This window comes from Macaca mulatta, chromosome X (assembly GCF_049350105.2).
Source record: "Macaca mulatta isolate MMU2019108-1 chromosome X, T2T-MMU8v2.0, whole genome shotgun sequence".
Taxonomy (NCBI): Eukaryota; Metazoa; Chordata; class Mammalia; order Primates; family Cercopithecidae; genus Macaca; species Macaca mulatta.
Window position 1 is genome coordinate 49,416,889 of NC_133426.1, and position 69,222 is coordinate 49,486,110.

At 44.1% G+C, this 69,222-nt stretch overlaps 5 protein-coding genes across 8 annotated transcripts in view; all 5 read left to right on the top strand.

Annotated features, from left to right (window-relative positions):
- Positions 1–1,449: 1,449 nt before the first annotated feature.
- On the top strand, positions 1,450–8,174 carry LOC114669843 (G antigen 10-like). Of its 2 annotated transcripts, none has more exons than XM_028842210.2 (5): positions 1,450–1,573; positions 2,608–2,696; positions 3,171–3,294; positions 6,048–6,173; positions 8,061–8,174. In XM_028842210.2, exons 2-4 carry the CDS (start codon positions 2,616–2,618, stop codon positions 6,170–6,172), a joined length of 330 nt encoding a protein of 109 aa, XP_028698043.1. In that variant the 5' UTR covers positions 1,450–1,573; positions 2,608–2,615; the 3' UTR covers position 6,173; positions 8,061–8,174. The 2 variants fall into 2 exon arrangements, with proteins under 2 accessions (XP_028698043.1, XP_028698042.1); XM_028842209.2 differs by having other exon boundaries at positions 1,462–1,573; positions 3,171–3,324.
- A 2,213-nt stretch (positions 8,175–10,387) lies between these two features.
- Positions 10,388–16,598, top strand: LOC114674954 (G antigen 10-like). Of its 2 annotated transcripts, none has more exons than XM_028842212.2 (5): positions 10,388–10,499; positions 11,534–11,622; positions 12,097–12,220; positions 14,482–14,607; positions 16,485–16,598. In XM_028842212.2, exons 2-4 carry the CDS (start codon positions 11,542–11,544, stop codon positions 14,604–14,606), a joined length of 330 nt encoding a protein of 109 aa, XP_028698045.1. In that variant the 5' UTR covers positions 10,388–10,499; positions 11,534–11,541; the 3' UTR covers position 14,607; positions 16,485–16,598. The 2 variants fall into 2 exon arrangements, with proteins under 2 accessions (XP_028698045.1, XP_028698044.1); XM_028842211.2 differs by having other exon boundaries at positions 10,458–10,499; positions 12,097–12,250.
- A 2,216-nt stretch (positions 16,599–18,814) lies between these two features.
- Positions 18,815–25,517, top strand: LOC114674955 (G antigen 10-like). 2 transcript variants are annotated; one of them, XM_028842213.2, is made up of 5 exons: positions 18,815–18,927; positions 19,962–20,050; positions 20,525–20,678; positions 23,402–23,527; positions 25,404–25,517. In XM_028842213.2, the coding sequence occupies exons 2-4, from the start codon at positions 19,970–19,972 to the stop codon at positions 23,524–23,526; spliced, it is 360 nt and encodes a 119-aa protein (XP_028698046.1). In that variant the 5' UTR covers positions 18,815–18,927; positions 19,962–19,969; the 3' UTR covers position 23,527; positions 25,404–25,517. The 2 variants fall into 2 exon arrangements, with proteins under 2 accessions (XP_028698046.1, XP_028698047.1); XM_028842214.2 differs by having other exon boundaries at positions 20,525–20,648.
- Positions 25,518–27,713: 2,196 nt separating this feature from the next.
- On the top strand, positions 27,714–34,798 carry LOC713313 (G antigen 10). Its single transcript, XM_028842215.2, has 5 exons — positions 27,714–27,849; positions 28,883–28,971; positions 29,447–29,570; positions 32,352–32,477; positions 34,681–34,798. Exons 2-4 carry the CDS (start codon positions 28,891–28,893, stop codon positions 32,474–32,476), a joined length of 330 nt encoding a protein of 109 aa, XP_028698048.2. The 5' UTR covers positions 27,714–27,849; positions 28,883–28,890; the 3' UTR covers position 32,477; positions 34,681–34,798.
- A 21,895-nt stretch (positions 34,799–56,693) lies between these two features.
- LOC693330 (G antigen 10) overlaps positions 56,694–69,222 on the top strand; it is a 15,840-nt gene continuing 3,311 nt past the window's right edge. Inside the window, exons 1-3 of the mRNA XM_028842216.2 lie at positions 56,694–56,810; positions 66,924–67,012; positions 67,487–67,610. Of these exons, the coding sequence (XP_028698049.1) occupies positions 66,932–67,012; positions 67,487–67,610 (205 nt within the window). The 5' untranslated portion in view covers positions 56,694–56,810; positions 66,924–66,931. The remainder of the gene's footprint in view (positions 56,811–66,923; positions 67,013–67,486; positions 67,611–69,222) is intronic.

Below are 69,222 nucleotides of genomic sequence, written 5' to 3' on the forward strand. Positions count from 1 at the left end.
TTATGGCATTGCGCAGACCCACCTGTTCCATGGTGATAGTGGACATCCTTGTCTTATCCCTGATGAGAAACGGAAAACTTTCAACATTTCACTGTCATATTTACTGTCCTTTTTTTGTAGACGGACTTCTTCAGAGTAAGTCATTCCATTCTGTTCTAAATATGCTGAGCGTATTCATTTGAATCTATGTTGAGTTTCATCAAACAGTGCATCTATTTCGACCACAGCATTTTTTCCCATTCATCTGTTAATATAGTGAATTCGATTGATAAAATTGGATGTTTTTATGCTCAATTTTTAAAACTTGAGACAGGGTCTCACTCTGTCATCCAGGCTGGGGTGCAGTGGTGTTATCAGAGCTCACTGCAGCCTTGACCTCCTGGGCTGAAGCGATCCTCCCACCTCAGCCTCCTGAGTAGCTGTGAGTCTAGGTACATGCCACCATGCCCAGGTAATTTTTTGATGGCTTTTTCTTTGTTTTTTGTAGTTTTGAGATTTTCTGATGTTGCTCAGGCTGCTCTCGATGGAAGTCCTCAGCTCAGGTGTTCTGGCCAGCACAGCCTCCCAAAATACTAGGATTACAGGCGTGAGACTTGGCCTGATCAGGTTTTTCTTATATAGGGGTCTTATCTATATAAAGACTAAACTTACCTGTACCTTTGTGCAGGTGGGCAAAGACTTGCATGATGAAATTTATCATTCTGTTGATTTAAAGACAACTATCCTTGACTTACCAGTGTGTAAGTCCATGAGAGCATAATTATGTTGAAAGCATATATTGTTGGGTGTTGGGAACCCTGCAGTTTCCGCTGCTGTGGGAGCATGTCCTTGGAGGTACCTTTCGTCTGTTTTCTCAACTCCAAACATCTTAGGACCATGGGTTGTGACTGGTAGGACTATGTATCTTGCTAGTTTCAAGATGGAGTTGATTTTCACATGGTGCCACTCTGGCTGTCCCGTTTCCCTAATACTGTCACTTCTCCTTCTGTGATTCTGATTCTAAAAAGGATAGATACCGTTTTAGTATTTCTTTACAGGTCCTAGAGATTGTATTCATTTTTCTTTCAGTCTCTTTGTGTGACTTGTTCACATTGAACAATTTCCTTGTGGGGTAGGTTGCTATTGCTGTTTTTGCAGGTGGTCTACCTGTCTTTCCAGGCAGTCACCGTGGTTCTTGTCCCCATGGTGGGGCCAGGGCAAGAGAGGACCCTGGGTTTGTGTGTGTGTGTGTGTGTGTGTGTCGGGGTCGGTTCAGTTGAAAATCGAGTGAGTTTTGAGGGGAGCACTACTTGAGGTATTCGAGTCCCAGAAGCATAGGAAACAGCAAAGGGAGGTTGGATTCCATTATCCTCAGTGTGGATGGGAATCGGGGGTTTGGGGCATGGGGTTGGGAACGGCAGCCCGCCCAGGCCCACAGCCGCGCATGCTCTCTGGGCTCCCTTCTCAGTGCGCATGTTCACTGGGCGTCTTCCGCCCAGCCCGTTAGCCCACGTGAAGAACGCCAGGGAGCTGTGAGGCTGTGCGGTCTCGTTCTTGCCGTCCGGAGTCTTTTTCCCCTACTGAGATTCGTCTGGTAGGTCTGCAGGCCAGTCATAACGGGGGCTGAAGTGTGAGTGAGGGTGAAGAGGGCCTCGGGTGGGTCCGGTGGATCCCGCTTCCTGGTCTGTGGCCTCTGAGGGAGAAGGACCTCGAGGTCGTCCTCCTTCTCTTCTCAGGCTACCAGGCGACCATCGACTTTGTGGTCGTGAGGGGGCCTGGACAGGGAGGAAGGTGGTCCGCAGAGGGAAGGCGGTCAGGGGCTCAGGTGATGATGGGGTGAGTGCTGTTTGGGGGATGGAAGTCCCGAGGTGCCGAGAACCCCCGACGACACAGGGCAGATCCCGAATGGGGTGCCCGGTGGGGGTGAGGCAGTCGGTAAAGAAGGAACCTGGTACCTGGGAAGGCTACGGCCTGGTGAGCGCCCCCCAGCGGTGTGGAGTGTGGAGCGCCTGAGTGAGAAGCACTGCAAGGTCTCACGTCCGCCATGGAAGGTCCGGGAAAAGTGGGAAGGAGTGGGCGAGGCAGTGCGGTGCAACCAAACTTAATGTGAAAGGGGGTGAATGGCTCTAGGAAGCGGGAGTTGCCCAAAGCAGCCATCACGGGAATTGTGATTCACTAGTGTTTTCGTGGGGAGTCCGCTTGTGAAACTAAACCTCATCAGAAATGACCTCTATCTGCGGGGCACAGTGGTGCTCGCCTATAGTCTGAGTTACTCGGGACACAGAGGCGGGAGGATCCCTTGAGCAGGAGGTCGAGGCTGCAGTGAGCTGTGATTGCGCCCCTGCACTCCAGCCTGAGCAACACAGCGAGACCCCGCGTCCAAAAGAAATTTAGAAAAAAATGTCCTCTGCCTCTTGCCACACGCCTTAAGATGACTGCTCTGCCAGCTTGGCCAGCATAATTGGCTTTGTAGGCACTTAGAAAACGTACACACGTATGCTTCACTCTGGGACTTATTTTGAGAGTATTTTCAAAATTAAAACGACAAGTTAACATTGATCCATGGAAGAGATCGAATATAGCAGCCCTCTGGAGCGCATGTTCCCAATCACGGTTGTCTGTTTTCAGTGTGAAATATGAGTTGGCGAGGAAGATCGACCTACCGGCGTAGACCAAGACGCTATGTAGATCCTCCTGAAGTGATTGGGCCTATGCTGGTGAGCGCTTAAATATTAATTCGATGTTTTCTATTAGCAGAAATGAATTTTTGCGATAGTGTTGTTGCATTAGTATGGAAATGCTGAGAAACGTCTTTCCTGCTGATAAAACATGATTATGGCGTCTCATGAAGGAAACGTTGATTCTGGAGGATTTTTCGTTTTTCCTCTCGTGTTCTTCAGCTCTTGCCCATGACTTCTTTCTCATGCTTTGTTTGTTAATGACAGATCGTACACATGTATTCCAACACAGAGTATAATAGCTTCCAAAGTCCTTGTGCGTCACTTTTCTCACAGTAACCTCCCTGTGGGTAGAGTAACGTTCTTGGCCATAGAGAATAGAGTTGGAAAAATGTCTTTAGGCTTAGTTATGATCAGAAATAGCTATGTATTCTGTGTATATATGTAAAATTTTGTATCAATAGCAAAACTTGTTTTTTTTTCTTTATTTGCACACCCACACATATTCCCCAGCCCGAGCAGTTCAGTGATGAAGAAGTGGAACCACCAAAACCTGAAGAAGGGGAACCAGCAACTCAAAGTCAGGATCCTGCACCTGCTCAGGAGGGAGAGGATGAGGGAGCATCTGCAGGTCAAGGTGATGGAAAGGGAAGAAGAATGCCCGCTGGTGTGTGTGTCTGAGTGTGTGCGTGTGCATGTGTGTGTGTGTTATGCATTGTCACATAGCAGGAACAGGAGGAAAGAAATCAGTGGAAAGAATGCCTGAAATTGACTGGAAAAGCCAGGAGGCTATGTAGTTTGCAGCTTAGCTTAGGCAAATCCCTCACTGTGATAAAATTTCTCGACCTTATGAATGAGAGAATAGAGGTGCCGGGATTGACTGGTGAATACACAATTTGTACTTTGTTCCAAGGTTTGTGTCTTCCTATCATCTATGTTGCTATAAAGAAGGAAAGATTTTGCTGAAAATGCTTAAAACGCAAATGCTTTTCTGTAAGGTAGCTTAGTACTGGCCCAAGAAGAGACCCAGTTCAGAGGAGCAGGAGCAGCTCCAAAAACCGAGTCACTGAATGTTGGCCACCGTTTCCTTAGATTGATATTTTTATGGTACGTTTGATAAAAGCCGGATATACGAGGATACTGCCATACAGGTAGCTGGTTTAGTGATTTTCTAAGTGGCTTTTAGGAGGTGATTAAATCCTTTTATGGTTGGAAAAGCAGAAAAGGAGTTATCCTGGGATTAACATGAGATGGAAATCATTTCTCCGAGATAAAATGTTTTGAAAGGAAACATTTATGTAACTGAGGTCATGGATTATTCCAGGGATTCATTGTTAAAAGTTTCTAGAATATGACTGATAACAATGCCCATTACCTGCTGTCCACCCACTCCCTTATTCTCAGTGCGGGACAGTATATTTTGTGTGATTCACAAACAATGTTATATTTGGTGCTTTGTTCTTCACGGGGTTCATTTATGGAATATTACATTTGGGACCTTCGGACCTAAATATAACTTTGTTTGAAGAAAGTTAAGTTTCTGTTTATCCCAGTAGGTAATGGGTGTCATGACTGTAAGATTTTCCATAGTCCTCAAATCCATTCAGCTAATCATTCCTTCAGAAATTGACATTGTAATTGTAACTGAAATCCTATCCATGTTGTAGACTTCAGATTTCTTAGGTGATGCACACTGCTCTTGGTACTCTATGGCTGAATATAAGCATTATGCATGTCCTGTGGTTTATCCTCAGATTGTCATTTAGGAGAAAGGTCTCAAGCTGGGCTGAACGCCGTGCACTCATAGTCCCAGCTACTTAGGAGGCTGAGGTGAGAGGATCGCTTGAGCCCTGGCGTTCAAGCCCTGCCTGGGAAACATAGCGAGATCTCATCAGTAATAAACAAACAAACAAACAAGTAAATAAATAAAGGTTTCATGGTATAGGAAAACACAGATTCAAAGTTTGTGCCTAGTGGCTGGTAATGTTGCAGACATAACTCCTTAGTGAACTGTACCACTTAAAAAAAGACGGTAAGTTTGAGGATATGTGTATTTTTTTACCACAATTGAAAGAAAACCTCCTCTCTTCCTAAACTTCAGTGTAGTTGTCATATATTCTTTAAAATTTTTACTGTGTCTATATTCAAGACATAACATTTATAGAAAATTTGCAAGAATAGTACAACGAACTCATATACTTTTCACCTAGATTCACCAATTTTTAATAGCTTTCTCTCCGTAGGTTTTATATCTCTTCCCTCCCTCTCTAACCCGGCTGCCCACACACTCACACACACCCACACGCGGATATATGTTTACTGTTATCAATGCTGACTTGTTTAGATAAAGTTTCAGGTATCATGGTCCTTTCCCCTATGTACTCGAGGGTGTGTATATCGTCAGCACAAAGAAAAGTCATTTCTTGGATCATCACTGCAGAAAGATCAAAATCAGGAAATTTAACAATGAGAAAATGCAGTCATTTAATACGCAGTGCATACTCAAATTTTGCCAGCTCCCCAGACAACTTCTTTCTTCCTTTCGTTATTCTTTGTTGAGACGGAGTCTCCCTCTGTTGCCCAGGTTGGAGTGCAGTAGTGCGATCTTGGCTCACTGCAACCTACACCTCCCAGGTTCTAGGGAATCTCACGCCTCAGCCTGCCGTGTAGCTGGGCCTACGGGCGCCGGCCACTGCTGTCTTGAACTTCTGACCTCACCTGATCTGCCCACCTTAGCATCCCAAAGTGTTTGGATTGCAGGCGTGAGACCCCACTCCCGGCCCAGATAATGTTATTGATAGGATTTCTTTTTCTGATCCAGAGTCCGGTTCAGGATCACGTCTTACCTGTGCTTTTCAGGTGTTTTTAGTTTCCTTTAATCTAGAATGTTTCCTTAATTTTTCTTTGTCATTCATGATACAGACATTTTTGAAGAGGATAGACCAGTTGGTTTGCAGAATGTTCTGCAGTTTGGGCTTTTTCGTGTATTTTTTAAAGACCTTTTTTCGACTCAGCGTTGATTGGTGGCTACTCAGGCCATAGGAGAGTCTGAGTGCTGGGAGTGTAAGTGCTGTGAGAGACAGGATTTCAGCCTTGAGTCATTTGATGAGGTAAGGACAATCAGAAGTAGAATAACAGAGAAGAGCAAAGGAGGCCACAACGTTGTCTGAGGGCAGTCTTCGGAAAGGAAGAGGGTAATATTTGGAACACCTTGTTTTCCTGTTTTCTGCTAACAGACTCCTGAAATAATGTTCCTGGGATTCTTGTCAACACATCTATTATTACAGTAGCTAAAGCTTTGATATAATAACTCAGAGAGCATGAGTATTATTTTCTTATTGACATTTTATATTTTACTGCTTAAATTGATATGTATTTTTTATTTTTAAGGGCCAGAGCCTGAAGCTGAGAGCCAGGAAGAGGTTCGCCCGACGCCCGATTATGAGCGTGAAGATGGTCCTGATGTCCAGGAGATGAGCCTGCCAAATCCAGAGGAGGTGAAAAGGCCTGAATAAGGTAGGCAATCCATTAGACATGCAGATCGTAGAGTGTCTGTTTCCACAGTATTGTATAATAATAATAATAGTTATTTTTTGAGACAGAGTCTCGCTCTGTCGACCAAGCTGGAGTGCAGTGGTCCCACCTCGGTCACTGGAACTTCAGCCTCCCGGGTTCAAGTCATTCTCCTGCGTGTGCCTCCCGAGTAGCCAGGCGTACAGACGTGCTCCACCGTTCCCAGCTAATTTTTGTATGTTTAGTATTGATGGGGTTTTGTTCCGTTGCACAGGTTGGTCCCGAACTCCTGGCCTCGGGTTATCCACGTGCCTCGCCTTTGAAATTTCCGGGATTACAGGCGAGAGCCACGGAGCCCGACCCAGCATTATATTTTTAATAGCAGAGAGGTAACAGTACTGCCTCTGTAATACTAGAGTTCTTATATAGAAAGGTTATTTGAAACGTAGTTCAGGCCCCAGCACCCGACTGATAGGCTGTCAGATATAGAAACAAACTGAGTCAAAGCCATGTTGAATGAAGATTTGAGTCTAAATCCTTGAACCAATAGCTCATAATTTTCAGATGCTTTTGTAAAGATCTGCTTTTAACAAATACATAACACATTTGTAACACCCATCACTTGGTGTGAAAAATGCCGAAGCACTGATGCGGGTTCTAATACCAGCTCTTACAGCCTTGGCGAGATGCTGAGTGAGTCCTTTCACTTCTAAACCTGTCTTTGGTTCTTATGAAAATAGTGAGTTGAAGTCAGAGATTTTAAAACCATTTTCCCTTCTGGTTCTTTCATACTCTGATCCTGTTGTATAGAATGCATGGGATACAGAGATCATCTGCTTCCAATGATGTGTTGATCCCAAATCATGAAACCCTGGCCTGAGTCATCTGAAAATCTCTAAATTGAGATTTCATTGCTACTTAGAAAGTGAGCGGTCACTCTGCTTCATCCTAGTTTTTCCGTGTGGAGAGCTGAATACCTATCGTAGTATCTTGTCAAATTGTGAATTCTCCCTCCTCTTTGTTTGTTTGAGACAGAGTCTCAGTCTGTCACCCAGGCTGGAGTACAGTGGTGTGATTTCAGCTCACTGCAACCTCTGGCTCCCTGGCTAAAGCAGTCCTCCCACCTCAGCCTCCTGAGTGGCTGAAAGTATATGCACAAGCCACCGTGCCTAAGTTGTTTTTTTTTTTTTTTTCTGTTAAATTAAAAAAAATTTTTTTTTGGTCGAGATGAGGTCTCACTATGTTGCCCAGGCTGGGATTCTCTGGCTTTTAATGAACAATTGCTTTTAAAATCTTTCCTCACGGAAACCTTGAGTGATGAAATTATCAACTGGCGAGAGCCCGGTTAGTTCCTATCCTCTGTGGCATGTAGGTCAGTGATGCTCAGCATGGGTGTGAGTAAGATGCCTGTGCTATGCACGCTCCCTGCCACACTGTCAGTCTTCATGAGCCAGTATTTCTAATAAGACTGTTGACACATATGTGATATAATCATCTCTCACCATATCAAATGTTACATGTAAGTTTCAGCTTTAGAGACATGGATTGATCAGATTTAAAGTTGAAAGACCATGACTTTAGGACTTCCTGACTAATCAACTGAAGTATGTTTTACACTTGTGTTTTCCAAATTCCTGACTGTGAATTGTAAGTGCTTTTGAATTGAAAGGAAGCACTGGATGTTTAGGGAAGAAATTACCTTTAAATTCTACAGGTCCGTCCTCAAAGTGTATTGAGGTTTAATTGGATGTAAGACACAGGATCACCCTTTGGGTTTTGTTTCTAGTCCATTTAACAAAATCCAAACTGTAGTGTGTTTTGTATGCCTTTAGGGTCATTTAAATAATCTGTTGCTAAGTCACCTTGCTAATTGTTATGTTTCTGTTACAGGTGAAAAGCAATGACAGTGTTAAAAGAAGACACGCTGAAATGATGCAGGCTGCTCCTATGTTGGAAATTTGTTCATTACAATTCTCCCAATAAAGCTTTACAGCCCTCTGCAAAGAAGTCTTGCGCATCTTTTGTGAACTTTATTTCTAGCTTTTTGATGCTGTGAGACATGTATCATTCTTTGAAATGTTATATTCCAACTGTTTGAGCTGGTATGTAGACACATCATTCTTTTTTCTTTCTTTCATTTTTCCCTTTGGCGACAGAGTCTCGCTGTGTCACCCAGGCTGGAGTGCAGTGGCGCGATCTCTGCTCACTGCCACCCCCGCCTCCCGGATTCAAGCAATTCTCTGCCTCAGCCTCCCAAGTAGCTGGGATTACAGGCGCCCACCAGCACTCCCGGCTAAGTTTTGTATTTTTAGTAGAGATGGGGTTTCACCATCTTGGCTAGGGTGCTCTTGAATTCCTGACCTCGTGATTCACCCGCCTCGGCCTTCCAAAGTGTTGGGATTACAAGCGTGAGCCACCATGCCCGGCGGAGACATAATTCTTATATATTGGTTTTCTATCCAGCAGCCTTGTGAAATATGCTTATGAACTCTAAAAGTTTATTTCTAGATCATTTTCAGTCTTCAACATACAGAAACATATCATCCTTCAATAAGAGCAATTTTATTTCTGCCATTTATTTTTCTTTGTCCTTTTGTATTATTTGGTGAGACGGGGTTTTGCCATGTTTCCCGTGCTGTTCTTGGACTCCTGAGTGCAAGTGATGCACCCGCCTTGCCTCCCACAGTGCTGGATTACAGGCATGGGCCTCCGCACCAGGACTGTTGCTGCCGTTGTAAAGACTTTTATTTCCTTTTCTGATTTTATGGCATTGCGCAGACCCACCTGTTCCATGGTGATAGTGGACATCCTTGTCTTATCCCTGATGAGAAACGGAAAACTTTCAACATTTCACTGTCATATTTACTGTCCTTTTTTTGTAGACGGACTTCTTCAGAGTAAGTCATTCCATTCTGTTCTAAATATGCTGAGCGTATTCATTTGAATCTATGTTGAGTTTCATCAAACAGTGCATCTATTTCGACCACAGCATTTTTTCCCATTCATCTGTTAATATAGTGAATTCGATTGATAAAATTGGATGTTTTTATGCTCAATTTTTAAAACTTGAGACAGGGTCTCACTCTGTCATCCAGGCTGGGGTGCAGTGGTGTTATCAGAGCTCACTGCAGCCTTGACCTCCTGGGCTGAAGCGATCCTCCCACCTCAGCCTCCTGAGTAGCTGTGAGTCTAGGTACATGCCACCATGCCCAGGTAATTTTTTGATGGCTTTTTCTTTGTTTTTTGTAGTTTTGAAATTTTCTGATGTTGCTCAGGCTGCTCTCGATGGAAGTCCTCAGCTCAGGTGTTCTGGCCAGCACAGCCTCCCAAAATACTAGGATTACAGGCGTGAGACTTGGCCTGATCAGGTTTTTCTTATATAGGGGTCTTATCTATATAAAGACTAAACTTACCTGTACCTTTGTGCAGGTGGGCAAAGACTTGCATGATGAAATTTATCACTCTGTTGATTTAAAGACAACTATCCTTGACTTACCAGTGTGTAAGTCCATGAGAGCATAATTATGTTGAAAGCATATATTGTTGGGTGTTGGGAACCCTGCAGTTTCCGCTGCTGTGGGAGCATGTCCTTGGAGGTACCTTTCGTCTGTTTTCTCAACTCCAAACATCTTAGGACCATGGGTTGTGACTGGTAGGACTATGTATCTTGCTAGTTTCAAGATGGAGTTGATTTTCACATGGTGCCACTCTGGCTGTCCCGTTTCCCTAATACTGTCACTTCTCCTTCTGTGATTCTGATTCTAAAAAGGATAGATACCGTTTTAGTATTTCTTTACAGGTCCTAGAGATTGTATTCATTTTTCTTTCAGTCTCTTTGTGTGACTTGTTCACATTGAACAATTTCCTTGTGGGGTAGGTTGCTATTGCTGTTTTTGCAGGTGGTCTACCTGTCTTTCCAGGCAGTCACCGTGGTTCTTGTCCCCATGGTGGGGCCAGGGCAAGAGAGGACCCTGGGTTTGTGTGTGTGTGTGTGTGTCGGGGTCGGTTCAGTTGAAAATCGAGTGAGTTTTGAGGGGAGCACTACTTGAGGTATTCGAGTCCCAGAAGCATAGGAAACAGCAAAGGGAGGTTGGATTCCATTATCCTCAGTGTGGATGGGAATCGGGGGTTTGGGGCATGGGGTTGGGAACGGCAGCCCGCCCAGGCCCACAGCCGCGCATGCTCTCTGGGCTCCCTTCTCAGTGCGCATGTTCACTGGGCGTCTTCCGCCCAGCCCGTTAGCCCACGTGAAGAACGCCAGGGAGCTGTGAGGCTGTGCGGTCTCATTCTTGCCGTCCGGAGTCTTTTTCCCCTACTGAGATTCGTCTGGTAGGTCTGCAGGCCAGTCATAACGGGGGCTGAAGTGTGAGTGAGGGTGAAGAGGGCCTCGGGTGGGTCCGGTGGATCCCGCTTCCTGGTCTGTGGCCTCTGAGGGAGAAGGACCTCGAGGTCGTCCTCCTTCTCTTCTCAGGCTACCAGGCGACCATCGACTTTGTGGTCGTGAGGGGGCGTGGACAGGGAGGAAGGTGGTCCGCAGAGGGAAGGCGGTCAGGGGCTCAGGTGATGATGGGGTGAGTGCTGTTTGGGGGATGGAAGTCCCGAGGTGCCGAGAACCCCCGACGACACAGGGCAGATCCCGAATGGGGTGCCCGGTGGGGGTGAGGCAGTCGGTAAAGAAGGAACCTGGTACCTGGGAAGGCTACGGCCTGGTGAGCGCCCCCCAGCGGTGTGGAGTGTGGAGCGCCTGAGTGAGAAGCACTGCAAGGTCTCACGTCCGCCATGGAAGGTCCGGGAAAAGTGGGAAGGAGTGGGCGAGGCAGTGCGGTGCAACCAAACTTAATGTGAAAGGGGGTGAATGGCTCTAGGAAGCGGGAGTTGCCCAAAGCAGCCATCACGGGAATTGTGATTCACTAGTGTTTTCGTGGGGAGTCCGCTTGTGAAACTAAACCTCATCAGAAATGACCTCTATCTGCGGGGCACAGTGGTGCTCGCCTATAGTCTGAGTTACTCGGGACACAGAGGCGGGAGGATCCCTTGAGCAGGAGGTCGAGGCTGCAGTGAGCTGTGATTGCGCCCCTGCACTCCAGCCTGAGCAACACAGCGAGACCCCGCGTCCAAAAGAAATTTAGAAAAAAATGTCCTCTGCCTCTTGCCACACGCCTTAAGATGACTGCTCTGCCAGCTTGGCCAGCATAATTGGCTTTGTAGGCACTTAGAAAACGTACACACGTATGCTTCACTCTGGGACTTATTTTGAGAGTATTTTCAAAATTAAAACGACAAGTTAACATTGATCCATGGAAGAGATCGAATATAGCAGCCCTCTGGAGCGCATGTTCCCAATCACGGTTGTCTGTTTTCAGTGTGAAATATGAGTTGGCGAGGAAGATCGACCTACCGGCGTAGACCAAGACGCTATGTAGATCCTCCTGAAGTGATTGGGCCTATGCTGGTGAGCGCTTAAATATTAATTCGATGTTTTCTATTAGCAGAAATGAATTTTTGCGATAGTGTTGTTGCATTAGTATGGAAATGCTGAGAAACGTCTTTCCTGCTGATAAAACATGATTATGGCGTCTCATGAAGGAAACGTTGATTCTGGAGGATTTTTCGTTTTTCCTCTCGTGTTCTTCAGCTCTTGCCCATGACTTCTTTCTCATGCTTTGTTTGTTAATGACAGATCGTACACATGTATTCCAACACAGAGTATAATAGCTTCCAAAGTCCTTGTGCGTCACTTTTCTCACAGTAACCTCCCTGTGGGTAGAGTAACGTTCTTGGCCATAGAGAATAGAGTTGGAAAAATGTCTTTAGGCTTAGTTATGATCAGAAATAGCTATGTATTCTGTGTATATATGTAAAATTTTGTATCAATAGCAAAACTTGTTTTTTTTTCTTTATTTGCACACCCACACATATTCCCCAGCCCGAGCAGTTCAGTGATGAAGAAGTGGAACCACCAAAACCTGAAGAAGGGGAACCAGCAACTCAAAGTCAGGATCCTGCACCTGCTCAGGAGGGAGAGGATGAGGGAGCATCTGCAGGTCAAGGTGATGGAAAGGGAAGAAGAATGCCCGCTGGTGTGTGTGTCTGAGTGTGTGCGTGTGCATGTGTGTGTGTGTTATGCATTGTCACATAGCAGGAACAGGAGGAAAGAAATCAGTGGAAAGAATGCCTGAAATTGACTGGAAAAGCCAGGAGGCTATGTAGTTTGCAGCTTAGCTTAGGCAAATCCCTCACTGTGATAAAATTTCTCGACCTTATGAATGAGAGAATAGAGGTACCGGGATTGACTGGTGAATACACAATTTGTACTTTGTTCCAAGGTTTGTGTCTTCCCATCATCTATGTTGCTATAAAGAAGGAAAGATTTTGCTGAAAATGCTTAAAACGCAAATGCTTTTCTGTAAGGTAGCTTAGTACTGGCCCAAGAAGAGACCCAGTTCAGAGGAGCAGGAGCAGCTCCAAAAACCGAGTCACTGAATGTTGGCCACCGTTTCCTTTGACTGATATTTTTATATGGTACGTTTGATAAAAGCTGGATAAACGAGAATACTGCCATACAGGTAGCTGGTTTAGTGATTTTCTAAGTGGCTTTTAGGAGGTGATTAAATCCTTTTATGGTTGGAAAAGCAGAAAAGGAGTTATCCTGGGATTAACATGAGGTGGAAATAATTTCTCCGAGATAAAATGTTTTGAAAGGAAACATTTATGTAACTGAGGTCATGGATTATTCCAGGGATTCATTGTTAAAAGTTTCTAGAATATGACTGATAACAATTCCCATTACTTGCTGTCCACCCACTCCCTTATTCTCAGTGTGGGACAGTATATTTTGTGTGATTCACAAACAATGTTATATTTGGTGATTTGTTCTTCACGGGGTTCATTTATGGAATATTACATTTGGGACCTTCGGACCTAAATATAACTTTGTTTGAAGAAAGTTAAGTTTCTGTTTATCCCAGTAGGTAATGGGTGTCATGACTGTAAGATTTTCCATAGCCCTCAAATCCGTTCAGCTAATCAGTCCTTCAGAAATTGACATTGTAATTGTAACTGAAATCCTATCCATGTTGTAGACTTCAGATTTCTTAGGTGATGCACAGTGCTCTTGGTACTCTATGGCTGAATATAAGCATTATGCATGTCCTGTGGTTTATCCTCAGATTGTCATTTAGGAGAAAGGTCTCAAGCTGGGCTGAACGCCGTGCACTCATAGTCCCAGCTACTTGGGAGGCTGAGGTGAGAGGATCGCTTGAGCCCTGGCGTTCAAGCCCAGCCTGGGAAACATAGCGAGATCTCATCAGTGTGTATATTGTCAGCACAAAGAAAAGTCATTTCTTGGATCATCACTGCAGAAAGATCAAAATCAGGAAATTTAACAATGAGAAAATGCAGTCATTTAATACGCAGTGCATACTCAAATTTTGCCAGCTCCCCAGACAACTTCTTTCTTCCTTTCGTTATTCTTTGTTGAGACGGAGTCTCCCTCTGTTGCCCAGGTTGGAGTGCAGTAGTGCGATCTTGGCTCACTGCAACCTACACCTCCCAGGTTCTAGGGAATCTCACGCCTCAGCCTGCCGTGTAGCTGGGCCTACGGGCGCCGGCCACTGCTGTCTTGAACTTCTGACCTCACCTGATCTGCCCACCTTAGCATCCCAAAGTGTTTGGATTGCAGGCGTGAGACCCCACTCCCGGCCCAGATAATGTTATTGATAGGATTTCTTTTTCTGATCCAGAGTCCGGTTCAGGATCACGTCTTACCTGTGCTTTTCAGGTGTTTTTAGTTTCCTTTAATCTAGAATGTTTCCTTAATTTTTCTTTGTCATTCATGATACAGACATTTTTGAAGAGGATAGACCAGTTGGTTTGCAGAATGTTCTGCAGTTTGGGCTTTTTCGTGTATTTTTTAAAGACCTTTGTTCGACTCAGCGTTGATTGGTGGCTACTCAGGCCATAGGAGAGTCTGAGTGCTAGGAGTGTAAGTGCTGTGAGAGACAGGATTTCAGCCTTGAGTCATTTGATGAGGTAAGGACAATCAGAAGTAGAATAACAGAGAAGAGCAAAGGAGGCCACAACGTTGTCTGAGGGCAGTCTTCGGAAAGGAAGAGGGTAATATTTGGAACACCTTGTTTTCCTGTTTTCTGCTAACAGACTCCTGAAATAATGTTCCTGGGATTCTTGTCAACACATCTATTATTACAGTAGCTAAAGCTTTGATATAATAACTCAGAGAGCATGAGTATTATTTTCTCATTGATATTTTATGTTTTACTGCTTAAATTGATATGTATTTTTTATTTTTAAGGGCCAGAGCCTGAAGCTGAGAGCCAGGAAGAGGTTCGCCCGACGCCCGATTATGAGCGTGAAGATGGTCCTGATGTCCAGGAGATGAGCCTGCCAAATCCAGAGGAGGTGAAAAGGCCTGAATAAGGTAGGCAATCCATTAGACATGCAGATCGTAGGGTGTCTGTTTCTACAGTATTGTATAATAATAATAATAGTTATTTTTTGAGACAGAGTCTCGCTCTGTCGACCAAGCTGGAGTGCAGTGGTCCCACCTCGGTCACTGGAACTTCAGCCTCCCGGGTTCAAGTCATTCTCCTGCGTGTGCCTCCCGAGTAGCCAGGCGTACAGACGTGCTCCACCGTTCCCAGCTAATTTTTGTATGTTTAGTATTGATGGGGTTTGTTCCGTTGCACAGGTTGGTCCCGAACTCCTGGCCTCGGGTTATCCACGTGCCTCGCCTTTGAAATTTCCGGGATTACAGGCGAGAGCCACGGAGCCCGACCCAGCATTATATTTTTAATAGCAGAGAAGTAACAGTACTGCCTCTGTAATACTAGAGTTCTTATATAGAAAGGTTATTTGAAACGTAGTTCAGGCCCCAGCACCCGACTGATAGGCTGTCAGATATAGAAACAAACTGAGTCAAAGCCATGTTGAATGAAGATTTGAGTCTAAATCCTTGAACCAATAGCTCATAATTTTGAGATGCTTTTGTAAAGATCTGCTTTTAACAAATACATAACACATTTGTAACACCCATCACTTGGTGTGAAAAATGCCGAAGCACTGATGCGGGTTCTAATACCAGCTCTTACAGCCTTGGCGAGATGTTGAGTGAGTCCTTTCACTTCTAAACCTGTCTTTGGTTCTTATGAAAATAGTGAGTTGAAGTCAGAGATTTTAAAACCATTTTCCCTTCTGGTTCTTTCATACTCTGATCCTGTTGTATAGAATGCATGGGATACAGAGATCATCTGCTTCGCATGATGTGTTGATCCCAAATCATGAAACCCTGGCCTGAGTCATCTGAAAATCTCTAAATTGAGATTTCATTGCTACTTAGAAAGTGTGCGGTCACTCTGCTTCATCTTAGTTTTTCCGTGTGGAGAGCTGAATACCTATCGTAGTATCTTGTCAAATTGTGAATTCTCCCTCCTCTTTGTTTGTTTGAGACAGAGTCTCAGTCTGTCACCCAGGCTGGAGTACAGTGGTGTGATTTCAGCTCACTGCAACCTCTGGCTCCCTGGCTAAAGCAGTCCTCCCACCTCAGCCTCCTGAGTGGCTGAAAGCCACCGTGCCTAAGTTTTTTTTTTTTTTTTTTTTTTCTGTTAAATTTAAAAAAAATTTTTTTTTGTCGAGATGAGGTCTCACTATGTTGCCCAGGCTGGGATTCTCTGGCTTTTAATGAACAATTGCTTTTAAAATCTTTCCTCATGGAAACCTTGAGTGATGAAATTATCAACTGGCGAGAGCCCGGTTAGTTCCTGTCCTCTGTGGCATGTAGGTCAGTGATGCTCAGCATGGGTGTGAGTAAGATGCCTGTGCTATGCACGCTCCCTGCCACACTGTCAGTCTTCATGAGGCAGTATTTCTAATAAGACTGTTGACACATATGTGATATAATCATCTCTCACCATATCAAATGTTACATGTAAGTTTCAGCTTTAGAGACATGGATTGATCAGATTTAAAGTTGAAAGACCATGACTTTAGGACTTCCTGACTAATCAACTGAAGTATGTTTTACACTTGTGTTTTCCAAATTCCTGACTGTGAATTGTAAGTGCTTTTGAATTGAAAGGAAGCACTGGATGTTTAGGGAAGAAATTACCTTTAAATTCTACAGGTCCGTCCTCAAAGTGTATTGAGGTTTAATTGGATGTAAGACACAGGATCACCCTTTGGGTTTTGTTTCTAGTCCATTTAACAAAATCCAAACTGTAGTGTGTTTTGTGTGCCTTTAGGGTCATTTAAATAATCTGTTGCTAAGTCACCTTGCTAATTGTTATGTTTCTGTTACAGGTGAAAAGCAATGACAGTGTTAAAAGAAGACACGCTGAAATGATGCAGGCTGCTCCTATGTTGGAAATTTGTTCATTACAATTCTCCCAATAAAGCTTTACAGCCCTCTGCAAAGAAGTCTTGCGCATCTTTTGTGAACTTTATTTCTAGCTTTTTGATGCTGTGAGACATGTATCATTCTTTGAAATGTTATATTCCAACTGTTTGAGCTGGTATGTAGACACATCATTCTTTTTTCTTTCTTTCATTTTTCCCTTTGGCGACGGAGTCTCGCTGTGTCACCCAGGCTGGAGTGCAGTGGCGCGATCTCTGCTCACTGCCACCCCTGCCTCCCGGATTCAAGCAATTCTCTGCCTCAGCCTCCCAAGTAGCTGGGATTACAGGCGCCCACCAGCACTCCCGGCTAAGTTTTGTATTTTTAGTAGAGATGGGGTTTCACCATCTTGGCTAGGGTGCTCTTGAATTCCTGACCTCGTGATTCACCCGCCTCGGCCTTCCAAAGTGTTGGGATTACAAGCGTGAGCCACCATGCCCGGCGGAGACATAATTCTTATATATTGGTTTTCTATCCAGCAGCCTTGTGAAATATGCTTATGAACTCTAAAAGTTTATTTCTAGATCATTTTCAGTCTTCAACATACAGAAACATATCATCCTTCAATAAGAGCAATTTTATTTCTGCCATTTATTTTTCTTTGTCCTTTTGTATTATTTGGTGAGACGGGGTTTTGCCATGTTTCCCGTGCTGTTCTTGGACTCCTGAGTGCAAGTGATGCACCCGCCTTGCCTCCCACAGTGCTGGATTACAGGCATGGGCCTCCGCACCAGGACTGTTGCTGCCGTTGTAAAGACTTTTATTTCCTTTTCTGATTTTATGGCATTGCGCAGACCCACCTGTTCCATGGTGATAGTGGACATCCTTGTCTTATCCCTGATGAGAAACGGAAAACTTTCAACATTTCACTGTCATATTTACTGTCCTTTTTTTGTAGACGGACTTCTTCAGAGTAAGTCATTCCATTCTGTTCTAAATATGCTGAGCGTATTCATTTGAATCTATGTTGAGTTTCATCAAACAGTGCATCTATTTCGACCACAGCATTTTTTCCCATTCATCTGTTAATATAGTGAATTCGATTGATAAAATTGGATGTTTTTATGCTCAATTTTTAAAACTTGAGACAGGGTCTCACTCTGTCATCCAGGCTGGGGTGCAGTGGTGTTATCAGAGCTCACTGCAGCCTTGACCTCCTGGGCTGAAGCGATCCTCCCACCTCAGCCTCCTGAGTAGCTGTGAGTCTAGGTACATGCCACCATGCCCAGGTAATTTTTTGATGGCTTTTTCTTTGTTTTTTGTAGTTTTGAGATTTTCTGATGTTGCTCAGGCTGCTCTCGATGGAAGTCCTCAGCTCAGGTGTTCTGGCCAGCACAGCCTCCCAAAATACTAGGATTACAGGCGTGAGACTTGGCCTGATCAGGTTTTTCTTATATAGGGGTCTTATCTATATAAAGACTAAACTTACCTGTACCTTTGTGCAGGTGGGCAAAGACTTGCATGATGAAATTTATCACTCTGTTGATTTAAAGACAACTATCCTTGACTTACCAGTGTGTAAGTCCATGAGAGCATAATTATGTTGAAAGCATATATTGTTGGGTGTTGGGAACCCTGCAGTTTCCGCTGCTGTGGGAGCATGTCCTTGGAGGTACCTTTCGTCTGTTTTCTCAACTCCAAACATCTTAGGACCATGGGTTGTGACTGGTAGGACTATGTATCTTGCTAGTTTCAAGATGGAGTTGATTTTCACATGGTGCCACTCTGGCTGTCCCGTTTCCCTAATACTGTCACTTCTCCTTCTGTGATTCTGATTCTAAAAAGGATAGATACCGTTTTAGTATTTCTTTACAGGTCCTAGAGATTGTATTCATTTTTCTTTCAGTCTCTTTGTGTGACTTGTTCACATTGAACAATTTCCTTGTGGGGTAGGTTGCTATTGCTGTTTTTGCAGGTGGTCTACCTGTCTTTCCAGGCAGTCACCGTGGTTCTTGTCCCCATGGTGGGGCCAGGGCAAGAGAGGACCCTGGGTTTGTGTGTGTGTGTGTGTGTGTGTCGGGGTCGGTTCAGTTGAAAATCGAGTGAGTTTTGAGGGGAGCACTACTTGAGGTATTCGAGTCCCAGAAGCATAGGAAACAGCAAAGGGAGGTTGGATTCCATTATCCTCAGTGTGGATGGGAATCGGGGGTTTGGGGCATGGGGTTGGGAACGGCAGCCCGCCCAGGCCCACAGCCGCGCATGCTCTCTGGGCTCCCTTCTCAGTGCGCATGTTCACTGGGCGTCTTCCGCCCAGCCCGTTAGCCCACGTGAAGAACGCCAGGGAGCTGTGAGGCTGTGCGGTCTCGTTCTTGCCGTCCGGAGTCTTTTTCCCCTACTGAGATTCGTCTGGTAGGTCTGCAGGCCAGTCATAACGGGGGCTGAAGTGTGAGTGAGGGTGAAGAGGGCCTCGGGTGGGTCCGGTGGATCCCGCTTCCTGGTCTGTGGCCTCTGAGGGAGAAGGACCTCGAGGTCGTCCTCCTTCTCTTCTCAGGCTACCAGGCGACCATCGACTTTGTGGTCGTGAGGGGGCCTGGACAGGGAGGAAGGTGGTCCGCAGAGGGAAGGCGGTCAGGGGCTCAGGTGATGATGGGGTGAGTGCTGTTTGGGGGATGGAAGTCCCGAGGTGCCGAGAACCCCCGACGACACAGGGCAGATCCCGAATGGGGTGCCCGGTGGGGGTGAGGCAGTCGGTAAAGAAGGAACCTGGTACCTGGGAAGGCTACGGCCTGGTGAGCGCCCCCCAGCGGTGTGGAGTGTGGAGCGCCTGAGTGAGAAGCACTGCAAGGTCTCACGTCCGCCATGGAAGGTCCGGGAAAAGTGGGAAGGAGTGGGCGAGGCAGTGCGGTGCAACCAAACTTAATGTGAAAGGGGGTGAATGGCTCTAGGAAGCGGGAGTTGCCCAAAGCAGCCATCACGGGAATTGTGATTCACTAGTGTTTTCGTGGGGAGTCCGCTTGTGAAACTAAACCTCATCAGAAATGACCTCTATCTGCGGGGCACAGTGGTGCTCGCCTATAGTCTGAGTTACTCGGGACACAGAGGCGGGAGGATCCCTTGAGCAGGAGGTCGAGGCTGCAGTGAGCTGTGATTGCGCCCCTGCACTCCAGCCTGAGCAACACAGCGAGACCCCGCGTCCAAAAGAAATTTAGAAAAAAATGTCCTCTGCCTCTTGCCACACGCCTTAAGATGACTGCTCTGCCAGCTTGGCCAGCATAATTGGCTTTGTAGGCACTTAGAAAACGTACACACGTATGCTTCACTCTGGGACTTATTTTGAGAGTATTTTCAAAATTAAAACGACAAGTTAACATTGATCCATGGAAGAGATCGAATATAGCAGCCCTCTGGAGCGCATGTTCCCAATCACGGTTGTCTGTTTTCAGTGTGAAATATGAGTTGGCGAGGAAGATCGACCTACCGGCGTAGACCAAGACGCTATGTAGATCCTCCTGAAGTGATTGGGCCTATGCTGGTGAGCGCTTAAATATTAATTCGATGTTTTCTATTAGCAGAAATGAATTTTTGCGATAGTGTTGTTGCATTAGTATGGAAATGCTGAGAAACGTCTTTCCTGCTGATAAAACATGATTATGGCGTCTCATGAAGGAAACGTTGATTCTGGAGGATTTTTCGTTTTTCCTCTCGTGTTCTTCAGCTCTTGCCCATGACTTCTTTCTCATGCTTTGTTTGTTAATGACAGATCGTACACATGTATTCCAACACAGAGTATAATAGCTTCCAAAGTCCTTGTGCGTCACTTTTCTCACAGTAACCTCCCTGTGGGTAGAGTAACGTTCTTGGCCATAGAGAATAGAGTTGGAAAAATGTCTTTAGGCTTAGTTATGATCAGAAATAGCTATGTATTCTGTGTATATATGTAAAATTTTGTATCAATAGCAAAACTTGTTTTTTTTTCTTTATTTGCACACCCACACATATTCCCCAGCCCGAGCAGTTCAGTGATGAAGAAGTGGAACCACCAAAACCTGAAGAAGGGGAACCAGCAACTCAAAGTCAGGATCCTGCACCTGCTCAGGAGGGAGAGGATGAGGGAGCATCTGCAGGTCAAGGTGATGGAAAGGGAAGAAGAATGCCCGCTGGTGTGTGTGTCTGAGTGTGTGCGTGTGCATGTGTGTGTGTGTTATGCATTGTCACATAGCAGGAACAGGAGGAAAGAAATCAGTGGAAAGAATGCCTGAAATTGACTGGAAAAGCCAGGAGGCTATGTAGTTTGCAGCTTAGCTTAGGCAAATCCCTCACTGTGATAAAATTTCTCGACCTTATGAATGAGAGAATAGAGGTGCCGGGATTGACTGGTGAATACACAATTTGTACTTTGTTCCAAGGTTTGTGTCTTCCTATCATCTATGTTGCTATAAAGAAGGAAAGATTTTGCTGAAAATGCTTAAAACGCAAATGCTTTTCTGTAAGGTAGCTTAGTACTGGCCCAAGAAGAGACCCAGTTCAGAGGAGCAGGAGCAGCTCCAAAAACCGAGTCACTGAATGTTGGCCACCGTTTCCTTAGATTGATATTTTTATGGTACGTTTGATAAAAGCCGGATATACGAGGATACTGCCATACAGGTAGCTGGTTTAGTGATTTTCTAAGTGGCTTTTAGGAGGTGATTAAATCCTTTTATGGTTGGAAAAGCAGAAAAGGAGTTATCCTGGGATTAACATGAGATGGAAATCATTTCTCCGAGATAAAATGTTTTGAAAGGAAACATTTATGTAACTGAGGTCATGGATTATTCCAGGGATTCATTGTTAAAAGTTTCTAGAATATGACTGATAACAATGCCCATTACCTGCTGTCCACCCACTCCCTTATTCTCAGTGCGGGACAGTATATTTTGTGTGATTCACAAACAATGTTATATTTGGTGCTTTGTTCTTCACGGGGTTCATTTATGGAATATTACATTTGGGACCTTCGGACCTAAATATAACTTTGTTTGAAGAAAGTTAAGTTTCTGTTTATCCCAGTAGGTAATGGGTGTCATGACTGTAAGATTTTCCATAGTCCTCAAATCCATTCAGCTAATCATTCCTTCAGAAATTGACATTGTAATTGTAACTGAAATCCTATCCATGTTGTAGACTTCAGATTTCTTAGGTGATGCACACTGCTCTTGGTACTCTATGGCTGAATATAAGCATTATGCATGTCCTGTGGTTTATCCTCAGATTGTCATTTAGGAGAAAGGTCTCAAGCTGGGCTGAACGCCGTGCACTCATAGTCCCAGCTACTTAGGAGGCTGAGGTGAGAGGATCGCTTGAGCCCTGGCGTTCAAGCCCTGCCTGGGAAACATAGCGAGATCTCATCAGTAATAAACAAACAAACAAACAAGTAAATAAATAAAGGTTTCATGGTATAGGAAAACACAGATTCAAAGTTTGTGCCTAGTGGCTGGTAATGTTGCAGACATAACTCCTTAGTGAACTGTACCACTTAAAAAAAGACGGTAAGTTTGAGGATATGTGTATTTTTTTACCACAATTGAAAGAAAACCTCCTCTCTTCCTAAACTTCAGTGTAGTTGTCATATATTCTTTAAAATTTTTACTGTGTCTATATTCAAGACATAACATTTATAGAAAATTTGCAAGAATAGTACAACGAACTCATATACTTTTCACCTAGATTCACCAATTTTTAATAGCTTTCTCTCCGTAGGTTTTATATCTCTTCCCTCCCTCTCTAACCCGGCTGCCCACACACTCACACACACCCACACGCGGATATATGTTTACTGTTATCAATGCTGACTTGTTTAGATAAAGTTTCAGGTATCATGGTCCTTTCCCCTATGTACTCGAGGGTGTGTATATCGTCAGCACAAAGAAAAGTCATTTCTTGGATCATCACTGCAGAAAGATCAAAATCAGGAAATTTAACAATGAGAAAATGCAGTCATTTAATACACAGTGCATACTCAAATTTTGCCAGCTCCCCAGACAACTTCTTTCTTCCTTTCGTTATTCTTTGTTGAGACGGAGTCTCCCTCTGTTGCCCAGGTTGGAGTGCAGTAGTGCGATCTTGGCTCACTGCAACCTACACCTCCCAGGTTCTAGGGAATCTCACGCCTCAGCCTGCCGTGTAGCTGGGCCTACGGGCGCCGGCCACTGCTGTCTTGAACTTCTGACCTCACCTGATCTGCCCACCTTAGCATCCCAAAGTGTTTGGATTGCAGGCGTGAGACCCCACTCCCGGCCCAGATAATGTTATTGATAGGATTTCTTTTTCTGATCCAGAGTCCGGTTCAGGATCACGTCTTACCTGTGCTTTTCAGGTGTTTTTAGTTTCCTTTAATCTAGAATGTTTCCTTAATTTTTCTTTGTCATTCATGATACAGACATTTTTGAAGAGGATAGACCAGTTGGTTTGCAGAATGTTCTGCAGTTTGGGCTTTTTCGTGTATTTTTTAAAGACCTTTTTTCGACTCAGCGTTGATTGGTGGCTACTCAGGCCATAGGAGAGTCTGAGTGCTAGGAGTGTAAGTGCTGTGAGAGACAGGATTTCAGCCTTGAGTCATTTGATGAGGTAAGGACAATCAGAAGTAGAATAACAGAGAAGAGCAAAGGAGGCCACAACGTTGTCTGAGGGCAGTCTTCGGAAAGGAAGAGGGTAATATTTGGAACACCTTGTTTTCCTGTTTTCTGCTAACAGACTCCTGAAATAATGTTCCTGGGATTCTTGTCAACACATCTATTATTACAGTAGCTAAAGCTTTGATATAATAACTCAGAGAGCATGAGTATTATTTTCTTATTGACATTTTATATTTTACTGCTTAAATTGATATGTATTTTTTATTTTCAAGGGCCAGAGCCTGAAGCTGAGAGCCAGGAAGAGGTTCGCCCGACGCCCGATTATGAGCGTGAAGATGGTCCTGATGTCCAGGAGATGAGCCTGCCAAATCCAGAGGAGGTGAAAAGGCCTGAATAAGGTAGGCAATCCATTAGACATGCAGATCGTAGAGTGTCTGTTTCCACAGTATTGTATAATAATAATAATAGTTATTTTTTGAGACAGAGTCTCGCTCTGTCGACCAAGCTGGAGTGCAGTGGTCCCACCTCGGTCACTGGAACTTCAGCCTCCCGGGTTCAAGTCATTCTCCTGCGTGTGCCTCCCGAGTAGCCAGGCGTACAGACGTGCTCCACCGTTCCCAGCTAATTTTTGTATGTTTAGTATTGATGGGGTTTTGTTCCGTTGCACAGGTTGGTCCCGAACTCCTGGCCTCGGGTTATCCACGTGCCTCGCCTTTGAAATTTCCGGGATTACAGGCGAGAGCCATGGAGCCCGACCCAGCATTATATTTTTAATAGCAGAGAAGTAACAGTACTGCCTCTGTAATACTAGAGTTCTTATATAGAAAGGTTATTTGAAACGTAGTTCAGGCCCCAGCACCCGACTGATAGGCTGTCAGATATAGAAACAAACTGAGTCAAAGCCATGTTGAATGAAGATTTGAGTCTAAATCCTTGAACCAATAGCTCATAATTTTCAGATGCTTTTGTAAAGATCTGCTTTTAACAAATACATAACACATTTGTAACACCCATCACTTGGTGTGAAAAATGCCGAAGCACTGATGCGGGTTCTAATACCAGCTCTTACAGCCTTGGCGAGATGCTGAGTGAGTCCTTTCACTTCTAAACCTGTCTTTGGTTCTTATGAAAATAGTGAGTTGAAGTCAGAGATTTTAAAACCATTTTCCCTTCTGGTTCTTTCATACTCTGATCCTGTTGTATAGAATGCATGGGATACAGAGATCATCTGCTTCGCATGATGTGTTGATCCCAAATCATGAAACCCTGGCCTGAGTCATCTGAAAATCTCTAAATTGAGATTTCATTGCTACTAAGAAAGTGAGCGGTCACTCTGCTTCATCTTAGTTTTTCCGTGTGGAGAGCTGAATACCTATCGTAGTATCTTGTCAAATTGTGAATTCTCCCTCCTCTTTGTTTGTTTGAGACAGAGTCTCAGTCTGTCACCCAGGCTGGAGTACAGTGGTGTGATTTCAGCTCACTGCAACCTCTGGCTCCCTGGCTAAAGCAGTCCTCCCACCTCAGCCTCCTGAGTGGCTGAAAGCCACCGTGCCTAAGTTGTTTTTTTTTTTTTTTCTGTTAAATTAAAAAAAAATTTTTTTTTGTCGAGATGAGGTCTCACTATGTTGCCCAGGCTGGGATTCTCTGGCTTTTAATGAACAATTGCTTTTAAAATCTTTCCTCACCGAAACCTTGAGTGATGAAATTATCAACTGGCGAGAGACCGGTTAGTTCCTATCCTCTGTGGCATGTAGGTCAGTGATGCTCAGCATGGGTGTGAGTAAGATGCCTGTGCTATGCATGCTCCCTGCCGCAGTGTCAGTCTTCATGCGCCAGCATTTCTAATAAGACTGTCGACACATATACGATATAATCATCTCTCCCTATATCAAATGTTACATGTAAGTTTCAGCTTTAGAGACATGGATTGATCAGATTTAAATTTGAAAGACCATGACTTTAGTACTTCCTGACTAATCAACTGAAGTATGTTTTGCACATGTGTTTTCCAAATTGCTGACTGTGAATTGTAAGTGCTTCTGAATTGAAAGGAAGCACTGGATGTTTAGGGAAGACATTACCTTTAAATTCTGCAGGTCTGTCCTCAAAGTGTATAGAGAGGTTTAATCGGATGTAAGACACAAGATCACCCTTAGTGTTGTGTTTCTAGTCCATTTCATAAAACCCAAACTGTAGTGTGTTTTGTATGCCTTTAGGGTCATTTAAATAATCTGTTGCTACGTCATGTTCCCAATTGTTATGTTTCTGTTACAGGTGAAAAGCAATGACAGTGTTAAAAGAAGACACGCTGAAGTGATGCAGGCTGCTCCTATATTGGAAATTTGTTCATTACAATTCTCCCAATAAAGCTTTACAGCCCTCTGCAAAGAAGTCTTGCGCATCTTTTGTGAACTTTATTTCTAGCTTTTTGATGCTGTGAGACATGTATCATTCTTTGAAATGTTATATTCCAACTGTTTGAGCTGGTATGTGGACACATCATTCTTTTTTCTTTCTTTCATTTTTCTCTTTGGCGACGGAGTCTTGCTGTGTCACCCAGGCTGGAGTGCAGTGGTGCGATCTCTGCTCACTGCTTGAATTGCAGAGATTCAAGCAATTCTCTGCCTCAGCCTCCCAAGTAGCTGGGATTACAGGCGCCGACCAGCACTCCCGGCTAAGTTTTGTATTTTTAGTAGAGATGGGGTTTCACCGTCTTGGCCAGGGTGCTCTTGAATTCCTGACCTCGTGATTCACCCGCCTCGGCCTCCCAAAGTGCTGGGATTAGAGGCGTGAGCCACCGCGCCTGGCGGAGAGATAATTCTTATATATTGGATTTCTATCCAGCAGCCTTGTGAAATATGCTTATGAATTCTAAAAGTTTATTTCTAGATCATTTTCAGTCTTCAACATACAGAAACATACCATCCTTCAATAAGAGCAATTTTGTTTCTGCCATTTATTTTTCTTTTTCCTTTTGTATTGTTTGTAGAGACGGGGTTTTGCCATGTTTCCCGTGCTGTTCGTGGACTCCTGAGTGCAAGTGATGCACCCGCCTTGCCTCCCACAGTGCTGGGATTACAGGTGTGGGCCTCTGCGCCAGGCCTGTTGCTGCCATTGTAAAGAGTTTTATTTCCTTTACTGATTTTATTGCATTGCGCAGACTCACCTGTTACCATGGTGATAGTGGACATCCTTGTCTTATCCCTGATGAGAAACGGAAAACTTTCAACATTTCACCGTCTTATTTACTGTCCTTTTTTTGTAGACGGACTTCTTCAGAGTAAGTCATTCCATTCTGTTCTAAATATGCTGAGCGTATTCATTTGAATCTATGTTGAGTTTCATCAAACAATGCATCTATTTCGATGACCACAGCATTTTTTCCCATTCATCTGTTAATATAGTGAATTCGATTGATAAAATTGGATGTTTTTATGTTCAATTTTAAAAACTTGAGACAGGGTCTCACTCTGTCATCCACGCTGGGGTGCAGTGGTGTTATCAAAGCTCACTGCAGCCTTGACCTCCTGGGCTGAAGCGATCCTCCCACCTCAGCCTCCTGAGTAGCTGTGAGTCTAGGTACATGCCACCACGCCCAGGTAATTTTTTAACGGCTTATTCTTTGTTTTTTGTAGTGATGAGATTTTCTGATGTTGCTCAGGCTGGTCTCGATGGAAGTCCTGAGCCCAGGTGTTCTGGCCAGCACAGCCTCCCAAAATACTAGGATTACAGGCGTGAGACTTGGCCTGATTATGTTTTTCTTATATAGGGGTCTTATCTATATAAAGACTAAACTTATCTGTACCTTTGTGCAGGTGGACAAAGACTTGCATGATGAAATTTATCATTCTGTTGATTTAAAGACAACTATCCTTGACTTACCAGTGTATAAGTCCACGAAAGCATAATTATGTTGAAAGCATATGTTGCTTTGGGTGTTGGGAACCCTGCAGTTTCTGCTGCTGTGGGGGCATATCCGTGGAGGTACCTTTCGTCTGTTTTTTCAACTCCAAACATCTTAGGACCATGGGTTGTGACTGGTAGGACTATGTATCTTTCTAGTTTCAAGACGGAGTTGATTTTCACATGGTGCCACTCTGGCTGTCCCGTTTCCCTAATACTGTCACTTCTCCTTCTGTGATTTTGGTGCTACAAATGATAGCTATCGTTTTAGTATTTCTTTACAGGTCCTAGAGATTGTATTCATTTTTCTTTCAGTCTCTTTCTGTGACTTGTTCACATTGAACAATTTCCTTGTGGGGTAGGTTGCTATTGCTGTTTTTGCAGGTGGTCTACCTGTCTTCCCAGGCAGTCACCATGGTTCTTGTCCCCATGATGGGGCCAGGGCAAGAGAGGACCCTGGGGTGGGGGGGTGGTGTGAGTGTGTCGGGGTCGGTTCAGTTGAAAATCGAGTGAGTTTTGAGGGGAGCACTACTTGAGGTATTTGAGTCCCAGAAGCATAGAAAACAGCAAAGGGAGGTTGGATTCCATTATCCTCAGTGTGGATGGGAATCGGGGGGTTTGGGGCATTGGGCTGGTAACGGCAGCCCGCGAGGGCCCACAGCCGCGCATGCTCCCTGGGCCCCCGTCTCAGTGCGCATGTTCACTGGGCGTCTTCCGCCCGGCCCGTTAGCCCACGTGAAGAACGCCAGGAAGCTGTGAGGCTGTGCGCTCTCGTTCCTGCCGTCCGGTCTCTTTTTCCCCTACTGAGATTCGTCTGGTAGGTCTGCAGGCCAGTCATCCCGGGGGCTGAAGTGTGAGTGAGGGTGAAGAGGGCCTCGGGTGGGTCCGGTGGATCCCGCTTCCTGGTCTGTGGACTCTGAGGGAGAAGGGCCTCGAGGTCGTCCTCCTCTTCTCACGCTGCTAGGCCACCATCGACTTTGTGGTCGTGAGGGGGCCTGGACAGGGAGGAAGGTGGGCCACGGAGGGAAGGCAGTCAGGGGCTCAGGTGAAGATGGGGTGAGTGCTGTTTGGGGGATGGAAGTCCCGAGGTGCCGAGAACCCCTGACGACACACGGCAGATCCCTCAACGGGGTGCCCGGTGGGGGTGAGGCGGTCGGTAAAGAAGGAACCTGGCACCTGGGAAGGCTACGGCCTGGTGAGCGCCCCGCAGTGGTGTGGAGTGTGGAGCGTCCGAGTGAGAAGCACCTCAAGGTCTCACGTCCGCCATGGAAAGTCTGGGAAAAGTTGGAAGGAGTGGGCGAGGCAGTGCTGTGCAACCAAACTTGATGTGAGAGGGGGTGAATGGCTCTAGGAAGCGGGAGTGTGCCCAAAGCAGCCATCATGGGAATTGTGATTCACTAGTGTTTTCGTGGGGAGTCCACTTGTGAAACTAAACCTCATCAGAAATGACCTGTATCTGCGGGGCACAGTGGCGCTCGCCTATAGTCCGAGTTACTTGGGACACAGAGGCGGGAGGATCCCTTGAGCAGGAGGTCGAGGCTGCAGTGAGCTGTGATCGCGCCTCTGCACTCCAGCCTGAGCAACACAGCGAGACCCCGCATCCGAAGGAAATTTAGAAAAAAAGGTCCTCTGCCTCTTGCCACACGCCTTAAGATGCCTGCTCTGCCAGCTTGGCCAGCATAAATGGCTTTGTAGGCACTTAGAAAACGTACACACGTATGCTTCACTCTGGGACTTATTTTGAGAGTATTTTCAAAATTAAAACGACAAGTTAACATTGATCCATGGAAGTGATGGAATATAGCAGGCCTCTGGAGCGCATGTTCCCAATCACGGTTGTCTGTTTTCAGTGTGAAATATGAGTTGGCGAGGAAGATCGACCTACCGGCGTAGACCAAGACGCTATGTAGAGCCTCCTGAAATGATTGGGCCTATGCTGGTGAGCGCTTAAATGTTAATTCGACGTTTTCTGTTAGCAGAAATTAATTTTTGCGATAGTGTTGTTGCATTAGTATGGAAATGCTGAGAAACGTCTTTCCTGCTGATAAAACATGATTATGGCGTCTCATGAAGGAAACGTTGATTCTGGAGGATTTTTTTGTTTTTCCTCTCGTGTTCTTCAGCTTTTGCCCATGACTTCTTTCTCATGCTTTGTTTGTTAATGACAGATCGTACACATGTATTCCAACACAGAGTATAATAGCTTCCAAAGTCCTTGTGCGTCACTTTTCTCACAGTAACCTCCCTGTGGGTAGAGTAACGTTCTTGGCCATGGAGAATAGAGTTGGAGAAATGTCTTTAGGCTTAGTTATGATCAGAAACAGCTATGTATTTTGTGTATATATGTAAAATTTTGTATCAATAGCAAAACTTGGTTTTTTTTCTTTATTTGCATACCCACACATATTCCCCAGCCCGAGCAGTTCAGTGATGAAGAAGTGGAACCACCAAAACCTGAAGAAGGGGAACCAGCAACTCAAAGTCAGGATCCTGCACCTGCTCAGGAGGGAGAGGATGAGGGAGCATCTGCAGGTCAAGGTGATGGAAAGGGAGGAAGAATGCCCGCTTGTGTGCCCGTGTGTGTGCGTGTGCGTGTGTGCATGTGTGTGTGTGTTATGCATTGTCACATAGCAGGAACAGGAGGAAAGAAATCAATGGAAAGAATGCCTGAATTTGACTGGAAAAGTCAGGAGGCTATGTAGTTTGCAGCTTAGCTTAGGTAAATCCCTCACTATGATAAAATTTCTCGACTTTATAAATGAGAGAATAGAGGTGCCGGGATTGTGTTTTATCCGAGAACCCTTGACTGGTGAATACACAATTTATACTTTTTTCCAAGTTTGTGTCTTCCTATCATCTGTGTTGCTATACAGAAGGAAATGATTTTGCTGAAAATGCTTAAAACTCAAATGCTTTCCTGTAAGGTAGCTTGGTACTGGCCTAAGAAGAGACCCAGTTCAGAGGAGCAGGAGCAGCTCCAAAAACCGAGTCACTGAATGTTGGCCACCGTTGCCTTCGATTGATATTTTTATATGGTACGTTCGATAAAAGCTGGATAAACAAGGGTACTGCCATACAGGTAGCTGCTTTAGTGATTTTCTAAGTGGCTTTTTGGAGGTGATTAAATCCTTTTATGGTTGGAAAAGCAGAAAAGGAGTTATCCTGGGATTAACATGAGATGGAAATCATTTCTGCGAGATAAAATGTTTTGAAAGGAAACGTTTATGTAACCGAGGTCATGGATTATTCCAGGGATTCGTTGTTAAAAGTTTCTAGAATATGACTGATAACAATGCCCATTACTTGCTGTCCACCCACTCCCTTATTCTCAGTGCGGGACAGTATATTTTGTGTGATTCACAAACAATGTTATATTTGGTGCTTTGTTCTTCACGGGGTTCATTTGTGGGATAATACATTTGGGACCTTCGGACCTAAATATAACTTTGTTTGAACAAAGTTAAGTTTCTGTTTACCCCAGTAGGTAATGGGTGTCGTGACTGTAAGATTTTCCATAGTCCTCAAATCCATTCAGCTAATAAATCCTTCAGAAATTGACATTGTAATTGTAACTGAAATCCTATCCATGTTGTAGACTTCAGATTTCTTAGGTGATGCATAGTGCTCTTGGTAGTCTACGGCTGAATATAAGCGTTATGCATGTCCTGTGGTTTATCCTCAGATTGTCATTTAGGAGAAAGGTCTCAAGCTGGGCTGAATGCCGTGCACTCATAGTCCTAGCTACTTGGGAGGATGAGGTGAGAGGATCGCTTGAGCCCTGGCGTTTAAGCCCAGCCTGGGAAACACAGCAAGACCTCATTGCTAATAAACAAACAAAGAAGTAAATAAATAAAGGTTTCATGGTATAGGAAAACACAGATTCAAAGTTTGTGCCTAGTGGCTGGTAATGTTGGAGACATAACTCCTTAGTGAACCGTACCACTTAAAAATAGTTAAGACGGCAAATTTGATGATATGTGTGTTTTTTACCACAATTAAAAGAAAACCTCCTCTCTTCCTAAACTTCAGTGTAGTTGTCATATATTCTTTAAAAGTTTTACTGTGTCTATATTCAAGACGAAACATTTATAGAAAATTTGCAAGAATAGTACAACGAACTCATATACTTTTCACCTAGATTCACCAGTTGTTAATAGCTTTCTCTCCGTAGGTTTCATATCTCTTCCCTCCCTCTCTTACCCGTCTGCCCCCACACTCGCACACACCCACACACGGATATATGTTTACTATTATTAATGCTGACTTGTTTAGATAAAGTTTCAGGTATCATGGTCCTTTCCCCTATGTACTCGAGGGTGTGTATATCGTCAGCACAAAGAGAAAGTCATTTCTTGGATCATCACTGCAGAAAGATCAAAATCAGGAAATTTAACAATGAGAAAATGCAGTCATTTAATACACAGTGGATACTCAAATTTTGCCAGCTCCCCAGACAACTTCTTTCTTCCTTTCGTTATTCTTTGTTGAGACGGAGTCTCCCTCTGTTGCCCAGGTTGGAGTGCAGTAGTGCGATCTTGGCTCACTGCAACCTACACCTCCCAGGTTCTAGGGAATCTCACGCCTCAGCCTGCCGTGTAGCTGGGCCTACGGGCGCCTGCCACTGGGGTCTTCAACTCCTGACCTCACCTGATCTGCCCACCTTGGCATCCCAAAGTGTTTAGATTGCAGGCGTGAGACCCCACTCCGGGCCCAGATAATGTTATTGATAGGATTTCTTTTTCTGATCCAGAGTCCTGTTCAGGATCACGTCTTGCATGTGCTTTTCAGGTGTTTTTAGTTTCCTTTAATCTGGAATGTTTCCTTAATTTTTCTTTGTCATTCATGATACGGACATTTTTGAAGAGGATAGACCAGTTGGTTTGCAGAATGTTCTGCAGTTTGGGCTTTTTCGTGTATTTTTTAAAGACCTTTTTTCGACTCAGCGTTGATTGGTGGCTACTCAGGCCATAGGAGAGTCTGAGTGCTAGGAGTGTAAGTGCTGTGAGAGACAGGATTTCAGCCTTGAGTCATTTGATGAGGTAAGGACAATCAGAAGTAGAATAACAGAGAAGAGCAAAGGAGGCCACAACGTTGTCTGAGGGCAGTCTTCGGAAAGGAAGAGGGTAATATTTGGAACACCTTGTTTTCCTGTTTTCTGCTAACAGACTCCTGAAATAATGTTCCTGGGATTCTTGTCAACACATCTATTATTACAGTAGCTAAAGCTTTGATAAAATAACACCGAGAGCATGAGTATTATTTTCTTATTGACGTTTTGTATTTTACTGCTTAAATTGATATGTATTTTTTATTTTCAAGGGCCAGAGCCTGAAGCTGAGAGCCAGGAAGAGGTTCGCCCGACGCCCGATTATGAGCGTGAAGATGGTCCTGATGTCCAGGAGATGAGCCTGCCAAATCCAGAGGAGGTGAAAAGGCCTGAATAAGGTAGGCAATCCATTAGACATGCAGATCGTAGAGTGTCTGTTTCCACAGTATTGTATAATAATAATAATAGTTATTTTTTGAGTCAGAGTCTCGCTCTGTCGCCCTGGCTGGAGTACAGTGGTCCCACCTCGGTCACTGGAACTTCAGCCTCCCGGGTTCAAGTCATTCTCCTGCGTGTGCCTCCCGAGTAGCCAGGCTTACAGACGTGCTCCACCGTTCCCAGCTAATTTTTGTATGTTTAGTATTGATGGGGTTTTGTTCCGTTGCACAGGTTGGTCCCGAACTCCTGGCCTCGGGTTATCCACGTGCCTCGCCTTTGAAATTTCCGGGATTACAGGCGAGAGCCATGGAGCCCGACCCAGCATTATATTTTTAATAGCAGAGAGGTAACAGTACTGCCTCTGTAATACTAGAGTTCTTATATAGAAAGGTTATTTGAAACGTAGTTCAGGCCCCAGCACCCGACTGATAGGCTGTCAGATATAGAAACAAACTGAGTCAAAGCCATGTTGAATGAAGATTTGAGTCTAAATCCTTGAACCAATAGCTCATAATTTTCAGATGCTTTTGTAATGATCTGCTTTTAACAAATACATAACACATTTGTAACACCCATCACTTGGTGTGAAAAATGCCAAAGCACTGATGCGGTTTCTAATACCAGCTCTTACAGCCTTGGCGAGATGCTGAGTGAGTCCTTTCACTTCTAAACCTGTCTTTGGTTCTTATGAAAATAGTGAGTTGAAGTCAGAGATTTTAAAACCATTTTCCCGGCCGGGAGCGGTGGCTCAAGCCTGTAATCCCAGCACTTTGGGAGGCCGAGACAGGCGGATCATGAGGTCAGGAGATCAAGACCATCCTGGCTAACATGGTGAAACCCCGTCTCTACTAAAAAATACAAAAATCTAGCCGGGTGAGGTGGCGGGCGCCTGTAGTCCTAGCTACTCAGGGGGCTGAGGCAGGAGAATGGCGTAAACCCGGAAGGAGGAGCTTGTAGTGAGCTGAGATCAGGCCACTGCCCTTCAGCCTGGGCGACAGAGGGAGACTCCGTCTCAAAAAAAAAAAAAATTAAAACCATTTTCCCTTCTGGTTCTTTCATACTCTGATCCTGTTGCATAGAATGCATGGGATACAGAGATCATCTGGTTCGCATGATGTGTTGATCCCATATCATGAAACCCTGGCCTGAGTCATCTGAAAATCTCTAAATTGAGATTTCATTGCTACTAAGAAAGTGAGCGGTCACTCTGCTTCATCCTAGTTTTTCCGTGTGGAGAGCTGAATACCTATCGTAGTATCTTGTCAAATTGTGAATTCTCCCTCCTCTTTGTTTGTTTGTTTGTTTGAGACAGAGTCTCAGTCTGGAGTACAGTGGTGTGATTTCAGCTCACTGCAACCTCTGGCTCCCTGGCTAAAGCAGTCCTCCCACCTCAGCCTCTTGAGTGGCTGAAAGTACATGCACAAGCCCACAAGCCACCGTGCCTAAGTTATTTATTAATTTTTTTAAAAAAATTTTTTTAAACTTTTTTTTTTTTTGTCGAGATGAGGTCTCACTATGCTGCCCAGGCTGGGATTGTCTGGCTTTTAATGAACAATTGCGTTTAAAATCTTTCCTCACGGAAACCTTGAGTGACAGAGTTATCAACTGGTGAGAGACCGGTTAGTTCCTATCATGTGTGGCATGTAGGTCAGTGATGCTCAGCATGGGTGTGAGTAAGATGTCTGTGCTATGCACGCTGCCTGCCGCACTGTCTTCATGAGCCAGTATTTCTAATAAGACTGTCGACTCATATGTGATATAATCATCTCTCACCATATCAAATGTTACATGTAAGTTTCAGCTTTAGAGACATGGATTGATCAGATTTAAAGTTGAAAGACCATGACTTTAGTACTTCCTGACTAATCAACTGAAATATGTTTTACACCTGTGTTTTCCAAATTGCTGACTGTGAATTGTAAGTGCTTCTGAATTGAAAGGAAGCACTGGATGTTTAGGGAAGAAATTACCTTTAAATTCTGCACGTCCGTCCTCAAAGTGTATAGAGAGGTTTAATTTGATGTAAGACACAGGATCACCCTTAGTGTTCTGTTTCTAGTCCATTTAATAAAACCCAAAGTGTAGTGTATTTTGTATGTCTTTAGGGGCATTTAAATAATTTGTTGCTAAGTCATGTTCCCAATTGTTATGTTTCTGTTACAGGTGAAAAGCAATGACAGTGTTAAAAGAAGACACGCTGAAATGATGCAGGCTGCTCCTATGTTGGAAATTTGTTCATTAGAATTCTCCCAATAAAGCTTTACAGCCCTCTGCAAAGAAATCTTGCGCATCTTTTGTGAACTTTATTTCTAGCTTTTTGATGCTGTGAGACATGTATCATTCTTTGAAATGTTATATTCTAACTGTTTGAGCTGGTATGTAGACACATCATTCTTTTTTCTTTCTTTCATTTTTCTCTTTGGCGACGGAGTCTCGCTGTGTCACCCAGGCTGGAGTGCAGTGGCGCAATCTCTGCTCACTGCCACCCCCGCCTCCCGGATTCAAGCAATTCTCTGCCTCAGCCTCCCGAGTAGCTGGGATTACAGGCGTCCACCATCACGCCCCGCTAAGTTTTGTATTTTTAGTAGAGATGGGGTTTCACCATCTTGGCCAGGGTGCTCTTGAATTCCTGACCTCGTGATTCACCCGCCTCGGCCTCCCAAAGTGCTGGGATTACAGGCGTGAGCCACCATGCCCGGCAGAGACATAATTCTTATATATTGGTTTTCTATCCAGCAGCCTTGTGAAATATGCTTATGATTTCTAAAAGTTTACTTCTGGATCATTTTCAGTCTTCAACATACGGAAACATATCATCCTTCAATAAGAGCAATTTTGTTTCTGCCATTTATTTTTCTTTGTCCTTTTGTATTGTTTGTAGAGATGGGGTTTTGCCATGTTTCCCGTGCTGTTCTTGGACTCCTGAGTGCAAGTGATGCACCCGCCTTGCCTCCCACAGTGCTGGGATTACAGGCATGGGCCTCTGCACCAGGACTGTTGCAGCCGTTGTAAAGAGTTTTATTTCCTTTTCTGATTATATGGCATTGCGCAGACCCACCTGTTACCATGGTGATAGTGGACATCCTTGTCTTATCCCTGATGAGAAACGGAAAACTTTCAACATTTCACCGTCATATTTCCTGTCCTTTTTTTGTAGATGGACTTCTTCAGAGTAAGTCATTCCATTCTGTTCTAAATATGCTAAGCATATTCATTTGAATCTATGTTGAGTTTCATCAAACAGTGCATCTATTTTGATTACCACAGCATTTTTTCCCATTCATCTATTAATATCAGGAATTAGATTGCTAAATTTATGGTTCACATTGTATTTTTAAAACTTCATTCATTTTTATTTTGTATTTTTATAACTCCAAAAACCGTGTTGCTGAATGTTGGCTACCATTTCCCTCCATCACCCAGGCTAGAGTGCGGTGGTGTTGTCAGAGCTAACTGCAGCCTTGACTTCCTGGGCTCAAGTGATCCTCCCGCCTCCGCCTCCTGATTAGCTGTGACTATAGGTACATGCCAGTATGCCTAGCTCATTTTTCTATGATTTTTTTTTGTTTTGTAGTGATGAGATTTTCTCATGTTGATTAGGCTGGCATCTTATGACAGTGGTTATGGCATCTCATGAAGGAAATAATGTTTCAGGAGGATTTTTTTCCTCTTGTGTTCTGCAGCTTTTGCACATGACTTCCTTCTCATGCTTGTTAATTTTAAATTGTATACTTCTACCATAGCGTATAATCGCTTCCAACGTTTTTGTGGGTATCTCTTATCAGAGTTACCTTTCTGTAGGTAGAGTAACCTTATGAAGCATATAGAATAGAGTTGGAGAAATGTCTTTAGGCTTAATTATGATCAGAAGATTCTATGTATTCTATCTGTGTGTATTTATATATATGTATCTATACATGTATATGTGTATATTTTATTGACATGTATTAATAACGAAACTTTTAAATTGTACACACACACATGTTTTCTAGCCCATCCAGTATGTTCACGAAACACCTGAAAAACTGGAACCACCAACTCAAAGTCAGGATCCTGCACCTGCTCAGGAGAGAAAGGATAAGGGAGCATCTGCAGCTCAAGGTGAAGGGCAAAGAAAGAATGCTTGTGGAAGTGTGTGTGTGTGTGTGTGTGTGTGTGTGTGATGCGTTGTCACATACCAGAAGCAGGAGAGAAGAAAACAACGCAAACAATGCTGGGAAATTGACTGGAAAATTGAAGAGGGTATAGTTTGCAGCTTAGCTTAGGGAAATCCCTCACTATGATAAAATTTCTCCACTTTATAAAGAGAATGAAGCCTCGGTGACTGTGTTTTATCCAAGAACACTTGACTGGTGAATACAGAATTTATATTATTTTTCCAAATATCCAAGAACACTTGACTGGTGAATACAGAATTTGTATTATTTTTCCAAAGTGTGTGTCTTCCTACCATCTATGTTGCTGTGAAAATAGTAAATGATTTTGCTTAAAATGCTTAGAACTGCAATGCTTTACTGTAAGGTAGCTTAGTACTGGCCCCAAAATAGACCCAATTCTTAGGAGTAGGAGCAAACCCAAAAACTGTGTCGCTGAATGTTGGTCACCATTTCCTTTGATTGATATTTTTATATGGTAAGTTGGATAAAAGCTGGATAAATCAGGATATTGCCATACATGTAGTTGGTTTAGTATGAGTTTTTAAGTGGCTTTAAGAGGTGACTAAATTTTTTTTATGGTTAGAAAATTTAAAAATAATTATTCTGAGATTAACAGAAGATAGAAATAATTTCTCCTAGATAAAACATTTTGAAGCAATACTTTTATGTATCAGGTCATGGATTAGTCTAGTAATTCACTGTTAAAGGTTTCTAGACTATGACGGACAACAATACCCACTAATTGCTGTCCACCCTCTCCCTTATTCTCAGTTTGGGGCAGTATATTTTCTGTGATTGACAAATAATGTTATTTTGTACTACCTGGGGTTCATTCATGGAATATTACATTTAGGACCTTTGAACCTAAATATAACTTCATTTGAACAAAGTTGAGTTTCTGTTTACCCCAATAGGGAATGGATGTCCTGACTGTAAGATTTTTCATAGTCCTCAAATCCATTCAGCTAATCAGTCCTTCAGAAATTTACATTTCAATTGTAATTGAAATCGTTTCTGTGTTGTAGACACCAGATTTCTTATTTGATGCGCACTGCTCTTAGTACTCTATGGCTGAATATAGGAATTATACATGTCCCATGGTTTATCCTTAGATTGTAATTTAAGAGAAAGGTGCTCAATGGGCTCAGTGCTCAATGGTGCTCAGTGGGCTCAATGGGCTCAGTGCCGTGTACTCGTAGTCCCGGCTACTTGGGACGCTGAAGTGAGAGGTTTGCTTGAGTCCAGGAGTTCAAGCCCAGCCTGGGAAGCATAGTGAGACCTTATCGCTAAGAAATAAGCAAATAAGTAAGTAAATAAGTGAGTGAATGAATAACTAAATGTTTCGTGGTATTGGAAAGCAAACATGTAAAGTTTGTTCCTAGTTGCTGGTAATGTTGGAAACATAAGTCTTTACTGAACTGTAACACTTTCAAATAGTTAAGTTGATAAATTTTAAGTTATGTGTAGTTTTTACCACAAATTTAAAAATCCCCTGTCTTCATAATGTTCAGTGTAGTCATCATATATTATTTTAAGTTTTCATTTGATATATTTTGTAAATATAATATTTATAGAAAAGTTGCAAGAATTTCAATCAATTCATATATTTTTCATCTGGATTCACCAACTGTTAATAGTTTTTGCCTCATTAGTTTCTTATCTCTTCTCTCCCTCTCTTACCCTGGCGCCTACACGCTCACACACCCTTATTTGTATTATATTTATTGTTATTAATGGTGAATTATTTGCGTAAATTTTCAGGTATTATGGTCCTTTACCCAAAGTACTTGAGTGTGTGTATATCCTCAGAAAGAAAAAGTCATTCCTTGGATAATCACTGCACAATGATCGAAATAAGGAAATTTAACAATGAGAACCTGCAGTCATTTAATATACAGCATATACTCAAATTTTGCCAGTTATTCAAGTAATTTCCCATTTTTTGGTTTTTTGAGACGGAGTTTCACTCCGTCAGTCAAACTGGAGTGCAGTGGTACGATCTTGGTGCATTGCAACCTGAGCCTTTCAGGTTAAAGGGATTCTCATGTCTCAGTCTCCTGAATAACTTGGATTACAGGTGCCTGTCATGGCAACTGGCTAATTTTTTTTTTTAAATATATTTTTAGTAGAGACAGGGTTTCACCATGTTGGCCAGGTGAAACCCCTAACCTCAAGTGCTCTGCCCACCTCGGCCTTCCAGACTGTTGGGATTATAGGTGTGAGCCACCACGTCCGGCCCAGATAATTTCCTCTATAGAATTTAATTTTCTGATCCAGAGTCCAGTTCAGGATCATGTCTTGTGTGTAGTTGTCATGTCTTTTTAGTTTCATCTGGAATGGTTCCTTAAGTTTTCTTTGTCATTCATGATACTGATGTTTGTGAAGAGGATAGATAGAACAGTTGGTTTGCAGAATGTTCACCAGTTTGGGCTTTTTCATTTATCGTTTAGAGACCTTTTTTCACTCACCATTTATTGGTGGCTACTCATGCCATATAACTTGCTAGGTGCTAGGAGTCTAATTGCTAATGAGAGACAGGATTTCAGCCTTGAGTGTTTAATATGACAAGGACAATGAGAAATACATTCACAGATATGTGCAAAGGAGGTGACAAAGCTGTGTGAGGGCAGTCTTCAGAAAGGAAGAGGGTAATATTTGGAAAACCCTGTTTTCCTATTTTCTGGCAACAGACTCCTCAGATAATATTCTTGTGATTCTTATTAACACAGTTATTACTACATGAGCCTAAGGCTTTCATTTAATAACACTGTGAGCATGAATATTATTTTCTTATTCATATTCCATGGTTTACTGCTTAAATTGATTTTTTTTCTTTTAAGGGCCTGAGCTGCAAGCTGATAGCCAGGAGCTGGTTCAGCTGAAAACTGGGTGTGAGCGTGGAGATGGTCCTGATGTGAAGGGGATGTGCCTGTCAAATCCAGAGCCGGGGAAACTGCCAGAAGAAGGTAGGCAATCTATTAACCATGCAAATTGTAGGGTGTCTGTTTCCAGAGTATTATGGTTTTAATAACACAGAGGTAATAATACTGCCTCTTTAATATTAGAGGTTTTTTTTATTTTGTACTTTTATTTTTTATTTTTGGAAATAGAGTCTTACTTTGTCACCCAGCCTGGAGTGCAGTTTTCTGATCTTGTAGGTCATTGCAACCTCTGCTGTCTCAGCCTCCCGAGTAGCTGGGACTACAGGCACATGCCACCATGCCTGGGTAATTTTTGTATTATCAGTGGAGACGGGTTGCGGCATATTAGTCAGGCTGATCTCGAACTCCTGACCTCAGGTGATCCACCTGCCTCGGCCTACCAAAATGCTGGGATTATGGCGTGAGCCACCGGTTCTGGCCAATAATAGAGTTCTTATATAAAGGTTTTTTGTAATGTAGTTCCAGCCCCAGCAACTGACTTATAGACTGTCATATAGAAACAAATTGAGTCAAAGCCCTATTGAATTATAGCTTTTGAGAATAAGCCCTCAGACCAACAGCTTATAATTTTCAGATGCTTTTTAAAGGTCTGCTTTTAACAAATACATAACATATTTTTAACACCCATCACTTGGTGTGAAATATGCTGAAGCACTGATGCAGGTTCTAATACCAGCTCTTGCAGCCTTGGTGAGATTCTCAGCAAATCCCTTAACTTACAAAGCTATCTTTGGTCTTATAAAAATACTGAGTTTAATGAAGATATTTTAATATAATTTTCCATTCTGGTTTTTTCATACACTGATCCTGTTGGATAGAATGCATAGGATACAGAGATTATCTGCTGTGCATGATTTCTTTATCCCAAATCATCAAACCCTGACCTGAGTCATCTTAAAACGTGTGAATTGAGATTTCATTGGTACTAAGAAAGTGAGCGGGCACTCGGCTTCATGTTTGCATTTCTGTGTGGAGACTTGAATGCCTACTCTTAGATTCTGTCAAATTGTGAATTCTCTTCATTTTATTTATTTATTTTTTTAGACACGGGTTCACTCTGTAACCCAGGCTGGAGTGCAGTGGTGCAATTTCAGCTCATGCAACCTCTGCCTCTGAGCCTCAAGCCATTCTCTCACTTCACCTTCCTGAGTGGCTGGAACTACAGGCCTAGGCCACCGTGCCTAACTTATTTTGTTTTTTTAAAAATAAATTTTTGTAGAGATGAGGTCTCACTATGTTGCCCAGGCTGCGATTCTCTGGCTTTTAATTAATAATTGCTTTTTAAATCTTTCCCCCAAGGAAACCTTGAGTGACGGAATTATCAACTGGCGAGAGACCAGTTAGTTCCTATCCTCTGTGGCATGTAGGTCAGTGATGCTCAGCATGGGTGTGAGTAAGATGCCTGTGCTATGCACGCTCCCTGCTGCACTGTCAGTCTTCATGAGCCAGTATTTCTAATAAGACTGTCGACACATATATGATATAATCATCTCTCACCATATCAAATGTTACATGTAAGTTTCAGCTTTAGAGACATGGATTGATCAGATTTAAAGTTGAAAGACCATGACTTTAGTACTTCCTGACTAATCAACTGAAGTATGTTTTACACATGTGTTTTCCAAATTGCTGACTGTGAATTGTAAGTGCTTCTGAATTGAAAGGGAGCACCTGATGCTTAGGAAGAAATTACCTTTAAATTCTGCAGGTCTACCCTCAAAGTGTGTACAGAGGTTCAATTGGATGTAAGACACAGGATCACCCTTAGGTTTCTGTTTCTAGTACATTTTATAAAACCCAAACTGTAGTGTGCTTTGTATACCTTTAGGGTCATCTAAACAATCTGTTGCTCGGCCGGGCGCGGTGGCTCACGCCTGTAATCGCAGCACTTTGGGAGGCTGAGGCGGGTGGATCACGAGGTCAGAAGTTCGATACCATCCTGGCTAACACGGTGAAACTCTGTCTGTTCTAAAAATACAAAAAATTAGCCAGGTGTGGTGGCACGTGCCTGTGGTCCCAGCTACTCAGGAGGCTGAGGCAGGAGAATTGCTTGAACCCAGAAGGCGGAGGTTGCAGTGAGCCGAGATTGCACCACTGCACCCCAGCCTGAGTGACAGAGTGAGATTCTGTCTAAAGTAATAATAATAATAATAATAATAATAATAATAATAATAATAATCTGTTGCTCAGTAATGTTCCCAAATGTTGTTTTTTGTTTCAGGTGAAGGGCGATCACAGTGTTAAAAGAAGACACGCTGAAATGATGCAGGCTGCTCCTATGTTGGAAAAATTTTCATTAAAGTTCTCCCAATAAAGCTTTACAGCCTTCTGCAAAGAAGTCTTGTGCATCTTTTGTTAATTTTATTTCTAGGTATTTGATGCTGTGAAATGTATCATTCTTTGAAATTTTGTAGTCTAACTCTTTGAGCTGGTGTGTAGAGGCATAATTCTCATATATTGATTTTCTATCCAGAAACCTTGTTAAATATGCTTATGAATTTTAAAAGTTTACTTCTAGGCTGGGCGCGGTGGCTCAAGCTTGTAATCCCAGCACTTTGAGAGGCCGAGATGGGCGGATCACAAGGTCAGGAGATCGAGACCATCCTGGTTAACCCAGTGAAACCCCGTCTCTACTAAAAAATACAAAAAACTAGCCGGGCTAGGTGGCGGGCGCCTGTAGTCCCAGCTACTCGGGAGGCTGAGGCAGGAGAATGGCGTAAACCCGGGAGGCGGAACTTGCAGTGAGCTGAGATCCGGCCACTGCACTCCAGCCTGGGCGACAGAGAGAGACTCCATCTCAAAAAAAAAAAAAAGTTTTCTTCTAGATTTTTTTCAGTTTTCAACATACAGAATCGTATCATTTTTGAATAAGAACAATTTTGTTTCTGCTGTTTTTGTTTGTTTTTTTTTTTGTATTTTTCGTACAGATGGGATTTTGGCCTGTTGCCCAGGCTTTTTTAAACTCCTGAGCGCAAGTAATCCACTCTCCTTGGCCTTTCAAAGTGTTGGGATTACAGGCATGGGCCACTGTGCTGGGCCTGTTTTTGCCATTTTAAACACTTTTATTTCCTTTTCTGATTTTATGGCATTGAGCAGACCCACCCAGTACAATTGCGATAGTGGAAATTTTTGTGTTATTCCTGATGAGGAATGGAAAAATTTCAACATTTCATGACAATATTTACTGTGCTTTTTTTGTAGATGGACTTTTTCAGAGTAAGTCATTCCATTCTGTTTTAGTTTGCTGAGAGTGTTCATTTTGAATATATGTTGAATTTCATCAAACACTGCATCTATTGTGATTACCACAGGGGTTTTTCCCCCAGTAATCTGTTTATGTAGTCAATTACGTTGATAAATCTGTACTTTTAAAATTTTAACAATTGAGACAGGTCTCACTCTGTCACCCATGCTGACTGCAGTAGTGTGATCACAGCTCACTGCAGCCTCAACTTCCTGGGCTCAAGCGATCCTCCCACCTCACCCTCCTGAGTAGCTAGGACTATAGGTACATGCCACCATGCCAAGCTAATTTTTCTATTTTGGAGATGATATTTTTTCATGTTGCCCAGGCTGGTTTTATACTCCTAGGCTCAAGTCGTCCGCTCGCCTCGGCCTCCCAAAGTGCTGGGATTACATAATGAGCTTTTCTAGAATGCTTCTCTCAGATTTGGACCCTTCTTAAACGGCAGTGACCAAACGGGCAGCTCCGAGTACCTATCCCCTCAAACTTTGTGAGGGTCATGTTCTCTGAAGATGCCTCTTCAATTTGAAAGCTATCTGTTCCTGTTTCTCTGCTGATATTAACTCTCTGTGCACAGAAAGTTAAATGTCACCGGTTATTATTTTCCCTAGATTTTGATCTGTGCTATGTGGCTGAGAATGGGCTGACTGACCCTAGATCTGTGTATAATTATGACAATGGCTCCATTTATTTTTAAAATAATAAGAGGAATTATTATAAAATTCCTATTTACTGGATGTGTACTATGTATGAATTACTTCTTTGTGCTAGGTTCTGTACATGTATGACCTCTTTAGATCCTCACAAGATAAGGCAGAATTTTCATGAAATTGACGACTGACTCCAGTAAGAAGCAGATTTGGGGGGATTTCAATTTCTAAGCTCAAAGCCCTTGCACTTTTCTCAAAGTAAAGCTTTTGAAAGTGTTAAATGTAGGCCGGGCGCGGTGGCTCAAGCCTGTAATCCCAGCACTTTGGGAGGCCGAGATGGGCGGATCACGAGGTCAGGAGATCGAGACCATCCTGGCTAACACGGTGAAACCCCGTCTCTACTAAGAAATACAAAAAATAGCCGGGCGAGGTGGCAGCGCCTGTAGTCCCAGCTACTCGGGAGGCTGAGGCCGGAGAATGGCGTGAACCCGGGAGGCGGAGCTTGCAGTGAGCTGAGATCCGGCCACTGCACTCCAGCCTGGGCTACAGAGCGAGACTCCGTCTCAAAAAAAAAAAAAAAAAAAAAAAAAAAAAAAAAAGAAAGTGTTAAATGTAGACGAACTGATGGTGTATATGATGACTTTAGTTGTAATCTGATGTTTTCTTAAAAAAATTACATATACAAAAGTGTTTGACTTAAAAGGCTTTGTTCTCCCTTTAAAGGAAGCGTCTACCAAAATGTGGCACACAGACCTCGCATGGTGTCTCTAGGGCCTCCCACCCCGCATTTCCCCTCCTTTTTCTCTTGTTCTGACTGAAAAACAAAGTGCTTTGACTGCACTGTGACCCAGCCAGCTGCATGTTTACCCAGCATGCTTGAACCCAAGCTGGAGCCTTGAACATAAAGGTATTTAAGTTGTTGCTCAAAATACTGAAAGAAACTAGCTCTGGCCCTGAACCAAATCCCTTAAACTCTCCTATAAAACTCCATAACCTGACCCCCTCTCTGCGGATATACCTAGGCACGACATCCTTGTTGTCTGTTGTGAGGATGCTTTAGTCTACTCTGTAAGTTCTCCCAATAAATGCTTTGGACTGATCACCCTGGTGTTTAGTGCTCCTTGGAAATCCTGACAGGCACAATCTTTAGATGGTCTGGGGCACTCCCTTGTGGGAACTCTCCTACTTCTGCTTTTGGGGCAGCTCCAGCCACGGATTTGGCTGGATGAAATCATTAATACAAAAACAAACATTTAAAAACTTTTTTTCCATGATAATGTGCTTATGTTACAGAAAATATAATACTAAAGCCATTTGCAACCATTTGTGGGGAGAAAGTTAAGAACGTGTGTCACAAATCACACGGCAAAACACCACAACATTCCCTACAAACACATCTGTCCTTCAAAGTTACTCAGAGGTGGAGAAGGAGCAGCCACAAATCTCTTTTTTTCTTCCACAAAATCCTCTGTTGGCTTGATAGTCAAGAGATCTCTCAGAAGCCCCCCTTGCTGCCCGATTCCAGACGTCTACCCCTATTACTATACACAAAGACAGGTTATACCTCTGAGGTCTTGTTTGCATCTTCACAGCCCCCCACCCCAAGGAAACAGTTCTGCCAAAAAAAAAAAAATCCTATTCAGAATCCACCCTGCTTAGGGAATGACAAGGGATTATAAACAGCAATGATTTTTCCCTCTTACAGAGGCCTAAAAATATTTCCTGATCCAAGAGGACTTAAAATCTATGGTTCAAGTAAAGAGTGAGGCTAAATGCAGGGTATCTCAATTTACCCCAAATACATGAGGGGGTCCCTTGGTTGTGGAGGTAGCAGAAAGGATTAGAGCCTATATAGAAGAAAAGGGAAAGCAACCAGGAAAATTTGCTTACGCAAAATTACTTGGGTCCTACTTACACTGTCTCCTTATAGGCAATGGCATGAAATAGCCATGGGTTTCCATCCTGTCTCTGACACACTGACCTTGCAATGGTGAAATGGTGGGAAAGGTTCTTACATTCTTTGGGCCTGTTTCCCCACCCCATTTCTAAAGTACGGATTACAATATTTACGCTAAATGATTGCTATGGAGAATGAGATGTCAATACATATGGTGTTTCCCACGAGGGATATCATGTTCTGGTGGGGCAGACAGACACATAAACAGAAGAGCAGTTGAGGTGCACACACACACACACACACACACCCCACAGTGAATGGGGTACCTAAGAAGCAAGAGAAAAACAAGGAGAGAAGCCTTGTGAGAGTGAAAGTGGTCTACTGGATTTCTCATATCCACTGATCGCTGGGTTCATCTACTTGATTCTGTTGATATAAGGCTGAATGACGGCCAGGCACGGAGGCTCACACCTGTAATCCTAGCACTTTGGGAGGCTGAGGAGGGAGGATTGCTTGAGCCCAGGAGTTCAAGACCAGCCTGAGCAACAGAGCGAGACCCTGCTTCTATTTTTTTTTTTTTTTTTTTTGAGACAGAGTCTCGCTCTGTTGCCCAGGCTGGAGTGCAGTGGCACAATATTGGCTCACTGCAACCTTTGCCTCTCGGGCTCAAGTGATTTTCCCACCTCAGCCTCTCAGGTGGCTGGGATTACAGGTGCACGTCACCACACCTGGCTAATTTTTGTATTTTTTGTAGAGACGAGGTTTCACAATGTTGGCCAGGCTGGTCTCGAACTCCTGACCTCAAGTGTTCTGCCTGCCTTGGCCTCTCAAAGTACTCAGGTTACAGGCATGAGCCACCATGCCTGGCCTCTGTATTTTTTGAAGGCTGAGTGACATCTGTGCCTCACACTTGAAAACTAAAATAACCAGAATGGCAGTGTTGTGCTTATTCAAAAAGTATTTATTGAGGGCTGTTTCTTTATCAGCTCCTTTATATATGAGAAGACATCAGCGAATTAGCCAATGTAGCCCCTAACTGAGAAATGGTCTAAGAAAGTAGCAGTGTCCAAGATTCATTATAAATGTAAAAGTGTTTAATATTTATAAAATATTATATATATTCACTGTAAATATAAAAGTATAAAAGGTAATACATTGGTACTAGATGCTTCTAGGCAAAGTGTGTGGTGAAGGGCACAAGCCCTCTATGACAGATCCCCAAGACAACCTTCAGCTTGATGATCTTCCAGACACACAGTATTCAGAAGCTGTTATACTCACAGTTATAGTTTATTAAAGTGAAAGGATACAGATTAGAATCAGCAAAGGTAAAAGGCGCATGGGGTGAAATCAGGGAGAGACTGGGGGCAAGATTTTAGGTGTTTTTTCCCAATAGAGTGGAACAGGGACACGTTTATATACTGTCCCAGCAATGATGTGTGACAACATGTGAAGTATTATCAACCAGGGAAGCTCACCTGACCTTGGTGTTCAGGGTTTTTATTGGGAATCATGTAGGCATGCAAAGCTTGTGTAACTGACCTCAGCTACTCAGACTCTAGCCTTCCTGAGCAAAAACAAACATTCACCATAAATCACATCGTTCAACAAACTTATCAGATCCCACTGTTACAGTATGGCCCAAAGACTCAGGCATAAAAAACACTCTTATCAGGCGGTCCTGCTGAGTTCATCCTTTCCTGCACAACCTCCTCTAAGAGAAGAGAAGTTTGCAAAGAGAGATTTCCTGTGATCTCTCATCTGCAATGTATTATTTCCAGGAAGTAAATTACTAGTTTAATAACGGCTACACTTAAGTAAGCAAGGAGCATGTCATCATCTCTCTCTCTGTCAACAATAACAACAGCAGCAACAATGAAACAATGCAAAAACCAACAACAAAAACTTGTTTGAGAATCAGCTGCTGGGAATCAGGCTCTGTGCTCTGGGCTAGAAAGACTCTGAGGATCGAGGAATGATTCATGCAGGATAAGAGTTATCACAGAGCTCAGAGTCTACTCCTAGGGGATGATGTATGTGTTCTAGGTACTGCTTCACTGTAAATAACTTTTTATTTATTTATTTATTTGTTTGTTTGTTTGTTTGTTTATTGAGACAGAGTCTTGCTCTGTCACCCAGGCTGGAGTGCAATGTCGCAATCTCGGCTCATTGCAACCTCCACCTCCCAGGTTCAAATGTTTCTTCTGCCTCAGCCTCCCCAGTAGCTGGGATTACAGGTGCCCATCACCTTGCCCAGCTAGTTTTTGTATTTTTAATAGATGGGGTTTCACTGTGTTGGCCAGGCTGGTCTCCAACTTCTGACCTCAAGTGATCCACCTGCCTTGGCCTCCCAAAGTGCTAGGATTACAGGAGTGAGCCACTGCGCCAGGCTGGTAAATAACTTTTATTTTATTTTATTTATTTTTTGACAGGAGTCTCACACTTGTCGCCCAGGCTGGAGTGCAGAGGCGTGATCTTGGTTCATTGCAACCCCTGTCTCCTGGGTTCAAGCGATTCTCCTGCCTCAGCCTCCCGAGTAGCTGGAATTACAGGTGCCTGCCACCACGCCTGGCTAATTTTTTTATTTTTAGTAGAGACGGGGTTTTGCCATGTTGACCGAGCTGGTCTTGAACTCCTGACCTCAGGTGATCCGCCCTCCTCAGCCTCCCAAAGTGCTGGGATTACAGGCATGAGCCACTGTGCCAGGCCAGTAAATAACGTTTAATCTCTGTTCATTATCCCCCTTTTCATTAAAAAATAAAAATCTCACTGCTCAATTATTCTCATGTTATAGATGAGGTAACGAGATCAGAGAAGATAAGTATCTAATTCAAGGTCAAGTCAGTAGTCCCTGGTGCAGCCAGTTTTCAACCTAGGACTCTTGGAACACCCATGTACTTTCCATTATAAGCATCTTTGGTGCTTTTAATATTGTCTTCTGTTTTAATTCACATTCACCATAAATACAGTTCCTTGCTCAGCTTGCCCCCAAAGTTCCTTCTTATTTTACAGCTTTATTGCTAAAGTGCTAACGTGTTTTTCAGAGGCTGAGACATTTTGCACTCTTACCAGCAGTGTATGAGGGCTGCATTTGCTCTACATCTCCATGAACACTTGATACTACCAGTTCTTTACATTTTAGCCATTCTAATAGGTGTGTAGTGGTACCTTCTTGCAGTTTTAATTTGCATTTCAACACGTTGAACATATTTTATTTTTTCTCTCTCTCTTTTCTCTCTCTTTCTTCTTTCTCTCTCTCTCTTCTTTCTCTTTTCCTTTCTTTTTCTTTCTTTCTTTCCTTGAGTCTTGCTCTATTACCCAGGCTGGAGTGCAGTGGCACGATCTCAGCTCACTGCAACCTCTGCCTTCTGGGCTCAAGTGATTCTCCCTGCCTCAGCCTCCCGAGTAGCTGGGACCACAGGCATGCGTCACCATGCCCCGCTAATTTTTGTATTTTTAGCAGACACAGGGTTTTGCTGTGTTGGCCAGGCTGGTCTTGGACTCCTGAGTTCAAGTGATCTGCCAGCCTCGGCCTCCCAAAGCACTGGGATTACAAGTGTGAGCTACCGCGCCCAGCCAGGGAATTTTCTTTGCCAGGGAATTTTCTTTTCTTCTCCTTCTCCTTTTCTTCTTCTTCTTCTCCTCCTCCTCCTCCTCCTTTTCTTCTTCTTCTCTCTCTCTTTTTTTTTTTTAGACAGAGTCTCATTCAGTCATCCAGGCGGGAGTGTAGTGATGCCATCTTGGCTCACCACAACCACTGCCTCTGGGTTCAAGCAATTCTCCTGCCTCAGCCTCCCGAGTAGCTGGGATTACAGGTGTGCACCACCACGCCTGGCTAATTGTTGTATTTTTTTAGTAGAGATGGGGTTTCGCCATGTTGGCCAGGCTGGTCTTGAACTCCTGACCTCATGTGATCCGCTGGCCTCGGCCTCCCAAAGTGCTGGGATTAAGGAAATTTTCTTAACCTGATTCTAGACCATCTTTATTAAGACTTTATTTTTATATTGTTTCACTCCTTTTGCCTATTTATTCAACTTTGTTGAAGGTTTGCTCACCTGGCTTTTTCAAGTCTTCCCATTGAATGCTTTTTATTAACTATCTGATTTCCAGGAAATTTTTAGAAATCCACTTTTGTTTCACCTTTGTAAAAAGCAAGACCAGGCACCGTGGCTCACGCCTGTAATCCCAGCACTTTGGGAGGCTGAGGTGGGCGGATCACTTGAGGTCAGGAGTTAGAGACCAGCCTGGCCAACATGGCAAAACCCCATCTCCACTAAAAAATACAAAAAAATTAGCCAGGCGTGGTGGTGGGCGCCTGTAATCCCAGTTACTTGGGAGGCTGAGGCAAGAGAATCGTTTGAACCCAGGAGGTGGAGGCTACAGTGAGCCGAGATGGTCTCACTGCACTCCAGCCTGGGCGACAGAGCGACACTCTGACACACTCTCTCTCTATATATATATATGTGTGTGTGTGTGTGTGTGTGTGTGTGTATTTCCTACAAAGTAATGGAAAGTCATTCTTTCCCTACCCAGTGGAAGGGTTCACATACAACATGGAGTTGTATGGTGCCCATAGACTTTCATGCCCTGACATTCCCCAGCCTTGACAACAACCTAAATGTTTTTATTTTGTTTTGTTTTGCTTTTGAAAAGGAAAAACGGTGGCCTGTGGAGACAGGGATTTTTCAGTTGTATCAACGTGGGAGTGCTTTCATCAAGCTAAGCTCAATTTAGGGCAAACCGAAAGTCAGGGAAACTGGCTGATGTCTGTTTTCTCCCTGTCACCCAATGATTGTCTTTGATTCAGAAATTTGAGTGTGGAGGCACTTGAAGGGAAGATAGAAATTGTGGGCAATGACGAAAGGTGGGAAGGTTTTTTTTTTCTTACAGAAAAAGATAGACCCATGAGGTTTGATTTATTTAGACTCCAGTCTACCCATTAAAGGTGTCTGGAATTGTCTTCTTATTATTCAAGCCTTAGATCACAGACCTCTGTCAGGAACTGTGTGGCTGCATCAGAAGCCATGCAGAAGACAGGTTCTAGCCCCCATCAGCCAAGGCACCTGGCAGAGGAAATATTAACCTAGGCTACTGAGATTACTGGCCCAGGTAAGGTACATAGTTATTATACACAAACTGGTCTATGTCACAGGGAATGAAGGCCTCAGGAGGACTACAACCCCGCCCCACCCCCAGACTTGTCTATTGGGTGTCATGACATTAAGATATCCACGATGAATTCCAAGGAGAGGTACCAGCTCCACCAGGCTGCTCAGGCCAAGAGTCTCAGGTCAGTGAGGGCTATAGGCATCTGAAATTCCAGAACTCGCAGGATGAGTGTTTGCAGAAGTTGTGGCACCTCCTCCTCCTTCACCAAAACTGTCTTCTTTGGTATACTGGTAACAGCCATTGATTAGTTTTAAAAGTTTATTTTAAAATTGTAATAAAATGCATATAACATAAAATTTACCATCATTGCTTTTTCTTTTCCTTTTTTTTTTTTTTTTTTTTTGTTTTTGAGAGAGTGTCTTGCCCTTTTGCCCAGGCTGGAGTGTAGTGGCACAATCATAGCTCACTGCAGCCTTAAACTTCTGGGCTCAAATGATCCTCCCATCTCAGCCTCTTGAGTAGCTGGGACCACAGGCATGAGCTGCCATGCCCAGGTAAGTTAAAAATTGTTTTTTAGAGATGGGGTCTTGCTATGTTCCCCAGGCTGGTCTTGAATTCCTGGCCTTAAGCAATCTTCCTACCTCAGCCTCCCAAATCCCTGAGATTACAGGTATGAGTCACCAAGCCCAGTCCATTTTAGGCATTTTAAACTGTACAGTTCAGTGGCATTAAGCAGATTTACATCATTTATCATTGTCAAGAACTTTTTCACCTTGCAAAACGGAAACTGTACCTATTAAACCATAAATCTCCATTTACCTTTCTCTCTCTCTCTTTCACTCCTGATATTGGTTTTATGTCTTCTCTTTGTTTTTTGTTTGTTTGTATTTTTGGTCAGTCCGGCTAGTTAGATCAATTTTATTAATCTTTCCAGGGAACTAGCTTTTGGTTTCATTTATTTTTTTCTATTGTTATTCTATTTTCAATTTTCTTGATTTCTTCTCTTATCTTTATTATGTTCTTCCATCAGCTTGCTTTAGGTTTAATTTGTCTTTTTCTCATTTTGTAAGGTGGAAGCTTAGATGTGAGGCTTCCGTTTCTATTTTTTCTTCCCATTGTCCAAATCCAAGCTTTCATTTCTAACATAAGCATTTCATGCTATAACTTTTCCTCTAAGCACTGCTTTAGCCTCATGTCACAAATTTTGATATGTTGTATTTTTGGTGTCATTTAATTCAAACTATTTTCTAAGCTGCTTTGCGACTTATTCTTTGACTCATAGGTTATTTATAAGTATGTTCAACTTCCAAATATTTGGAGATTTTCTAGATATTTTTGTCATTGATATCCAGTTTAGTTTCGTTAGAAAACATCCTGTGCATTATTTCAGTTCTTTTAAATTTGTTTAGATTTTTGTTATGACCTAGATAATCCAAGATTATCTCCCCATGTCAAGATGCTCAACTTAATCACATCTGCGACGTTCCTTTGCTGTGTAAGGTAATATATTCACAGATTCTGGAAATTAGGACATGGGCATCTTTGGGGGCCATATTCTTCATACCACACCCGGTTTCCCTCCCTAAGCCTTTGTGGTGACTGTCACTGTCCCCACATTGGACCACAGAGGTGGACACAGATGGGGCCTAGCTCTGTGAATAGCAAGGAGAAAAATACAGCAGTGGTTGACAGCCACCAGGAATAATAATAATGACAATGTTGATAATAACAGCTACCATTTACCCCAGGCTTGGCATGTGCCATCACTTTGCAGGGATCATAGGTGCCACCATCCCCATTTTACAATGAGAAATCTGAGGCCCAGGGAGGCTCTGTGATTTGCCTGGTGTCACACAGATGGCAGGCAGCAGAGGAGCCAGAGTTAGTGCTCAGGTTTTCTCTGCAGCCTGTGCCCCTAAGCCCTACCTCAAGTCATTACCCCCGAGAAGTTGGGGAAGGCCTCCTCAGAGTGGATCATTTATGGAGCTAGAACTGTAGGATGGATTTTAGGAATTTGCTAGTGGCCAAATCGCTATCACTTCTGGACCTGCAAAGAGGCTGTTTGACTCCACCTTTCTCTCTCTCCCCCTTCCTCCTTCTCTCTCTCTCTCTCTCTGACACACACACACACACACACACACACACACGCCATGGTGTCTTATATTCATGGTTTAACCTCTATTACTCAGGGTTGTTTACGAGTGGGTCATGACCCTCAGCACACATGGGGGCCTGCCTTACACAAAACTCTGCAGCTAGTGTAGAAACACCCACAGCTCTGTCTCCCATTAAAGTGGCCTCTGCTGTTGAAGGTCAGCAGGAGGCAGTCAGGGGGAGTTAGTTTCCTGTGGGCATCTTGGGAACGGGTGAGCAACAGACTGTGAATGATGCAGGTGTCTGGACCAGGACTTCTGGGACACCTCACCATATCTTTCCCCAAATCCCTATGCCTGCTGGCTACTGGGGTCTGTCACAACATCCTTATTAGGGCAGAACTGGAAATGTCTCCCAGATCCAGATGAAACTCCAGACCCAGACTGAGAGTCCAGGGCAATTCACCTAGGGCTGGAGGAGGCGGTGTGGGATTCCTGAAGGAGATGCTGGGGTGAGTGTCACCTCAGGAGATGGAAGGACACTGCAGAGCTGGGTCTGTGAGGACAGAGAAGGGACCCTGGGAGGGACAGGGGCAGCGTGAGCATAGGGAGTGCCCCAAGTGCGGTCATCCTGGCATTGGCATCTGGCCCCAGCTCTGCCCCACCCTAGCTGGAGGGCCTGAGCCAGGGACCTGCCTTCTCAGTGCCTCAGTGTCCTCATCAGTGACAGGGGCGACAGGGTTTTCTTCCAAGGGTCCTGGTGGGAATTAAATGAGATAGCACAAAAGAAGTGCTTAGGATACTGCAAGTCAGATCTGTGGTGACCTAAAACAAAGTTGTTCTTTAAATTTAAGATTGATGCTTTCTTGTTATGGCCCATGGAAAAAATTAATTAATTAATTAAAAAATAAATTTAAGATTGAAAGCTTCATGACACTTTTACCATATCTCATCAAATCTCAGATGCTACAGGTTGTGTGTCACACTCTTCTTGTAGGAAACCCTAAGAAAGAATGCTACTAATTGAACTATGGCCTGTTGCCTTCTCACCTCAGTGACTGTACGATGCATTCCTGATTTCAGATACATTAAAATATTTTAAGATTGGGTGCACTGGCTCACACTGGTAAACGCAGCACTTTGGGAGGCCAAGACAAGATGATCACTTGAGCCTAGGAGTTCCAGACCAGCCTGGGCAACATAGAGAGACCCCTTATCTACAAAAAAAAAAAAAAAAAAAAAATTAGCCAGGCATGGTGGTGCATGCCTGTAGCCCTTGCTACTTGGGAGGATGAGGTGGGAAGATCATTTGAGACCAGGAGTTTGACGTTGCAGCGAGCTATAATCATGGCACTGCACTCCAGCCTGGGTGATAGAGTGAGACCCTGTCTTAAAAAATATATATTTATATATAATATCAAAATATATTTTAAAGTACATTTTAGAACTGATAAAACAGGATATTTTTCATTGTTTACTTTTACAGTTACCTTCTGTGGCAACTGTTTCTAATTTTGTATAGTGATAGAATCTTTTCAAAACATTTAATTTAAGAACAAAAGCGATTTGACCTTAGGGAAAATTTGAGATGGCTCTATTAGTCTGAATGGGATTGTGACAGGGCAGTTCCCTCAGGTGGGAAGTGAGTGACTGGAGTTCAGGAACCACTGCTGAAGTCACGCCTCAGGGCACGCCTGGCCCCTCAGCCTCTCCCAACTGCCCAGAAGGACCTTCCTGGGGGCAGGTACACAATCACACCCCATGGTGCCCACTCTGAGGATGGATGCCCAGGATGGAAGGAAGAGGAGTTAATCCACTGATTCAGCATCTGTCCAGGGATGCCCACACAATGTCAGGTGCATCCTGACTGCTGGAAACCCGGCAGTGACACAAGCATCACACAAATCCTCAGGTGTCACAGTGTGGTGAGGGAGACTGACACACACAAGCACAACAAAAAGAAAAAGAAAAGGCATAGCAGTAGGTAGTTATGAGATAGAACTCTGGATCCAGATGGACTAGGTTCAAATCCTGGTTCCATGATTTCCCAGCTGTGTGATCTCTGGCGGGTTACTTAACCTGTTTCTCAGGTGCCTCATTTGTAAAATGGAGGAAACAACATTATTTATTTCATTAGGTTATTGTGAGGACTATTAGGTGAGTTAATATTTGTAAAAAACTTAGAATGGGTCTTGACATAACATTAAATGGTCAATACGTGCTTGCTAGTGAAAACACTTTAAAGCATTGAATTAGAAGTGCAGCCCATGAGGCTGGGCACGGTGGCTCACGCCTGTAATAACAGCACTTTGGGAGGGCAAGGCGTGCAGATCACCTGAGGTCAGGAGTTTGAGACCAGCCTGGCCAATATGGTGAAACCCCTGTCTGTACTAAAATACAAAAATTAGTGGGGGGTGATGGCGCATGCCTGTAATCCCAGCTACTCGGGAGGCTGAGGCAGGAGAATCACTTGAACCTGGGAGTCAGAGGTTGCAGTGAGCCGAGATCACACCACTGCACCAGCCTGGGCAACAGAGAGAGACTCTGTCTGAAAAAAGAAAAAGAAAAAGAAAGAAATGCAGCCCATGGAAGATCAAGAAGGGACACGGGAAGAGAACATAATGTAAAGTGGGGATGCTGAAAGCACTACCCTCCAAGGTTTGCTGTGCTTATTTCATTACGTCTTTCTTAACGTGTAGTCGTAGTGTTAAGTCCCCATCCCTTAGCAGGAGCCCTGTCCCCCTCCTCCATTCTGGATGCCACTTTTGTTATTGTGGCTCCAGGCTCTGAGATTTCCCTGTGGCTCCCAAGGGCCCTTTCCGAACTGATATGGAGTCCCCTTTCCCTGCCTGAAGTCCAGCTGGGCTTCAGGGCTTTACACCCGGCTCCCTGGAGGAGGTCTGTCTCCTCCCCTCCTGTTAGGATCTGGAGATTCTTGTCCTCTCATTGTCAGTCTGAATGAGCCTCACTGTGTCTTCATCCAAGTCATAAAGGTAAATGTCAGCCCACAGTATTTGTGAGTGAGTGAATGAAGAGTGACCAAATGAAGCAAAAAGAGATGGCTCACCCTCTCCCAAGCTCCTGAGTCAGCCCTCCCTAAGCCCACCCATCTGAGACAGCCTACGGAGTCGCGTGGGGCCAGACCTCAGGTTAACAAAGCTGTCTTCCCCTCCTTTCATGGGGATGAGGCACTAGCCTCTTGGGATTGGAGACACACACACACACACACACACACACACACACACACACCCATCCACTTTTCCCTGCTTACAGTGTTGTCTTGTAAAAGGCATTTCCCCTGCCCCTGTCCCCTGCAGGCGCACACAGATCCTATTCATTCTGTTTCATGTCCAGTGAGGGGGGTCTGTGGTATAACATGAACCCCATCGTTAATTTTACTCTGCAAGTCATTGGCTATAAGTGGTCATTTAGAGTCTCCCCCACCTCAGGCCAGTAGTTTGCTCTGGACATTGTTGTCCACATTGCTCTGTGCACACGTGCGAGCGTTTTTTCTTTTTCCTTTTCTTTTCTTTCTTTTCCTTTTCTTTTCTTTTTTCTTGTTGTTGTTTTTGAGACGAAGTTTCATTCCTGTTGCCCAGGCTGGAGTGCAGTGGTAATCTCGGCTCACCGCAACCTCTGCCTCCCAGGTTCAAGTGATTCTCCTGCCTCAGCCTCCCCAGTAGCTGGGACTACAGGCATGCGCCACCACGCCCAGCTAATTTTGTATTTTTAGTAGAGCTGGGGTTTCCCCATGTTGGTCAGGCTGGTCTCGAACTCCCGACTCAGGTGATCCGCCCACCTCGGCCTCCCAAGGCGTTGGGATTACAGGCGTGAGCCACCGCACCCGGTGAGTTTTTCTTTTAAGGTCACATTCTTAGAAGTGGAATAGTTTCGTCAAAGGAGCCATTCATTCAACAAACACCTAATGACTGCCTACTATGTGGTGGGTGCTGTTCTAGGTGCTGGGAAGACATCAGGGAATTAGAAAGTCACATGTGCCTGCCTTGATGGAGCTGACATTCTTGTGAAGGATGTTTCCAGTTTTTATTTTGGTAAATGCTGCCACATTGCTGTCCAATTACCGGCATCCTCGGCTCACTCCTGGGGTGGGGGCTTTGAGGCAGGTGAATAAAAGCCTTGGCCTTTGCTCTCTGCATGATCTTCAGGGCCAGGACCTGGGACGGGCGATCCCTCTGGGGTCGTGAGTATGAAATGACGGGAGGTGGGGATGGAAGGGTCCACTGGAGAGCAGGGAGGCGGAGAAGGAACGGTTTCCAAGGCATTTGCACAGAAGCTTCCTCGATCGCACCACTAGGGGGCCTACGGGAGGCGGGGACAACAAATCAAGGATGGAAACATCCTGCCAGGCGATACCACTGCGGTAGGCAGAGACAGAACAGTCAGCTCTGGGAGGCACCACTGGGTAGGGGGCTTGGATCAAACCATTGTGTGCGTGTTGGGGGGACTCGAAGGGCCGCTTCCACCCCATGCAAGTGGTTTCAGCCCAAGCCTCTGAAGAAGGCAGGAATGACACTACCTTGACGGTCCGTAGCCCACACCCATCCTCTCGTTTCCCATCCCAGGCAGGCACCTGCTAGCACGAGAGGCCTCCACCTCTCCTCGGCTCCAGTTCCAGCTCCTCTGGCTCCGCCTTTCTTGGCTTTTTGACTTTGAAACCGTGGCTTGCGCGTGCAAGGGCACGCGATTGGATCCCAGCAGAAGGGAGCGGACCGCAAGGCTCGTTCTGGGATCTGACTGGTCAACGCGAGCTTTCATTTCTCCTAAGCTTTTTCTGCGCGCAATAGGGGCAAACTGCCGCACCTCAACTCGGTGGCGCGCCGAGCTCCAATTGGCCGCTCGTTCGGCGCAGGCGCAATAGTTGCTTGGCTAGAGTTCCGGGCTGCGGTTCCTGGGACTTTCGGGATGAGAAGAGAGGTTCGAATCCTGTCTCGATGCCTCAAGACTGACATTTGTCAAAGGGGCCAAAGATAGTAACTCCTGTAGTAGAATTCACAGAGATCACTGGCTCGTAGCCGTGCTCTGCCTCTTAGTGCACGGATGATGGGGGCTGACTTCATGTAAGCTCCTGCAGTCTTGTGCTACCCATTCATCCCTAAACTCAGTCACAAGCCCAGCAGGCGCCTTGCCTCCACTCAGTCATTCTTGCAGTGTATTTATTCTTCCTTCCTTCCTTCCTTCCTTCCTTCCTTCCTTCCTTCCTTCCTTCCTTCCTTCCTTTCCATTGCTAAAATTGCATCGTCGGATTTGGGATTTAGGGAAACTTCAAAGAAAAAATTTGATTAAGTAGAATTCCTGCCCTGGTAGACGCCCCTCACCCCAGGACCACAGAGCAGGAGTCCCTTAGACAAGCCCAGTCTCCAGCAGCTGGTACTTCTGTGATGAAATATTTTCCCATGTGGGTTTTCTTTCTTTGATTTTGATTTTTCCATCAAATATGGCTTTGTGATTTTGTTATTTATTTATTTATTATTTTTTAAAATTATACTTTAAGTTCTGGGTTACATGTGCAGAACGTGCAATTTTGTTACATAGGTATACACGTGCCCTGGGGTTTGCTGCACCCATCAACCTGTCACCTAAATTAGGTATTTCTCCTAATGTTATCCCTCCCCTAGCCCCCTACCCCCCGACAGGCCCCAGTGTGTGATGTTCCCCTCTCTGTGTCCATGTGTTCTTATTGTTCAACTCCCACTTATGAGTGAGAACATGCGGTGTTTGGTTTTCTGATCTTGTGATAGTTTGCTGAGAATGATGGTTTCCAGCTTCATCCATGTCCCTGCAAAGGACATGAACTTATTCTTTTTTATGACTGCATAGTATTCTACGGTGTATATGTGCCACATTTTCTTAATCCAGTGTATCATTGATGGACATTTGGGTTGGTTCCAAGTCTTTGCTATTGTGAATAGTGCCGCAATAAACATACGTGTGCATGTGTCTTTATTGTAGAATGATTTATAATCCTTTGGGTATATACCCAGTAATGGGATTGCTGGGTCAAATGGTATTTCCAGTTCTAGATCCTTGAGGAATTGCCACACTGTCTTCCACAATGGTTGAACTAATTTACATTCCCACCAACAGTGTAAAAGCATTCCTATTTTTCCACAACCTCTCCAGCATCTGTTTTTTCCTGACTTTTTAATGATAGTCATTTTAACTGGCGTGAGATGGTATCTCATTGCGGTTTTGATTTGCATTTCTCTAATGACCAGTGACGATGAGCATTTTTTCATACGTCTGCTGGCTGCATAAATGTCTTCTTTTGAGAAGTGTCTGTTCATATCCTTTGCCCATTTTTTGATGGGGCTGTTTGTTTTTTTCTTGTAAATTTGTTTAAATTCTTTGTGGATTCTGGATATTAGCCCTTTGTCAGATGGATAGATTGCAAAAATTTTCTCCCGTTCTGTAGGTTGCCTGTTCACTCTGATGATAGTTTCTTTTGCTGTGCAGAAGCTCTTTAGTTTAATTAGATCTGATTTGTCAGTTTTGGCTTTTGTTGCCATTGCTTTTGGTATTTTAGACATGAAGTCTTTGCCCATGCCTATGTCCTGAATGGTATTGCTCAGGTGTTCTAGGATTTTTATGGACCTAGATCTTACGTTTAAGTCTTTGGTCCATCTTGAGCTGATTTTTGTAAAAGGTATAAGGAAGGAGTCCAGTTTCAGTTTTCTGCATATGGCTAGCCAGTTTTCCTAACACCATTTATTAAATAGGGAATATTTTCCCCATTGCTTGTGTGTGTCAGGTTTGTCAAAGATCAGATGGTTGCAGCTGTGTGTTATTTCTGAGGCCTCTGTTCCGTTCCATTGGTCTATATATCTGTTTTGGTACCAGTACCATGCTGTTTTGGTTACTGTAGCCTTGTAGTGTAGTTCAAAGTCAGGTAGCGTGATGCCTCCAGCTTTGTTCTTCTTGTTTTCTTTTTGCTATTAATTCCAGAAGTACATTAAGGACCTGGAGCCAGGTTTGATATCTTGAGATGGTATAGCAATCTAGTTTTTTTTTTTTTTTTCTTTGAGACAGAGTCTTACTCTGTTGCCCAGGCTGGAGTGCAGTGGCACAATCTCAGGTCACTGTAACCTCTGCCTCCCGGGTTCAAGCAATTCTCCTGCCTCAGCCTCCCAAGTAGCTGGGATTACAGGCATGCACCACCACGCCAGGCTAATTTTTGTATTTTTAGTAGAGGTGAAGTTTCTCCACGTTGGCCAGGCTGGTCTCAAACTCCTGACCTCAGGTGATCCACTCACCTCGGCCTCCCAAAGTGCTGGAATTACAAGCATGAGCCACTTTGCCTGGCCCAGCAATCTACTTTTAAAACACAACATAACTCTTTATCTAAAGGCAATTAAAATTTCTTCTGTTTGCAGTGTATGTTTCCAACATTTCCTCTTGTGATGCATAGGAAAATGAAAAAAAGCTACGTAGTTTAAAAAAAAAAAAAAAGGTAAAAGTAAATGGGAGAAATAAAGCAAACCCCAAAAGTGAATACAAGCATAAGTATATGAACCTAACTCTTAATCAAAGCCATAACCCACAAGGAAAAGTATTCTTCCAGATAACTTTGAATACAGTTTCCTGGCTGTGTCAGTCTTGGTTATCACGGAGGAAGGGCTCCATGTGCACAGCCTTCATTATTCAATTTTATTTTCTTTTTGTCAAGAGTTCTGAATGCTTCCTGTTTCTTTTAATCAGACGTTGACATTTACCTGAAGTCAATTTCTCCAGGACAAGGGCAGCAAACTGTTAGCAAACAATCCGGACTGTTTTCAAATCAGTTCTTTGTTGGGAATTGCCTGGGAATACAAGTCAGAACTCACAAGAAGGTAGCTGGAGCAATCTCACTCTTCTCCCTGGTCCCATCACTTCTCCAGCCCCTGGAGTAGCCCAGGCCACTTGTTTCTGGCTGCTGAAGGCCATGCTTGTCACTATCCCTTTCCTAGGATCCCACTCTAAACTTTGTCTTTTCATATCAAAGTGGCTGCTGAGAAGTCATGATTTGTGACTGCTTCTTCTTGCAACTGTCTGTCCTATTGGCCCTAATATGGCTCTAAAACCCCACATTATACTCCTCTGCTGGAAAAAGCATAGAAATGGGACTGTTCACAGTGCTATTAGCAGCTATTAATAGCCTGATTGACCAGATGAATGAGTCACTTAGCACCTGTCTAAGAGAATGAAACATTAGAGGGGTAATGAAGCATTGGTCCTTTTTGGTGGACAGGGGAAGGGGATGGAGGAAAAGGTCCTGGAGATTTTCTGGGGACCCAGGTCGCGGTGCAGTTGGCATGGATAATAGAGAAGAAGGAAGAGAGTGCAGAGGGGATGCCAAAAGGATAAAGGGAAAACCCTGAAGAAACACACCCTGTTTACAATGTTACTGAGAACGTTCCCTTTCCTTTACATCTTTTAGTGTATGCACTGCCCTTTCTCTGTTAGAGAGCCTCAACGTGTTCCCAAGGCAGGGTACTCAGAACATAGCAGTTTTGTTGAGATAATAGTAAAGATATCAATTGACCTCACACAGGTCTTTTTTTTCAAAACAAATTAAGTTCTGGGATACATGTGCAGAGCATGTAGGTTTGTTACATAGGTATACATGTGCCATGATGGTTTGCTACACCTATGAACCTGTCATCTAGGTTTTAAGCCCCGCATGCATTAGGTATTTGTCCTAATGCTCTCCCTCCCCTTGCTCCCCACCTTCCGACAGGCCCTGGTGTGTGATGTTCCCCTCCCTGTGTCCATGTCACACAGCTCTTAATAAAGAACTGATTCTCTGTCCTATCCAGGCGCTTGCCCTTGTAACATTTCTATGCTGCCTCTGATATCTGTTGAAGTACACTTTTCAAGAAGTCACAGGCATGGCCCTGATACAAATATGGAGTGAACATGTATCACAAGGTGCATTCTCTGGCAACTGTTGCTGAGATGGAGTCTGTTGGCAAGACTTTGCTTATTTATTTAGAGACACGGTCTCGCTATGTTGCCCAGGTCGGAGTGCAGTGGCAGGATCTTGGCTTACTGCAGCCTCCAACTCCTGGGCTCAAGTGGTCCCCCTGCTTCAGCCCCCAAGTTGCTGGGACTATAAATATGCACCACCATGGCCAGCTAATTTTTTTTTTCTTTTTTGAGACAGGGACTTGCTCTGTCATCCACGCAGGAGTGCAATGACATGATGGCTAATTTTTTTTTTTCAGAGATGGGTGTCTCTCTGTGTTGCCCAAGCTGGTCTTGAACTCCTGGCCTCAGGCGATTCTTCTACCTTGGCCTCCCAAAGCTCTGGGATTGCAAGTGTGAGCTACTGAGCCTGACAAGAACTTTAGTAAGCATCAGTACCTGTAAAAGGGAGGGGACAGAAGTATGACTGGGCAGAGGAACAAACAGAACTACAATGGAGAGCCCAACAAAGCCCTGGCCAGCTAATCTGGACAGGAGTTCTGGAGTAAGTGTCTTAGCTTGGGCTACTGGAACACATTAACTATAGATTGGGAGGCTCAAACACAAAAAGTATTTATTTCTCCCTGTTCTGGAGGCTGGAAGTCCAAAATCAGGGTGCCAGTATGGCTGGGTTCTGGTGAGGGCCCTCTTCCGGTTGCAGACATGCCTACTTCATGTTGTGTCCTCACAAGGTGGAAAGAGAGCTAGCTAGCTCTCTGGCCTCTAATCCCATTAGCAGGCACTAATCCCATTAGCAGAATCCTCATGACCTCATGACCTCTCACAGGCCACACCTCCTAACACTATCACATTGGGATTAGGGTTTCCATATGTGAATTTCGGTGGAGTGGGGAGTGTAGAGGAACAAACATTCAGTCCATTGCAGTGTGTACTGCTCACCTGAGTGTCTTGTGTTGGGCCAAGATGGCTGGCCCTTTATTCCCCCGTGGCTTCACTGAGTCACTGCTTGCGGGCCATCCTAGGAAACATGTGAACTCAGCCCAGGCAGCTGTGAAGCTGAGGCAGGCCCTGAAAGAACCTGAAGGGGGTCTGGTGGTATGGGTTTATATTTGCATGGTCTATTCCTCTACATATAATCAAGGAGCTGTTCCTTTAAAATTCTGGTGGCCTGGTGTTCTTTCAGGGTAACTTAATGAGGGCAACTAGTGGGATGAATCATAACCCTTGCCACTGGAGCTGGTCTTAGACAACTGCACTAGGAAAAGAAAAATATCCAGACTTTTTAAGGACTATTGGACACAGGGTCTGAGTTTACATTGATATCTAGAGACTCAAAGTGTCATTGTGGCCCCTCTGTTAGAGTGGGGTGTACAAAGGCCAGATAATGAATAGAGTCCTGGCCCAAGTCCACCTTAGTGGGACTTTATGGTGCTTACAGTGGGGCAATGGGGCCAAGGTCCCAACTGGTTGTCATTTTACTGGTCTTTGAATATATAATTGGGATTGACATAATCGGTAGTTAGTGTAACTCCTACATTGGTTCCTTGGCCTGTGGGGTAAGAGCTGGGATGTGGGGAAGGCTAAGTGGAAACCTCTGGAACTGCCTGTATTGGTTTCCTGGGGCTGCCATAACAAAGTATTACAAACTGGGTGACTTAAATAACAGAAGTTCGTCATCTTACAGTTCTGGAGGCCAGAAGTCCAAAATCAAGGTGTTGTCAGGGTTGGTTCCTTCTGAGGGCTACGAGGGAGAATATATTCCCTGCTTCTTCCCCAGCTTCTGGTGGTTTGCTGCCAATCTTTGGCTTCCTTGGCTTGTAGAAGCATCACTCCAATTTCTGCCTTCATCTTCATGTGGCGTGTGTGTGTGTGTGTGTGTCTATGTCTATGTGTGTCTGTGTGTCTGTGTCCAAATTTCCCCTTCTTATAAGAACACCAGTCATATTGGATTAGGGGTCCACCTGCTTCAGTATGATCTCATCCTAACTTAACTAATTTACATCTGTAATGCCTTTATTTCCATATAAGATTACTTTCTGAAGTACTGGGGGTTAGGACTCCAACATCTGAATTGTAGTGGGGTGGAGGAACACTATTCAACCCACAACACTACCCTCCACTCAGCAGAATATCAAAAGCAATATTGGATCCTGGGGGTATGGCTGAGATTAGTGCCACCTTTAAGAATCTAGAAGATGCAGGGATAGTGAGTCTCATCGTGTCTCCATCTAATTTGTCAGTCTGGCTCCTTCAGAAACTGGCTGGATCCTGAAGGTTGACAGCGGACTGCCATAGTTCAACCAAAAAACAGCAGCCCCAGTGGCAGCCAGATGTTGTATCATTTCTAGGGAACCTTAACCTGGCCTCAGGTCCATGGTATGTGGCCCTCAATTTGTCGAATGCATGCTTTTCTATTCCTATCAGAAAATAAGATCAAAAACAGTTTACAATCATACAGAATGGGAGACAATATTCATTTACAGTTTTGTCCCAAAGGTATTTTAACTCTCCTGACTTCTGTCATAATTAGTAAAAGGGGATCTGGACAGTCTGGATACCCCACAGAACATCACATCAAGTCATGATGTCGATTACCTTATGTAAGAGGGGGCCAGCACAATGAAGGACTTGGTAAGACACATGGGCTCCAGAGGGTGGGAGATGAACACTTAAAATTCAGGAACCTGCCACATGCCTGTCAGGAGTTCAGTGGTCTGGAGTTCAGTCCCAGAACGTTCCCTCCAAAGTAAAGGACAAGTCAGGCATGGTGACTCATGCCTGTAATCCCGGCCGTTTGGAAGGCCAAAGGAGCCAGATCGCTTGAGGTCAGGAGATCAACACCAGACGGGCCTACATGGTGAAACCCAGTAGCCGAGCATGGTGGTGCATGCCTGTAATCCCAACTACTTGGGAGGCTGAGGGAGAATTGCTTGAACTCAGGAAGCGGAGGTTGCAGTGAGCTGAGATTCATTTGAATCTATGTTGAGTTTCATAAAACAGTGGATCTATTTCGATTACCACAGCATTTTTTTTCCAATTAATCTGTTAATATAGAGAATTCAATTGATAAAATTGTACGTTTTTATGTTCAATTTTTAAAACTTGAGACAGGGTCTCACTCTGTCATCCAGGCTGGGGTGCAGTGGTGTTATCAGAGCTCACGGCAGCTTTGACCTCCTGGGCTCAAGTGATCCTCCCACCTCAGCCTCCTGAGTGGCTGTGAGTCTAGGTACATGCCACTATGCCCAGGTAATTTTTTGATGGCTTTTTCTTTGTTTTTTTTGTAGTGATGACATTTTCTGATGTTGCTCAGGCTGGTCTCGATGGAAGTCCTGAGCTCAGGTGATCTGGCCAGCCCAGCCTCCCAAAATACTAGGATTACAGGCGTGAGACTTGGCCTGATCAGGTTTTTCTTACATAGGGGTGTTATCTATGTAAAGACTAAATTTATCTGTATCTTTGTGCAGGTGGGCAAAGAGCATGATGAAATTTATCATTCTGTTGATTTAAAGACAACTATCCTTGACTTACCAGTGTGTAAGTCCATGAGAGCATAATTATGCTGAAAGCATGTATTGTTATGGGTGTTGGGAACCCTGCAGCTTCCGCTGCTGTGGGGGCATGTCCGTGGAGGTACCTTTCGTCTGTTTTCTCAACTTCAAACATCTTAGGACCATGGGTTGTGACTGGTAGGACTATGTATCTTGCTAGTTTCAAGACGGAGTTGATTTTCACATGATGCCACTCTGGCTGTCCCGTTCCCTAATACTGTCACTTCTCCTTCTGTGATTCTGATGCTACAAATGATAGATATCGTTTTAGTATTTCTTTACAGGTCCTAGAGATTGTATTCATTTTTCTTTCAGTCCGTTTCTGTGACTTGTTCACATTGAACAATTTCCTTGTGGGGTAGGTTGCTATTGCCATTTTTGCAGGTGGTCTACCTGTCTTCCCAGGCAGTCACCATGGTTCTTGTCCCCATGATGGGGCCAGGGCAAGAGAGGACCCTGGGTGTGTGTGTGTGGGGGGGGGTTCAGTTGAAAATCGAGTGAGTTTTGAGGGGAGCACTACTTGAGGTATTTGAGTCCCAGAAGCATAGAAAACAGCAAAGGGAGGTTGGATTCCATTATCCTCAGTGTGGATGGGAATCGGGGGGATTTGGGGCATTGGGCTGGGAACGGCAGCCCGCGCAGGCCCACAGCCGCGCATGCTCCCTGGGCCCCCATCTCAGTGCGCATGTTCACTGGGCGTCTTCCGCCCGGCCCCTTAGCCCACGTGAAGAACGCCAGGAAGCTGTGAGGCTGTGCGCTCTCGTTCCTGCCGTCCGGTCTCTTTTTCCCCTACTGAGATTCGTCTGGTAGGTCTGCAGGCCAGTCATCCCGGGGGCTAAGTGTGAGTGAGGGTGAAGTGGGCCTCAGGTGGGTTCGGTGGATCCCGCTTCCTGGTCTGTGGCCTCTGAGGGAGAAGCGCCTCGAAGTCGTCCTCCTTCTCTTCTCAGGCTGCTAGGCCACCATCGACTTTGTGGTCGTGAGGGGGCCTGGACAGGGAGGAAGGTGGGCCACGGAGGGAAGGCAGTCAGGGGCTCAGGTGAAGATGGGGTGAGTGCTGTTTGGGGGATGGAAGTCCCGAGGTGCCCAGAACCCCTGACAACAGAGGGCAGATCCCTGAACGGGGTGCCCGGTGGGGGTGAGGCAGTCGGTAAAGAAGGAACCTGGCACCTGGGAAGGCTACGGCCTGGTGAGCGCCCCCCAGCGGTGTGGAGTGTGGAGCGCCCGAGTGAGAAGCACTGCAAGGTCTCACGTCCGCCATGGAAGGTCTGGGAAAAGTGGGAAGGAGTGGGCGAGGCAGTGCGGTGCAACCAAACTTGATGTGAGAGGGGGTGAATGGCTCTAGGAAGCGGGAGTGTGCCCAAAGCAGCCATCAAGGGAATTGTGATTCACTAGTGTTTTCGTGGGGAGTCCGCTTGTGAAACTAAACCTCATCAGAAATGACCTCTATCTGCGGGGCACAGTGGCGCTCGCCTATAGTCCGAATTACTCGGGACACAGAGGCGGGAGGATCCCTTGAGCAGGAGGTCGAGGCTGCAGTGAGCTGTGATCGCGCCGCTGCACTCCAGCCTGAGCACCACAGCGAGACCCCGCGTCCGAAAGAAATTTAGAAAAAAAAGTCCTTTGCCTCTTGCCACATGCCTTAAGATGCCTGCTCTGCCAGCTTGGCCAGCATAAATGGCTTTGTAGGCACTTAGAAAACATACACACGTATGCTTAACTCTGGGACTTATTTTGAGAGTATTTTCAAAATTAAAACGACAAGTCAACATTGATCCATGGAAGTGATCGAATATAGCAGCCCTCTGGAGCGCATGTTCCCAATCACGGTTGTCTGTTTTCAGTGTGAAATATGAGTTGGCGAGGAAGATCAACCTATCGGCGTAGACCAAGACGCTATGTAGAGCCTCCTGAAATGATTGGGCCTATGCTGGTGAGCGCTTAAACATTAATTCGATGTTTTTCTATTAGCAGAAATGAATTTTTGTGATAGTGTTGTTGCATTAGTATGGAAATGCTGAGAAACGTCTTTCCTGCTGATAAAACATGATTATGGCTTCTCATGAAGGAAACATTGATTCTGGAGGATTTTTTTGTTTTTCCTCTCGTGTTCTTCAGCTTTTGCCCATGACTTCTTTCTCATGCTTTGTTTGTTAATGACAGATCGTACACATGTATTCCAACACAGAGTATAATAGCTTCCAAAGTCCTTGTGTGTCACTTTTCTCACAGTAACCTCCCTGTGGGTAGAGTAACCTTCTTGGCCATAGAGAATAGAGTTGGAGAAATGTCTTTAGGCTTAGTTATGATCAGAAACAGCTATGTATTCTGTGTATATATGTAAAATTTTGTATGAATAGCAAAACTTTTTTTTTTCTTTATTTGCACACCCACACATATTCCCCAGCCCGAGCAGTTCAGTGATGAAGAAGTGGAACCACCAAAACCTGAAGAGGGGGAACCAGCAACTCAAAGTCAGGATCCTGCGCCTGCTCTGGAGGGAGAGGATGAGGGACCATCTGCAGGTCAAGGTGATGGAAAGGGAAGAAGAATGCCCGCTGGTGTGTGTGTCTGTGTGTGTGCATGTGCGTGTGTGCATGTGTGTGTGTGTTATGCATTGTCACATAGGAGGAACAGAGGAAAGAAATCAATGGAAAGAATGCCTGAAATTGACTGGAAAAGCAGGAGGCTATGTAGTTTGCAGCTTAGCTTAGGCAAATCCCTCACTATGATAAAATTTCTCGACTTTATGAATGAGAGAATAGAGGTGCTGGGATTGTGTTTTATCCGAGAACCCTTGACTGGTGAATACACAATTTGTACTTTTTTCCAAGGTTTGTGTCTTCCTATCATCTGTGTTGCTATACAGAAGGAAAGATTTTGCTGAAAATGCTTAAAACTCAAATGCTTTCCTGTAAGGTAGCTTAGTACTGGCCCAAGAAGAGACCCAGTTCAGAGGAGCAGGAGCAGCTCCAAAAACCGAGTCACTGAATGTTGGCCACCGTTGCCTTCGATTGATATTTTTATATGGTATGTTCGATAAAAGCTGGGTACACAAGGGTACTGCCATACAGGTAGCTGGTTTAATGATTTTCTAAGTGGCTTGTAGGAGGTGATTAAATCCTTTTATGGTTAGAAAAGCAAAAAAGGAATTATCCTGAGATTAACATGAGATGGAAATAATTTCTCCGAGATAAAATGTTTTGAAAGGAAACATTTATGTAACTGAGGTCATGGATTATTCCAGGGATTCACTGTTAAAAGTTTCTACAATATGACTGACAACAATGCCCATTAATTGCTGTCCACCCACTCCCTTATTCTCAGTGCGGGACAGTATATTTTGTGTGATTCACAAACAGTGTTATATGTGGTGCTTTGTTCTTCATGGGGTTCATGTATGGATTATAACATTTAAGACCTTCGGACCTAAATATAACTTTGTTTGAACAAAGTTAAGTTTCTCTGTACCCCAGTAGGTAATGGGTGTCATGACTGTAATTTTCCATAGTCCTCAAATCCATTCAGCTAATCAATCCTTCAGAAATTGACATTGTAATTGTAACTGAAATCCTGTCCATGTTGTAGACTTCAGATTTCTTAGGTGATGCACACTGCTCTTGGTAGTCTACGGCTGAATATAAGCGTTATGCATGTCCTGTGGTTTATCCTCAGATTGTCATTTAGGAGAAAGGTCTCAAGCTGGGCTGAATGCCGTGCACTCATAGTCCCAGCTACTTGGGAGGTTGAGGTGAGAGGATCGCTTGAGCCCTGGCGTTCAAGCCCAGCCTGGGAACACGGGAAGACTTCATTCCTAATAAACAAACAAACAAGTAAATAAAGATTTCATGGTATAGGAAAACACAGATTCAAAGTTTGTGCCTAGTGGCTGGTAATGTTGCAGACATAACTCCTTAGTGAACCGTACCACTTAAAAATAGTTAAGACGGCAAATTTGATGATATATGTGTTTTTTACCACAATTTAAAGAAAACCTCCTGTCTTTCTAAAGTTCAGTGTAGTTGTCATATATTCTTTAAAATTTTTACTGTGTCTATATTCAAGACATAACATTTTTAGAAAATTTGCAAGAATAGTACAATGAACTCATATACTTTTCACCATGATTCACCAATTGTCAAT

Excerpts from the sequence above, each read along its gene's own strand:
- LOC114669843 (XM_028842209.2), top strand. The coding sequence starts at position 2,616 with ATGAGTTGGCGAGGAAGATCGACCTACCGGCGTAGACCAAGACGCTAT. Across the intron at positions 2,697-3,170 it reads AAGTGATTGGGCCTATGCTG|CCCGAGCAGTTCAGTGATGA; the intron begins GTGAGCGCTTAA and ends CATATTCCCCAG. Across the intron at positions 3,325-6,047 it reads GGGAAGAAGAATGCCCGCTG|GGCCAGAGCCTGAAGCTGAG; the intron begins GTGTGTGTGTCT and ends TTTATTTTTAAG.
- LOC713313 (XM_028842215.2), top strand. The coding sequence starts at position 28,891 with ATGAGTTGGCGAGGAAGATCGACCTACCGGCGTAGACCAAGACGCTAT. Across the intron at positions 28,972-29,446 it reads AAATGATTGGGCCTATGCTG|CCCGAGCAGTTCAGTGATGA; the intron begins GTGAGCGCTTAA and ends CATATTCCCCAG. Across the intron at positions 29,571-32,351 it reads GGGAGCATCTGCAGGTCAAG|GGCCAGAGCCTGAAGCTGAG; the intron begins GTGATGGAAAGG and ends TTTATTTTCAAG.
- LOC114674954 (XM_028842211.2), top strand. The coding sequence starts at position 11,542 with ATGAGTTGGCGAGGAAGATCGACCTACCGGCGTAGACCAAGACGCTAT. Across the intron at positions 11,623-12,096 it reads AAGTGATTGGGCCTATGCTG|CCCGAGCAGTTCAGTGATGA; the intron begins GTGAGCGCTTAA and ends CATATTCCCCAG. Across the intron at positions 12,251-14,481 it reads GGGAAGAAGAATGCCCGCTG|GGCCAGAGCCTGAAGCTGAG; the intron begins GTGTGTGTGTCT and ends TTTATTTTTAAG.
- LOC114674955 (XM_028842213.2), top strand. The coding sequence starts at position 19,970 with ATGAGTTGGCGAGGAAGATCGACCTACCGGCGTAGACCAAGACGCTAT. Across the intron at positions 20,051-20,524 it reads AAGTGATTGGGCCTATGCTG|CCCGAGCAGTTCAGTGATGA; the intron begins GTGAGCGCTTAA and ends CATATTCCCCAG. Across the intron at positions 20,679-23,401 it reads GGGAAGAAGAATGCCCGCTG|GGCCAGAGCCTGAAGCTGAG; the intron begins GTGTGTGTGTCT and ends TTTATTTTCAAG.